The 72,089-nt window shown below is 39.6% G+C and overlaps 3 protein-coding genes and 1 long non-coding RNA gene across 5 annotated transcripts; 2 read left to right on the forward strand and 2 right to left on the reverse strand.

The window, feature by feature from the left end:
• Positions 1-16,261: 16,261 nt before the first annotated feature.
• Positions 16,262-19,110, reverse strand: C11H7orf25 (chromosome 11 C7orf25 homolog). Its single transcript, XM_045564938.1, has 2 exons — positions 18,921-19,110; positions 16,262-17,900 (listed from the first exon to the last, which is right to left on the reverse strand). The coding sequence occupies exon 2, from the start codon at positions 17,877-17,879 to the stop codon at positions 16,614-16,616; it is 1,266 nt and encodes a 421-aa protein (XP_045420894.1). The 5' UTR covers positions 17,880-17,900; positions 18,921-19,110; the 3' UTR covers positions 16,262-16,613.
• Positions 19,111-19,225: 115 nt separating this feature from the next.
• On the forward strand, positions 19,226-35,356 carry LOC123647467. 2 transcript variants are annotated; one of them, XR_006738240.1, is made up of 3 exons: positions 19,226-19,452; positions 29,824-29,913; positions 34,962-35,356. It is a non-coding gene; the product is annotated as an uncharacterized LOC123647467 (long non-coding RNA). The 2 variants fall into 2 exon arrangements; XR_006738241.1 differs by lacking the exon at positions 34,962-35,356 and adding an exon at positions 30,111-30,122.
• Positions 23,968-35,329, reverse strand: PSMA2 (proteasome 20S subunit alpha 2). Its single transcript, XM_045564939.1, has 8 exons — positions 35,226-35,329; positions 31,159-31,235; positions 30,333-30,465; positions 28,570-28,692; positions 27,706-27,787; positions 26,141-26,214; positions 24,337-24,394; positions 23,968-24,249 (listed from the first exon to the last, which is right to left on the reverse strand). The coding sequence occupies exons 1-8, from the start codon at positions 35,288-35,290 to the stop codon at positions 24,133-24,135; spliced, it is 729 nt and encodes a 242-aa protein (XP_045420895.1). The 5' UTR covers positions 35,291-35,329; the 3' UTR covers positions 23,968-24,132.
• Positions 35,357-35,494: 138 nt separating the features above from the next.
• On the forward strand, positions 35,495-40,408 carry MRPL32 (mitochondrial ribosomal protein L32). The gene is made up of 3 exons (XM_045564940.1): positions 35,495-35,656; positions 37,638-37,819; positions 39,862-40,408. Exons 1-3 carry the CDS (start codon positions 35,530-35,532, stop codon positions 40,114-40,116), a joined length of 564 nt encoding a protein of 187 aa, XP_045420896.1. The 5' UTR covers positions 35,495-35,529; the 3' UTR covers positions 40,117-40,408.
• Positions 40,409-72,089: the final 31,681 nt, after the last annotated feature.

Consider the following 72,089-nt stretch of genomic DNA (forward strand, 5'->3'; position numbering starts at 1 on the left):
CTCAGGAGAAAAGGAAATGTTAGATAAATAGCATTTTCTCACTCACAAAAGAAAAATGACAAACCAGAAGATTTAGCAGTATAAATAGATAAAAGACTAATTTGATTAATGTACAAAGTGTACCTATGAATCAATAAAGAAAAGAAAAATGTAATAGGAAAATGGACAAAAAAATTAAAAGCAATTCAGAGCCAAGGAAAGATAAATGGCCAATAAACCTATGTATAGACGATTAACCTCACTAGATGATAAATATTAAAAATAATAATCTGATAAAAATATTTTATCATCTAAATAAATATATATTTATATAAAACATATTTAATTAATCCAAGAATTTTACACCAAAAAAAACCTACCATGAAATAGAGGAAAATTATAATACTCAAATATGAAATGAAAATAATTAGACTCTGCCCTTTCTACTTGTAATAGCTAACATTGGACTACCCCACCCTGTAAGCAACTTAAACTTGACGAAAATATATCAAACAACTGTTCAAAGAAGTCAAAAAGCAGCCAACTCCAGGCTATAACCCTTGACCAAAGGGAAACACATTAGTGAGCGACATTTTTGACCCAGCTTTCACCCTGTGTATGTTTTCTAAACCATCACTCAGGAAAATGAAACTGAAGAAACAGTTGCATTTTTGCTCGGCAGGAGATCAGGGCTGTGACAGCCACTTGAATTCGGAGACAGGGTTCAAAAAGGAAAGCACATAAAAAGAGCTTCAATATCTGTAAAAATATTCTCTCCTGGCCAACTCTCTTGCTGAATAGGAACTGAGCCAGATTCTGAAGACCTGCCAGAGAATAACCACTAGAAGGTAGAAAAGCTGAACAGAGTTTGCAGAGGTTACATGTAGTTGGGGAGAAGGTGGAGAGAGATCCGGCCCAGAGGGGTATTGGCTACTACCACAGGCTTTCAGTTGATCACAGGTCTCAGAAGGACCACAAGCTAGGAATCAAAGCTGCACCTTAAGCATGAGGGCTGTGCCTCAACGGTAATGGCAAATCAAAAACCAAACTTTGACAGGATCAAGGGAACCCACAAGTAAATGAACTGTCCACCAGAAAACAATTTAACAGTCTCTTGAGGAAGAACCTCTACAACTTATAATCCATAATGTCTGGCAAAATATAGTTACTATACATGTAGTACTAAGCAAGTGTAAAAGCAGGAAAAAGTTACAGATAATTGAGAGAAAAAAAATCAATAGAAACAGATCAATAGAAGATCCAGATTTAGGAGTCAGCAGACAAGGACTTAGTGTAAAAAATGGATGTTGTGTTATTTAGGGTTCTCTGGAAAAACAGAACCAATAAGGTGTGTGTGTGTGTGTGTGTGTGTGTGTGTGTGTGCGCGCGCGCAGAGGGAGAGAGAAAAAGATTTATTATAAGGAGTTGGCTCATGTAACTATAGAGGCTAAAAAGTCTATATACAGAAAAACTGATGGTGTAAGTTCCAGTCTGAGTGTGAGTCCACAGGCAGAAGAAGACCTATGTTCCAGGTTGAAGAGAGGCAGAGAAAGAATTCTTATTGTCTTTTTTGGTTTGTTGGTTTCTAACTCTGTCACCCAAGCTGGAGTGCAGTGCTGCGATCATAGCTCACTGTAGCCTCGAACTCCTGGGCTCAAGCGATCCTCCTGCCCCCGCTTCTTCAGTAGCTAGGCCTACAAGCATGTGCCACCACACCCAGCTAATTGTTTTCTTACTTTTTTGTATAAACAGGGGTCTCACTGGCCTCTTACTTAGGTTTTGATTCTATTCAGACCTTTAACAGATTCCATGAGGCCCACACACATTAGGAAAGACAATCTGCTTCACTCAGTCTACCCCTTCAAATATTAATCTCATTTGGAAACACTCTCCTAGACACACCCAGAAATTGTGTTTAACCAAATATCTGGGCACCATGTGACCCACTCAAGTTGACACATAAAATTAACCATCATAGATGGAAATATGGGAAATTTCAAAATATCTCTGTGTGTGTATTCACACATAAATTGCACATAAGACATTTATCATAGACCATATGATAGACCATATCCTAGGCTCATAGAAGAAATCTCAACAAATTTCAAATGATTTAGATCATACATTATATGTTCTTTCACCACTACGGAATTGAGTGCTCAATAACAGAAAGATAAATATAAAATAGAAAAGCAACACACCTCAAATAATCCATGAGTCAAGGAAGAAATCACAATGGGAAGTAGAAAATATTTAGAGCTGAAAGATAAAGAAAACACAATAAACCAAACTTGTGTCACGCACCAGAGAGTGCTTTGAGGAATACTAATAGCTTTCAATACATATATCAGAAAAGAAAAAGAGTGAAAATCACTGATTTAAGCCTCCAATTCAAAAAATTAGGAGAACTGTAAATAAACCCAAGTTTTAGAAGAAGGAAATAATATAATAGCAGAAATCAATGAAATATAGAAAGTCAACAGAGTTGCTTCTTAGAAAAATTTAATAAAATTAATAAACCCCTAGCTAGACTGATCAAAGAAGGAAAAAGGAGAAAACACAATGTACCAGTATCAAGCATAGAAAAGGAGAAATCACACAGATCTTAGGGATATTTAAAAGATAATAAAAGGACACTGTGAAAAACTTCATACATGAAGTGAATTCTCCCTAACATTTAAGAAAAAACTAAACCAATTTTATACAAACACTTCAAGAGAGAGAATACAAAGAGGGAATATGTTCCAACTCATTCTATGAGTCCATCTGAATGTTGATTTTTAAATCTACAAGTACATTATAAAAAAAAGGAAACCATAGACCAATATATTTCATGAACATAGAAGAAAACTTTAGTAAATCAAATGCAAGTATGTATGCCATAACCTCGAACATAAAACACCTTTATATAAATCTAATGAGAGATGTATGAGACCTTTGTACTGAAAACTGCAAAACATTAATGAAAAAATGTTTGAAGGACTTAAGTAGATAGGGTGTTTCCTATTCATTGATTGGAAAACTCAATGTTGCTAGGATGTCAATTCTGCCAAAATTGGCCTATAGATTCAATGTAATTTCAGTTAAAATCTCATTGGTTTTTCTTTTGGGGGGGATGGAAGATAGAAATTGCAAACTGATTCTAAAATTAAGACAGTGCAGTACTTGTACTAGAATACACAAATAGGCCAGTACAATAGAAAGAAAAGTCCAGAAACAGACCCACAAATCTCCCACAGCTTATTGGGGTAGGAGGAAACTCCACTGCATTAGTGGGAAAACGTATGTGGTGCTGGGTCAACTTGACAGCCATATGGAAAACAAGAAGAACAAGAAACCTTGACCTCTTACTTTAGGAAAGCTGAGACAATGAAGTTTCTAAAAGAAATATAAGAGAATATTTTCATGAGCTTAGAAGAGGCAAATATTTCTTAGATATGACACCAAAACCATTATTTAAAAAGTAAAATAATAAAATAATTACACATCTTTTTTTTTTTTAATAGTCTCGCTCTATTGCTGGGGCTAGAGTGCCGTGGCGTCAGCCTAGCTGGCAGCAACCTCAAATTCCTGGGCTCAAGCAATCCTCCTGCCTCAGCCTCCAGAGTACAGGTGCACACCGCCATGACTGGCTAATTTTTTTGATTTTTACTAGAGTCAGGGCCTCACTCTTGTTCAGGCTGGTCTTGAACTCCTGACCTCAAGTGATCCTCACACCTTGACCTCTCGGAGTGCTAGGATTACAGGTATGAGCCACTGCACCAGGATAAATAATTACACGTCATTAACAGAACTTTTATTCATGAAAAGACACAACCAGTGGGGAAAAAGAACCACAGAATAGGAAGAAGATACTTGCAATGTTTATATCTAACAAAGGACTCACATCGAGCATATATAAAAAATTATATAAACTAATAAGGAGACACAAGGAACCCAGTAAAATGATAGATAAAAGACTTGAACTTCACCAAAAAGAATGTTAAAATCCAAAATAAACATGAACAGTGCTCAATATCATTAGTCAGCAAAGAATTACAAAGTAAAAGTACAATGAGATAACACTTCAACAGAATGGCTGAAGTAAAAAGACTGAAAATACCAATTGTTTGGCAATAATGTGGAAGCTGAAGCTCTCTTACATTGCCTCTAATAATGTCAGTGTGCACAACCACTTTGGAAAAATATTTGGCAGTATTTTATAAAACTAAAACCACATATATGCCTATAACCAGAAATTCCACTCCTAAGGATGAGTGCTTATGTCCTACGAAAGACACGTTAAAATGATAATAGACATATAAAATGATATTCATAACAACTTTATTCATAGTAGACAAAGATTGGAAACAATTCAACTCTATCAATATTAGAATGAAAGTAAAGCTTGTAGTTATACAATAGAGTCCTACAGAGAAACGAAAGATAATGAATGACTACTACATGCAACAATATTAATGAATCTTCCAGACAAAATATTGAGTGAGGCAGTCAGAAACAAGAATACATAATGTATTACTCCATTTATATGAAGGTCAAAATAGAAAAGACATATCTAGGGTGCTAGCAGTCAGAATAATAGTTACATCTGAGGGCAGGGAGATTCTGACTGGGAAGAATAATTAAATAAGCAATTGAAGATATTAAATAATACCATGAGTAGGAAAATCACTCAGAAAACAGATGAACAAATAGCAAGTGAAAAAAAGAACTGAAATAATTAGATTAAGAACTTGAGAAAAGGCAAAGCAGCTCAGAAATAAAGATTAAATTACTAGATGCCCAAAGGAGAATATGATGACCAAAAAGTGCAATAAGAGACATAACAAATAGAAATGACAAAAGCCAAAAATGAGGAAGCAGAGAGAAAAGGATATGAATATTATCTAACACAGATGGAATCAGAAGAAAAATCTAACAAGAAGATTACATTTCTCAAGAAGAAAAATCAAATAATAGATTAGAACTAATACAGAAAACTATAATCAAGAAAACTTTTTTGGAAAAAAAAGAAATTACGAATCTACATATTGAAAGGGTACATTGCACATATATATGAAACATAGACTGCAAGGTATATCCTAACAAATTATTATAATTTATGGGGGAAAAAATCTTCTGGACTGCCAGGAAAAATGACCAAAACACCTATAAAGGGAAGAAAATGCTTTCATTTTTTGGCGTGGATGCGGAGAGACAGGTACACTCATACACTGCTGGTGGGAATGCAAACTAGTGCAAGCCCTATGGAAAGCAATATGGAGATACCTTAAACAGATTCAAGTAGACCTACCATTTGATCCAGCAATTCCATTATTGGGCATATACCCAGAAGAACAAAAGTCATTCTTTAATAAAGACACCTGTACCCGAATGTTTATAGCAGCACAATTCACAATCGCAAAGATGTGGAAACAACCCAAGTGCCCATCAATCCACGAATAGATTAGTAAACTGTGGTATATGTATACCATGGAGTACTACTCAGCTATAAGAAATAACGATGATACGACATCTCTTTGGTTCTCCTGGAGAGAGCTGGAACCCATTATACTAAGTGAAGTATCCAAAGAATGGAAAAACAAGCATCACATGTACTCACCAGAAAACTGGTTTCCCTGATCATCACCTAAATGTACATCGGGGAAGGATACCAATTGGATATCAGACTGGGATGGGGGGGTGAGGGGAGGGGATGGGTGTATGCCTACATGACGAGTGCGTTGCGCACCCTCTGGGGAATGGTCATGCTTGAAGGTGCAGACCCGGGGAGGTGGGGGGGGAGGGGATGGAGGTATGACTACATGATGAGTGCCAGGCGCACTGTCTGGAGAATGAGAACAGACGCACTTGGGACTCTGACTCAGGGGGATGGGCAGGACAAGGACAATGTATATGACCTGAACTTATGTACCCCCATGACGAGCTGAAATAAAAAAAATACAATAAAATAAAATAAAATAAAAAGGGAAGAAAATGAAGTTGGCATGAGACTTCTTGACAGCAACATCTACTTCTAAGAACATAATGGAGGAGCATTTACCAGAAAACAAGGAAAGAAAGTGCACAGTGAGGCCTTTATAACCAAGCAAGCTTCCTTCACACATCCAAGCTGCAGAGAAGCAGTTTTGAACAGGCCAAAATCTCCAGGGATATTGACCCGTGAGTTCTTTCTGAGGAATCTTGTACCTGGGAAAACTGGTAAAAAGAGATTAGTAACGAGCATTTAATATAGTTAGTTGAATATCTAAGACTAATACAAACGTGAGATAAGGACAAAAGGACGATATATAAACATCACATTCTAAAAAATTTAGAAACAGGCCGGGCGCGGTGGCTCACGCCTGTAATCCTAGCCCTCTGGGAGGCCGAGGCAGGTGGATTGCTCGAGGTCAGGAGTTCGAGACCAGCCTGAGCAAGAGAGAGAGACCCCCATCTCTACTAAAAATAGAAAGAAATGATCTAGACAGCTAAAAGTACATATAGAAAAAAATTAGCTGGGCATGGTGGCGCGTGCCTGTAGTCCCAGCTACTCGCAAGGCTGAGGCAGTATTGCTTAAGCCCAGGAGTTTGAGGTTGCTGTGAGCTAGGCTGACTCCATGGCACTCTAGCCCAGGTAACAGAGCGAGACTCTGTCTCAAAAAAAAAAAAAAAGTTAGAAACAGCACAACTTTAAAAATAGAAAGGAGAAAGAAAGGGAAAAGCATAATTAACTCATTGATTTACTTACAAGTGAGAGCTGAAAAACAGATGACATCATTTCAAGCTCAAATAAAAAAGCAGAAGCCTAAATATATTTAGGCACACAAAGTGAAGGCAAAGAAAGATAATATGTATTAATAATTAAATTTGACCTGCAGAGAGAAGGAGAGAAAGGAAGACGAATTTACAAAACTAATTATATTATTGCTTACAGTAGGAATCCAGTTAATATTTTTCTAAGGGAAATAGGAAACAATGAGTATTATAAAAAGATAATCACTGGGACAAAAATTCAAACATTTCCAATTATTGAAAACAAAAACAGAACTAACAAAAAAGCTACGAAAACAGAATACATGGTAAAAGTTTCTTGTAACTCTTTTAAAAAAAAAATGCTTTAAATTTGCCAGAACTGAGTATAAACATGTAGTGAGTACATATAACTTTATGTTGCCTTGACATCCATTTTTAAATATAAATTTAACTTTTCCATACCAGGGGCAGGGCTCAGCCGCCCTTGACACCGTTTCAGTACCACACCCCTCTGCAAGGCTGCAGCCCAGGCATCTTTCCTGCCAGCAGCCTGGGCTTCCCACTCTTGGCTGCTCCCTTTAAACTGGCCATTCACACATTTGCCTGCAACCTTAAAGTGACCACTTCTCAGTCACAGGTGACCTCCTAGAACTAGCGCCCGCTTGCTTTAAACCCACCAATTAAAGCTCCCCACAGCAAACCTGTTTGGATAAACCCACCAAGTAAAGCTCCCCACAGCAAACCTGTTTGGATAACGCCACGAACCCAATAAAGGTGTCGCCCCCGGCTCCCTTCTCTCTCTGTTTGTGCCCCTGACCTTTGCATGTGTGGCCTCTGGCCATGCCTTGTGCCCTCCAGGGTCTGTAAGTATTAAAAACTTAAATTTTCACACTCTGGTTGTGTCATTGAAGCAGTGCTGGAAACCTGACTCCTGCAGGTGAGGCCACCCCAAAGGGACCCGTGCAGGTGGATCCCACGGGGGTGCCCTTTTGTCCGGGCCTCTCAGCTGCTGGGAAGATAGTGTTAGCAGCGACACTGATAGCTTTATTCAAAACAATTGGCCTACTCGGCAGGATTGCAGTGGCAGCTTGGACACAATTCCAATGTTTGTCCACTGCGAATGGCTCGCTAACTTTCTGTATCAGATGGCCCTAGGACCGGCTGGCGCTGGATCCCACGGCTCTGCGCCACTGAGTACTGCTGCTGTCAGGCGTTGCCTTGGAGATTCCCCTTTAACTGCGGTGGCTGACGGTGGCTCTTGGAGCTGCCGAGCTCCCCCGCAGCTGCAGGGCAGGTTCGTGGAGACCCTAAGCCCCGGGCCACTGTTGGAGGACGTGCTGCCCTGGAGCCGGGTGTGCTGTTCTGGCGACCCGGGGCCTCGCTAGGGATCCGGACCGCCTGCTGTGAACCGGGAAGGCCTGTGTCGGGCCAGAGCCAGCTCTGCCTCCCACTGGCAGGTGACGGGGCACCCAGCTCTTTAGCAACAGGCGGGGAGAGTGTAAAAAAATAAAAAATTAGCCATTCTAAAGATTTTACTCAAAAGAAGAAAAAAAGGGAAAACAGGGACTGATTATCTTACCATAGACTGAACCTTTCTCGAGACAGCCCAGCGCCTAGGGACCCTGGGTCCTTCTCTCCTCCCTCTTCCCCGCTTACCAACCAGAGACAGAAACTAAGAACATTTTCTTCAGGGGACCAAAAGCCTAAAACAAAAAAGAAAGAAAGAAGACAGAGAAGAGACTACCGCTTTAGGTGACTACAAGTCCAAGAAAAAAAAAGGAACTCCAAGTACCGAGCAAACACCAGGTCTAGCGAACATAATGCTAGCCCTGAATCACTTACTGATTTGTGACCAAACCCTTAGACACAGGAAAAAATAAAAAGTAAAGAAATTTTATTTATAATATTTTAATATAAATATATAATAAATAGATAAATGGTATATATAACACATTTTCCATATTTGATAGTTAGAAATTCAAAATTCATATACTAATTCATATACTAAAGAGTTCATATAACAAAAAGATGAAAAAGGGCACTGATTAGCTTTTGTGCTTCTACATCATAGGTCCTAATTTAAATTTACAATTTGTTAAAATGCACTAATTGACAAAAATTCATGAATTTAATATTAGGGCTCAAATTATAATTATACCTGGGCATCCCATTAAATTTAAACACTCTGTTCCTATAATCCTGAGAAGGTGATTGAATATAAAATTTTAAAAATGAGCATGTCTCACTTTAAACCATAGCCTTGCCTAAATTTCCCATAGTCATACACCCATTGCTGTAAAATTTTATATTTTGGGCATAGGTGCTTTGACATAATAGATAATAAATTAAAATTAAAGCAAGTCTTTGACATTTACAAATTGGCTTGATAAAATGAAACCCATGAATCTCCAGTTAAAATAGTTAATATGGTCCAACGTAAGTTGAAATGGGGCCCTCAAAGATTAAAACTAATTACATAAACCTTAAGTGATGGGTACACGAGTGCTCATATTCTATTCTAATGTTTTTCTGTATGTTTGAAAAATGTATTTATTTCCTCTCTCCCATTATGTCTATTGTCTTTTTTTGGAACAAATAAACCTTAATGTCAGTTAGAAATATTTTCAATTACATGTAATGGCAAAGCCAGCTACAGTGGCTTACATAAATTGGGTTTGATTTTTTCACATAGCAAAAAGTCTTGAGGGAAACACATGTCAGCATAAAGTCTATGTGATGTTCTTGGTCTTTTTCTCATCACCGTAACGTGGTAGCAACGGCAGCCGCTGACCACATTCAAATCAGGGCAGAATTCTGCTGGTGCCGGTGGAGGGAGCATTTTGACCAGCCTGGCCAGAGGGAAATCCTCTGCCCTGAAGTTCCCGCTAGGCACCCCCCACCGGCAGAAGAAAAGCAGCCTGGGGCCTGGACTACATTCCTAAGGCAGTTGGGCCAGAAGGGCTGCAGTCCCCGGGCAATTCCTGTGGCTGTGCTGGCTCAGAGCCAGTGGACTCGGGGTGCCCATGATCTAGTGAGACCCAGCACCTGCGGCCACGCCAGTGCCTGTGTCACTCCCTCCTCAACCACCGGCAGTGTGGCTCAGGGAGAGTCTTCTTCCACTTGAGGAAAGGAAAGGGCAGAGCCCAGAGGACTTTGTTTTGCAACTTGGGTACCAGCTCAGCCACAGTAAAATAAAGTTCCAAGCAGACTCCTGAGGCCTCAGTTCCTGGACCCACCCTGGGCCAGAAGGAAACATGCTGCCCTGAAGGGAAGGACCCAGTCCTGGCAGGATTCACCACCTGCTGACTAAAGAGCCCTTGGCCTTTGAAAAAACATCAGAGGTAGCCAGGCAACTGTCACCACTGGCTTTGGATGAGATTTCAGGTGTGACCTGGTGCTGGTGGCCATGATGGAGTGCCCACGTCACCTTTCCCCCAACTCCAGCAGCCCAGCACAGAGAGTGAGGGAGGCGAGTGGGAGACTTTGCCTGATAATTCAGGGAATTCTCTTGTATCTTGCCCAAGCTCACCAACGTGGTACCACCAGGAATCTGCAAGAGTCACAGCATTGCTGGGTTTGGGACACTCCCAGTGCTGATACAGCTGCAGTAACCAGAGACTTAGACAATAACACTCAACTCCTTTGAGTATCTGGAAAGCCTTCTCAAGAAGGATGGGTTCAAACAAGCCAGCCTTTGAAGAGTAAAATAGGCACTTAGCACTTCGATGCTTCGATGTCCGCACATCCACAAACATCCTCAAGCATCAAATTCAAATCAGGCCTACGGAGGAGAAAGAGGCAGCACTAATGCACTTCCGCTCGTGGCTCAGAGGCACGGCTTCTGGCCACCTTTGGCTACATACAAGCCTAGGAGAGTGAGGATTTAGTGTTTTCAGCCTCCGTGGCACAAGCAGACAAAGAAAGGGAGGTCAGGGACAGGGCTCTGGGCTGTCAGTCCATATTGTCTGCCAAAACGTTTGTGGGACCGTCTTATTTTCTCTCTATGTCTCAACTTCTCTTTTATATTTTCTGTGAAAATAAAGAAAATGTAAAAGCTATTGGGACCCAAAAATAACACTTGCAGCCTTGAGAGAGATGTGACTGTGATCTGAGTCATATATGGTTACTACTTCTGTTTCTCCGATTATAGATTAACTCACATTCTTACTTTTCTTGTTTTGTACAATGACTAGAGAGAATTAAATGATGTCAGGGACAAAAACCTCCTGCCTTCTTAGTTAATGACCCTTGTTATAGACTAACTTACCCTTTGTTGTCCTGCTTGGGTTAGACCAGATGACAGAAAACACATGATTATTACACCCTCTGTAAAAAGATATTAAATAGACTCTACCCCAAAGAAACACTGCCTATAACCAAATTGCTATAAGTATGCACCAACCTTGTATGAATAATGTTGTAATCCTGCTGAAAGTTCTTCTGTCTCTGCCTATATAGATGAAATCTCAACTTCCCTACTTCCACATGCTGACTTCATTCCTTTGGAGTTGGTGTTTCTGGTTGGTCCATCCTCATAGTTTGTGCTTGAATAAACACTTTCTCTTTTTCTATCTCTTTTTTTAAAATAAACTCTTTAAATTAGATTCTGACCCTTTTGGTTATTTTAGGTTGACATTTCCATTGTTTTATTTCTTTGCAGAATTCTGGAAAATTTATTTAGATCTATATTTTATTTCAGATTTTTTTCTTTAGTTTCATCTAATCTACTATTTTAAAGTTTATTTTTGAAATTTTAATTTTAGTAAGAGTTGTATTTCCAGATGTTTTATCTACTTGTATTCTTTCCTTATGGTTTCAATATCTTCTTTTAGCTCCTTTAACCATTTTTTTATTGATATCAAGAGAGAAATGGCCGGGCGCGGTGGCTCACGCCTGTAATCCTAGCCCTCTGGGAGGCCAAGGCAGGTGGATCGCTCGAGGTCAGGAGTTCAAGACTAGCCTGAGTGAGACCCCGTCTCTACTAAAAATAGAAATAAAAATTATCTGGACAACTAAAAATATATATAGAAAAAATTAGCCGGGCATGGTGGTGCATGCCTGTAGTCCCAGGTACTCGGGAGGCTGAGGCAGGAGGATCGCTTAAGCCCAGGAGTTTGAGGTTGCTGTGAGCTAGGCTGATGCCACGGCACTCATCCTAGCCTGGGCAACAAAGTGAGACTCTGTCTCAAAAAAAAAAAAAAAGAGAGAGAGAGAAATGCCTTTTTTCTATTCTCATTTGCAGGATGGTGGAGGGCTGGGGATTGTATCTCCCAGTGTACTCCGGGCCCTTATCTCCTTCTGGGAATATAGAGAAATTTGATTGCAAATTTGAGAGAATGCCTGGGATGCCTGGTTCATCTCTGCCCTCTTTCCTCTTGGGGACAAGCTTCCCAAAGGGTGAGATGTTCTCTGCAGCTCTTTTGGGACAAGCTCTCCCAGTCATGTGCCCCAGAACTACCTGCAACAGGGTGGGTAATGTCTGTCTACCTCTGGGCTTCAGTATTAGGAAGCATAATTGCTGCGAGTGATAAACCACATCCTCCAACTTAGCTGTGTGCGATGTCTTGCTGCAGGTGGTATTTCAGCCTCCATCTGCCACTTTTAATTACTTTTATTGTTTGTTTGTTTTTCTGAAACAGATGGGGAAAACTTCAAAGACCCCAAACTTACTTTATATTTTGCTATTATATATATTTTATATATTTATACATTCCATAATATTATATATTCTCTCTATAGATTTTATATATTTTGTTATTATCTTAAGTTCTTAAAGAACTGATGCTCCTCCTTCTGTGTTGCTGACTCGCTGTGGTGGAAGTTTTCTTCCTGTGTTTTTACAATTTCTCACTGTAAACTCATCCAATCAAAGCTTAGTTTTCTACTGGCGTCTGTGAGGCTGGGGAGACTGAAGCATCCACACATCCAGAATGAAGTCATGTATGTTTCTGTCAGGTGTTGAGGGATAGCACTTGCCTTGGGCCAATTTTTATGGTAATTTCACATCTCTGGGTCTCTCCCATGATGCTATGAAGATCTGGACTCTATGTAGAGCACAGACTGGAATTTCATTTCTTTCTGACTTCTCTTCTTCCCACGCAGACCCACTAGAGTTAAACTTCCTTGCTGTGTCCCTGGGCAAAGTTTCTAAGATTCTCTTTCATGGGGGCTGCAGACTTTCAAAGGTTCTGGCTTCATGCAGGGGTCTCAGGGTTACCTCTTTCCCTCAAGTAAGCTTCCTGCCTCTGAGTCTACCCCAGCATGGAGGTCAACCCCCAAGTCCCTACTATTAAAGTTGAGGACTTGTCCCTGCCCTTTTTCCTCTTGGGGGGAACAAGATTCCCAAAGGGTGAGGTGTTCTTTGGCTGGAATCCACTTTATCCATGATACCATTTTAACTGGGATGTTTGCATGTATCTTTTTAAACTGAAATTTTGCTGCAGCTTCTTTCTTATGCTATCTTGTCAGGTTTTAGATCAGAGTCGTGTTCATATTCTGTAAAATCAATGTGAAAACATTTCCAATACAGCAATGACCCGAGACAAGCAGCCTGCTATTACACAAATTAAGAAACATCCCACGGGCCTTCACCCAGGCCCTGGTTTTCAAATAGAAGCAGCCAAAGTCCTCATCTTGGGGCAGGCGAGGGGGAGTAAACAGAACACCACATCTTACCATGTTAAATATTTCAACCTCACTTATGGTGTTATGCTCCATAATCCTTTTTAGAGCAAGGGAATTATTTGATATTGAAAAGAAAAAGCTAATAAAGTTAACTGGACCTACATTTTTTGTAGGAAATTATGTAACTACTTTAACAATTTTTTCAATGATTATTGCTTATTTAGGTTTTCCATTTCAATTCTAACTCATGTTTCCTAAGAAAATCATGTTTTAAAGAGATTTCCAAATTTATCAAAATAGTATATATCATATATTTCCCTAAAAATACTCTTCTCCAAAGCTGTTTTATATCCTTCTTGGGCTTGCAGCTTGCTCTTATTTTGGCCTTTCTGGTTTTTATGCTTCCTTGAGAATTCTTTTGACTTGTTTTTATCTACGTGGACTACGTTTATTCTCCATTCTCACCCCTTATTTGGAATTTAGTATGCTTGGTTTAATTTATACTATCAGTTACATTTTGTTTGATACCCAAAATTAGATACCTTTATTTTTCAATGGCAACCTTGCAAAGTGTCTGTCGATACCCTTCTAAATAAGATGAAAACTTTTAATATGCTTTTACTTTCTCTAACCACTTCCAATTCCCAGGCATAATGAGAGTTTTTTTACGTATCTTCACTCTTCATGATTTTTAGATTTTTGCTTTGCTTTATATGATTCCTTTGACTTGACAGTTTTTAACTAGTAATTAACCAGCCATTCCTGTTATCATTTTCCTCATTTTTTTATTCCTTCATTTTTTACCTTTATGAGTTGAATGTTTTGGTCAGCTGGAATAGGCCTTTGGGGTAGGGTGTAGGTCGTGTGTGTGCGTGTGTGGTTTCTAAAGAAGGTACTATTTCTTACATTCCAAAATCCAGTGCCCCACTACCTATTGCTTGCATTATTTGTTATATTGTTAAAAATCATAATCACTGAATGGCTAGAAAAAAATAATGGTCTTTAGTGGGGCTGCAGCCACTTCAGAAAGCAGTTTCCTCAGAGTGCTGTGACCTGTCCACTTTCTAGTTGGCAAAGACTCCAATTTCTTAGGTATTGATTGATTCACAGTGAGCAGGAACAGAAATCTACCTTCTTCCTGCTACTCCTTGAAAGTACGTCTTTTATATGTCCAGCTCTTCCTACTACGTCTGGCACATGGCAGGTACTCAATGAATGTTTATTAAATGAGCGCATTAGTATCAATTCTACCTCAGCCAAATTTGGCATACAGCCATGACTCTACAGTCCCCTATTCCTGCTCTAGCCAAGGCCATTATAGTCCATCTTTTCCTTCAACTTTCTCCACACTACAGGTTTTTGCTGTTTTCCTAAGAGACCTGATCATGAGCCACCCCTTTCTTTAAAACCACCAATGGCTCTCTAATGTCAAACTCTTTAGAGAACTTTGACTACTTTTCTAGCTCCATCTTGTTTTATAAACTGCCCACTTGAACCTGTTCCCTGAACAGGCCTCCCCATTCACACATCTGTATTTTTCCAATCCCCACTCCCTGTACTTTTGAGTACCCTTTCTCACGTACACACCTGGGAAAAATCTCACCCCTCAAACCCTCAAATGTCACCAGACTCTCTCTTCATGGCCCGATAGCAAGAAGTACCCCCTTACTGTCCACATAGTACTTTAAACATAACGTAAGAGATTTTAGTACATTAATTGCACTTCAGTTGTTTACCTCCACTTCAGACTAAGAATTCCTTAGAGCAAAGAGCAATTATTTACCTTTTCATACCAAACTATATTTATAATGCTTAGTATTTACTAGTAGCAACTACTAGAGCACCTTAATAGGAACTCAAAATGCCTAATTCTAACCCCAGACAATATACCTCCCTAAACTAAACTGGAAGCCCAATCACAGCCTTTCCCCTAGGAAACGTGTGGACTTGGTAATAGAACCTCTCCCGAGAAAAGCTCCCCCAAACACTGAATTTTGCATTCATTTTGGTGTTCGTGGACCCAGTAAGCAAATTCTACCTAGTCACAAAATATTGTGACTGGAAATTGACATTCTCTTCTCACAAAATAGGAAAGTTGGCACAGTAGATCAGGCTGTGACTACACAAAATCAATTCTAATACTGGCTCCTACACTTGGCATAAGCTAATACTTAAGCTCAAACACATGAACTCCCAATTTTTAAAATGTGAATAATATCTACTTAGCTAATTTGTTTTGCTTTATTGAAAACTGATAAAGCATATTCCACAATGTGGCCATAGAACTGTATTTCTAATTATAACTTGTGTCATGTAACTGGCAATGGAATCTCCCATCACCAGGATAGAGGTAACAGTTGTCACTTGCCACTTGCAAATGGAACAGGAAAGACATTAGTCAAATACCTGCATTATGGGGACTGTTTGTACTTAAAAGAAACATAAATTCTTCTTAAATGTTTTATATAATTTGTTTTCAATTCATTCAAATTAGTATTTTACTTTATGTGTTCTAGGTTTATCTTTTTTAAAATTTTATTATTTTTTAGGCCAGTCAAGTGAAGCAGCGGGAGTGAAGGAACGAAAGAATCTGTAACTGGTTGTGATCAATTAGTTGTAAACACCACTGCACTTGGACCAGCCTAAGGGTCCTAGGTTTATCTTATAGCACCAAGTTTGCTGGCTTTTCACAAGGGTACATGAATAGATTCATGGCACTCACATCATCAGAATTCACTTTATTTTCATTTCTTCAGTATTAGGTACTCTTCGTAAACATACCTACCAGACTGCACCTGACGTGTTTCAATCAAGTTAAGTTTCTTTTCCTAAATGGCTGTTAACTTGAGAATCTAAAATTAGGTATAAACTATTACCTCCCATCCTAAACCACATAAAGCAATACAAGGAAAAACAGGCTTCAGAGTTTTCTCCAGATATTTAATGCAAGATGCAGTGTAGCCATATTCCAGTAGGGGTGCTGTAGCCCTACAGAATCAAACAAAAGTATTACAACATAGCTGAAGGCCTTACATAGATGTATTTCTGTTTTTAATTGCTCTAACACACAGTTTGATAAATAAGGTTATCTCTTGTGCTTTTTCTACTTTTGGCAGTTACACACTTTAAATATAGATGAGACACAAAATAAACTACTGGTTTAAGAGTTCTAAGTACTGTTTTTACTATAGACCTTCTTTTTCACCAGTTTAGATGGGAGGACCCAGCCTTTGGTATAAATAACTTATTTCCATGAAAATATTTAAAGGATATCATTAGTGTTCACTGCCAGCTGTGTGTTCTTTTGGTAAGGGAGTGGCTAGGGCCTCTTTACTCTCAGTAAGTGCTCTGGGCTGATGTATAAACACACTAAATTTAACACCCTGGTTGTTTGCAGCTCTGACAAAACCACTATTGGCAGTCATTGTGATGGCTTTTAGGGTGTCTCCTGTCCCAAAAATCGTTAATGAGCGGCTATTAATTTTCGAACTGGCCACTAGTCTCAAGGCACGCTCAGAAGGCTGGTCTGGAACCACATTAATTCGCTTAATTAGCGTAGTGGCTCTCTCTCTCTCCCCAGGTCCTCCTAAGGTATCTAGAATGGACTGAAAATCTTTGACAGCAGATTCACAAGCAAACAACTCTTTGTCCTTCATAAATGCCTCCAGCTGAGGTAGAACCTGCTCTTTTCTCTCTTGCTCTGCTTGTTCTGTGAGCACTTTTTCTTTGAAAACGAAGTGGCAGCCTCCATAGCTGAGGGCAGATACATATGTGATTAAAGTAGTAATGTCCAGATTTACTCTTCGGCACACATCAACCTTAATCTCTGTTGGAAACGCAACACTTGCCAGTATATTTTCTCGGTCTACTCTGGTCACCTGCAAAAGTTCAGGGCCCTCTTCATCTGATTCACTCTCACTTAATTGGAGCTCCTCAGGGTGATCTAACAGAGAGTTGACTGCTACTATGTCTCCTCTGACAGATATGCCCATTTCTTTCAGCTTCTCTGCCATGGGGCTGGAGACACTGTTGTAAAATGCAAAGATAATGTGAGGGTTGCTATACTGTACTGGCTGCTGGTGACTGGCCTGGAGGAAGTCTTCAGCCTGCTCAATGATGCTTTTGTCACCATACTGGCCCCTGCCCAGCCAGATATTATGCAGAGCTTCAGCCTTTCGGCCAATGGCTTTCACCCAAGTATGACCACCATTTGCAACCACATCCACCACAAGAGTCTGCTTTTCTCCCAACGTATCTGTGTAACCAAAGACATGAAGAACACTAACAACTTCTTCCAGGTTTTCTGCTGATTCCACAATGGCTCTCAGGTGTGTTAGATTAGTGCTCTGTAAATGGGATTCTTTAATAGCTACTTTCCCAGCTTCTACTTTCTGTAAGAATTTTAATTCTGCCTTCAATTTGCTGCACAGCTTTGCACCACCTTCAATGCCACCTTTTCTTGATCTAGAAAGTGATTCTGCTCTCTTGATCAGTTCCTTGGCTATGGCGATTCGTTCACAGAGCATGGAGTGTGCAGACATGCTGACAGCATTATTCCTTTCCTATGAAAAGAGAAGAAACAAGGCAAATTTGGACACTCTTCCAAAATTATTACAATCAATTCTTCACTGCAGATTAAAAACTTGAATCTAGCAACAAAACTCACATAGGCTGAGTCTATGAACCTGTGCTTCCGTATGTCTGATTTTGGAGTGACTCCCTCCCCTGATAGCTAAGGAAAGGATGGCAGCTATACTTTTGAACTCTTCCTCAGGTATATTGGATTCTGACACACTTTAGACTTTCATTTCTTCAGCTTGATGGCCATGGGGTACATGGCCTGTCCTAGGTCAGGATAAAATGCAGGAATTTGGCAATCTGCTGTATAAAGAATCCCCTTATGTTTCTCAGCAGCCTCACTGATTGACTGTAGAAAAATTTTAATAGGCTTGGAAAGTCAAGATAAAATGCTTAAAACAAAAATATCCACACAGACTGGCTGGTTAGCAAATTGTCGAAAGCAACAGAATCTCTCCTCAACAGACCGTACTCAGCTTCTCTAACCTTCCTCGCCTCCTCCAGAGCTGGTCTCCTTTAACCGGCTGCCTCACGATCTCCCCCGGGGCACAGGATACTTAAACGCCAAGCAATCAAGACTGCCTCATTTCTGAATTTGACGTCAACCCAGCATATTTTAAAAGACCAAAGGAGCCCATCAGCTAGCCTCCCACTACAACGGGAAAATCCGAAGATTAAACTCCAAGGGTGCACCCCGCGGCGGCGGGGCGGGCGGCGCGGAGCCCTAGAGCGCAGGTCGCCGGTGGCGAGATGGGCGGGCCAGAGGGCGGCGGGGCCTTCCTGGTGGGCATGAGGCCCCTCGGGCCCTGCCCCTCGCCTGTACAGCTGGGCCCTGCCAGGCAGGGACGGGGTCAGAGACCCCCACTGCTAGCGCCAAGGCTCAGAGGCGCGGCGCAGAGAGCGCGCAGCCGACCCTCCCCGCCAGGCCGGCCTGGCCCGGCCCCTCTGGCCTCAGGAGCGGCGCCCCGCTCCCTGCCTCCCCGCCTCGCTCCCCGCTTCCTCACCGGCAGTGCCCAGGACCGCGAGCGCGAGCAAGCGGGCGCGTGCACACAGAGGCCGAGACCCGCCGGGAGACGTCGCCAGGGCAGCACCCAGCCAACTCGGGCAGCACCCAGCCAACTCAGGCGCCGAGGCCGCTCCGCCAGCGCGACCACGCCGCCCCGAGCGCCTACTGCGTCACATGGTTCCGGGCCGGGTGACGCCGAAGCCGCGATTCCCAGGCGGCAGCGCGGCCTCCCGAGCGGGGTTGACGCTAACGCGGAGGCCATATTTGTTGAGGGCACTTGGCTTCTCCCGCCTTCGCCGCAGGGTGAGCCTGGAAGCGCGCGCCCACCTGGCCCAGGACAGGAGCGGGGGGCGGCGCTGTCGGGACCCGGCCTACTCCTGCCGGCGCCCCGGCACTCGATGTCACCCGGCTCCCAACAGAAGACACACGCTGCAGAAGCTTGTCAAAGGTCACAGCTAGTAAGTGCTGGAGCCGAGATTTCCAACTCCACACCAACGCACTCTCCACTGCACCATCCGGGGTGCTGCACAGTAAGTGCGCCATTATGGAGATGGGCTGCCCTTCTGAAGGGAAGAAATGATTGGGTGACTTCTGAGGGGCTGGGATATTCATATTAGCCTAGGAGAGTGTCACCCAGAAAGATTAGGGCTTTGAGAAGGTAAAGCTACTTTTAAATATTAAAGGGGATTCCAGTTAAAATTAATCCTGTGTATCCATCCTACTCCTCCAAACCTTACTGAAATAACAGTAAAGAAAAAGGAAACGAACCCACAAAGACAAAGAAAACAAGACTGGAAATGAGATACACTAACACATTTTTGGAGGACAAGAACAATAACTTAGTGCTTACCATGAGACAGATACTGTTCTAAGTGTTTTACACGTTAGTTTTTTCAATCCTCTTAACAACCTAAAAAGTAGAGGCAGTCAGCACAGCTGCGAAAACTGCCTGCTGAAGGTGACAGTAAGCAAGTGATTCACAAAGCAGAACCCCGGAAATGCTTTGAAACTTCATGTGCCTTGAGGTAGAAGGGAGGGGAGGCAGGATTCAAAGTGGAGATTAAGTCTGGGTAAAGACCATCCAGGTCCTCCCTTCTACCCAGTGCCGCTGGACCCTTCCTTGTGGTTTGCCAGGCAGAAGACTAGAGTTTAAGATACTGAAGACTCGGAATCAGAAGGGTTCCAGACACAAGGCCCAACAAAGAATAAGAAATCAGAGGTGCTGTTATGGAAAGTGTTCCTACTAAAGGAGATGCCAGGGGCCCCTTCTCTGCCCCTCCCAGGATGCTGGCACCCCTCCGCCACTCCACCACCCTATTTTTCTCTGGAGAAACTGAGCAAATGAAAATCCCTAAAGAAATGGCTTGGAGATACTGACAGCATCCCCCAAAGTAAATGTGGGCCTCACTCACAAACACACCATGTCCAAACATTTGTTTGGAATTTGCAGGAAACATAAATCAGAATGAAATAATTTTTAAATGTATTCTGTAACTAGCATGCTCACATAAAAGATATTTCAACCATAAAACAAGAGGACTTCTTTTGTTAAAGGGGAGATGTCAGAACATAGGGAACAGTTCTTCAAAAGTAAAAATATTCCAAATTTCACAGAAATCAATGCAAGAGTTAGAAAACTACTAGAAAATTAAAAGCAAAGATGAAAAACACAGCAAAACCAAAGGGCCCAACATACAATTAACAGGAGTTTTAGAAACAAAACTAGGAAAAATTTTTAAAAATACTATTAAATGAGCCAAATGGAAAGGTGTTTTGTGGTTTTCAGGGTCTTCTTTTGTTTTTACAGAAAAAGGGCCTACTGAGTGCTCAGCACAATGAATGTTAAGAAACCCACACAAAGGCACATCATTGTGAAATTTCAGAACACTGCAGACAAAAGAAACAATCTTAAGAGCTGTAGAGGAACAGCTAATAGAGTTCCAAACAAGCAACTAGCCTGGAGAAGGAAGACAGAGGGCTCTAAGAAAGAGAAACTTCTCAGAGGTATGAGGGAGAGAACAGATACCTGATATCTGACCATGAGGAAAACAGTATGCAGAGGTTATAATAATTCTGTTGGTGGAATCTGGCAAGAATTATTGACAGCTACACAGAAAACAAAGTAAAAAAGTGAGGCAATATCACCCCAAGTAGAGTTATTTGGGAAATGTATAATCATGGTATACTTATAGTCATTAAGAAAAATCTTAAACTAAATACAATTAAATTGAGGCAGAGAGGAGGGGGTCAGAGTGATACGAGTTCTAAATTCTCTTGCACAACAGAAAATTTATACAGTGGCTAAACTTCAAGATTCCAGGCCTGGTGTGGTGGCTCACAGCTGTAATCCTAGCACTCTGAGAGGCTGAGGTGGGAGGATGGCTTGAGCTCAGGAGTTTGAGGTTGCAGCGAGCTACGATGATGTCACTGCACTCTACCCAGGGCAACAGAATGAGACTTAGTCTCACAAAAAAGGGAGACTGAACCTCCCTCCTCACTCCATATATAAGAAAGAAGAAAAAAATATCCAGAAAAAAACACAATACTATTATTTTGAAATATGGAGACAAGTACCTGACGAAATACCTAAAAAGGTTACAAGTGATGGCTTTCAGAGAGTATAACTCAGGGACATGGCCTTTGATAAAGTGTTAAGTTACCCAACTTTTAAAATATGCTCATGCTTACAAAGTTATCACTTACATGGCAGTCAGGTATTGCTCATTCTATAAACTCCTAAAGAGCAGGTGGAGAAAAGAGCTCTAAATTAAAGGAAACGTGTGAGGCAATGTGATATTAATACAGGATCCCGGGACTGGTTTTCAGGAAATTAGGATTCTAATCCAAGGGAACTACCAACCCCCATATGTTCTTGGGCAAGTCACTGAACATGAGTTTGTTCTTCTTTTTTTTTTTTTTTAAGTTGTCCAGCTAATTTCTTTCTATTTTTAGTAGAGACAGGTGAGTTTGTTCTTTACAATGGGCTCGGAGGGCTTGCCTCCATTGGCAAGGAGACACCTGATAAAGGGGTGAGGTTAAATATTGAGTTGGTAGTTTAGTTCTGTGAAACCTACTGAGCAATAGATGAAAACTCCTTTGATGTTCCCTTATTACCTGATACCCAATGTATCAGCACTCAATAATTATAAAGCTCCGTATTAGTTTTCTTCCTTACTTCTCCCTTTCCTTTTCAACTCCCTCCTGCCTTCATGTATGTGAATTTTAAACATTTCCATGTTTCAGTACCAATTGTTTTGCAAATTTAAATTCACAGTTGGGTAAGGAACTGGGAAAGACAAAGGATAGAACAAGTGGAAACAAAAGCTTCTAAGGGTGAGAAGTTACAAATTGAACCAAAAGAAGAGAGGAGCTGTGAACATTGGGAGCATTGTGATCCTTAAGATTAAAAGCTAGAATACACAGGCTAGAAATGATTCAAGAGTTTTGGAATGTTTAGGGATGCAATGGGTTGCTACATCAAAGAACTGAGTTTCCCAAGACTGGGACAAAAAGGAACAGCTTAATTTTAAGTCCCTTGAGAAGAATAAACTGAAAACAAAGGGAGAAGTGTTATAGGCAGTTCCAGTAGGAACTGGGCTTTGCATTTAATGGGGGCAGGAAGCAGAAAATTAAACCTGGATCAAATCTGATTCAGCTAATTTTTCCTCCCTTTACCGTGTAGGACTAATTCTGTTAGCACTCAGTAAAAACCTACATGCACTTCCCTTTTGTCTTAAATACATATGCCTTTAATTTTCCCTTCTTTGTAGAATTCTGACATTCCTCTGGTCTCTTAATACTGGACATGACATCAGAGAAGACCTAAGCAAATTCAACAGCAGCTGACAGAATACTTAACCATGCCAGGCCTTTCATTTGCATTATCAAATTTAGTCCTTAGAAAATCTCTCTGAGATAATTACCTTGCAGTCACTCAGCCAGTAAGTGGGAGAGTTGAGGTCTGACTTCAAAGACCATTGCTTTTTACTACTATGTTCTCTTTCTAGTGTGCTGGGGTCACAATATACCAAGAGCCCTTAAGGAGAGATTATTAGTTGAAGCCTTCAAGACAAACACCTTCAAATAAGAGGTCAAGTTGCCATCTCCCATCTCCTATAATGCTTTTGCCACCTAAAACCAAGATATGGGTGTTATAGTGATGGCAGGTAACAAAACTGGAAATCCTGACAAAATGCTCCAAAATAAAGCTCTTTTCCACTTAGCTAAATCTTAACCAAATCTTTTGAGCTACACTGAAATGGAATTTCTTCATGTTGGTAAAAATGCTTATGTCATAAACTCTCCCTATGTTCTGTGAACCAGAATAATGGCATGATTTCTCTTATCCTAAGATGACTTTAAAAAAAAACAAAAACTAAGCATATGTCTTCACATATGAAAGCAGAGTTCAGATACCCCATTATTTCCTTATTTCTAGGGACCTACCTTATTTACAATGGAGGTTCTGATTACACTGAGATTACATTAATGAGAGCCTTAAGCCACAGTTTTTACACTTACGTATTAGCATTTTATTTGCAGCACTTATGTTCATCCTTGAGTTTAAAAAGTCTAGTACAATCTAGGGGGTTCCTTTTAAATATGTTTACCTACTTGTAATGGAGAAGCTGACAGGAACTAGTGTACCATTGTTTATTTACTTACATAATATACCTCCCACAGGAGACCTATTTGGCTTAGCACTCTTCAAAGCTCCAGCACAATCTCGTAGAACACTTTAGGGTTTCACTGATCCACACCTAATGGTGCCCCAAAACACCTGTGCTTCCTATCCTGTCTCATGAATCCATGAAAGTCTGCAGATTCTCCCACCAGTGATGTTTACCCAAATCAACATTGTACTTTACAGAAACATAGGCAGCATCTGGTAGTGAAGAGTGCAATAATACTTGACTTAACCAAAACTGCATGAAAACTAAAAAGTGATTTCATCATTCCGCTTTGCAATGTAGTTTCCAGAAATCAACTGTGATAAAAAGCAGGAAATAACTTAAAATTTTACTAACTCCTAAAAGGCTAGAAAGTGGGTTTAACAGTTTATTATGATTTATAAGTGTCATTTTAAAAACATCAGTCGATTTAAACCATGTAGAAATAAGTATGCAAAAAGTCTGCAAAACAAAACATACTTTAAACATGTTTAAGTAAATAGATCATCTGAAATTCCAGATTGTTCAGTCACTTCATTATTATGCTATGGCAGCCAAGTAATCCTTAACTTCAGTTGGAGTAAGCCTCCTAAATCCAGCTTCGTTGCAGATTCCAACTTCTATGTTATCCTCTGTCATTTGCCCTTCAAAGCTTTCCTATTAAGGAGGGAGGAAAAAAGGTCAATTTTCTAAGCACTTAATTATAAAATCATTATAAATCCAGTTGTTAAATACTGAGCTAACCTTTAGGGTTAAGATGGCTGTATGAATGGCATCTTCAAGTTCCAGATCTTCATTATATCTAAAGAATAAAAAACAATGACTATGGCATTGTTTACATTCTTTATGACTATTTAAATACAATGATAGCAACAACATAAGATTATTTTTTAAAAATCTGAAACACTCCTAAAAATACTAAATTACACATTAATTCTTTCAATCACCTCATTGAGATAGCTGTCCCCAAATAAGAAATTGACAATTATTTGGTGCTTAATTCCCCAAATCATGAAAAGAGTATAGCCTAAAATGAGTTTACTCCAGGAAACTTCGTAAGTATAAATATTTTAAAATAGTCAGGATGTGGTGGCAATATTATAATGATTTTTAAAAAATAAAGCAGAAAAATCCAAACTTTGTTAAAATCTCATTTGTTCTTATAAGCCATTACTTTTTTTTTTTTTTTTAAAGAGACAGGGTCTGCTTCTGTCACCCAAGCTGGAATACAGTGACACAATCATAACTCACTGCAGACTGGAACTCCTGGGCTCCAGTAATCCTCCTCCCCTCAGCCTCTCGTGTAGCTGGGACTACAAGCATGTGCCACCACACTGGATAATTTTTTCCTTATCATTATTTTTTGTAGAGATGGGAGTCTTGCTATGTTCCTCAGGCTAGTCTTGAATTCCTGGCCTCATGTGATCCTCCCACCTAAGCCTCTCAAAGCACTGGGATTACAGGCATGAGCCACTGCACCTGGTCTATAACATGTTATAACATATGAAATCTTCAAAAGACTCATTAGTATATAAAAGGAAAAGGGTAAGATCCTAAAATCATTTGTTCATCATTTAATCGTAGGCCTAAGATTTTCAATAACCTTATTATATGAAAAATGTACTGAGGATTCATGTAAATTACAAAACTTTCAAATATTATTCAGCCATAAAAAAGAATGAAATCCTGTCATTTGCAGCAACGTGGATGGAACTAGAGATCATTATGTTAAGTGACCTAAATCAGGCGCAGAAAAATATCAAATGTTCTCACTCCTATGTGGAAGCTAAAACAGTGGGTCTCATGCAGGTAGCCAGTAGAATGGTGATTACTAGAGGCCCAGAAGGGAAGGAGGGTGGGAGGAAAGAATGGAAGTTGGTTTCTAAAGGGTACAAAAATACAGTAAGACAGAAGGAACAAGTTCTGGTATTTGATAGTATAGTAGGGAAATTATAGTTGATGACTTAAAGCATATTGCAAAATAGCTAGAAGACTTATAATGTTCCCAACACAAAGAAAGATATGTTTTAGGTGATGGATATCCCAGTTACGCTGATTTGATCATTATACATCACATATGGGTATCAAAATATCACACGTACCCCCATAAATTAAAAGCATATACAACATATATTTAATCTACCTTTAATACCAGGTATTTGGGTCCCCAATTTTTTTTACCATCATAATGTAAACAGTTATCATTAAATCATTTGAAAATTTTTCTTCCCCAATTTTCTCTTCATATTCAATGTTCTTTTATACATCCTGCCCCCCAAAATGGTAAGAAAAATGAAGTAAAAAACCAAAAACATTTAGGAAACAACCATAAGCACATAGAAAGAGAAGTCCTTAAGAAATGAATAATATTGCCACTTAATATACTGAAGGCTAGGAAACTAGGATGGAGGGAGGTTGTTTCTTTTATCTGTGTCTAGATTCAAATACAGAGTAATACAATAAATTTCTTTAGACCCATGATATTATTTACAGAGCACCAAAAACCATAAAGTCAGTTTGCTAATGAATCTAGTTACAGTGAGCCTACCTTTTCTCAAGGAAAGTTTTCCCATTCACATAGTTCTTTCCCATTGCTGTGGCTTTCCAGGCAAAGTAAGCTCCCTAATCAGGAAGAGAGAAGAAAAGAACCATCAGTAGAATTATGCTGCCCCACCATTTACTTTTTAGCTCTGTAATTAGTTTCTAACTTCTAGGGTCACAGAATACTACTGGAATGGAATGGGAAATGTCACATAATAGGCTATTTTTGAAGAAGGTTAGAGGAATGCAAAACCAAGAATCATGAAGAAACTTTTGGAGGTTATGGAAAAGTTTGGTATCTTGATTGTGGTGATGGTTCCCTCAGGCATTTACCTTATCAGATTGATGAGGAGTTGATGATATAATTTATTGTACAGACTGTACAAATTAGGTAAAAAAGCCAGATAAAAGAAAGTGAGGTTAACTTAAAGCAAATAATCAAGCGTAATGAGATCTAAAAAATCTCATATAAATCCGAAAAAAGGTTGATCAACTCGATCATTAGTGAATAAATTAAAATGAGATAGATTTTCCTTAAAAATATTCAAAGGCTTTGATATTTTGCAATCTAAGGTGAAATAAAAGCAGCAGTAATATGCCATACATAACATGCTCTCAACTGTTGAAAAACATACATATATAGAAAAAATACCAAAAGAAACATAACAAATGTATAAAACAATCGCCTTTTAGATACACCAGGGAAAAACAGGGCAAAAGATGAAACCAGTATTCCAGAGACAGTGGCTTCTGCTACCCACTGGAAAGGAAGGTAAGAGAGCTGGTCATTTAGCTTCAGAAGCTCGGAGATGGAATATTATAACACTATCAAAGTTCCCAAAATATACTAATGCTTCTGATTTAAGTAATAAACAACCAAAATATTTTTATTTTGCCATCTCAGGTTATAAGGTTAGATCATAAAGTTTGCATTCAGTGAACGTACAATTATCTAATAATACATAAACTATGAAAGATCTTGAACTAATCTTGATTTTTTTTCTTGAGGTTCTCCTCATAGCAAATGAGACAGATGTGGAATAATATTATTCTTTATGAACACCTATTCAGATGTCAATCTTCTGCTTTAGAGCAGACAACTCATCTAAAATACTGGTGACAAAAACCACTGAATTCAAAATAGTCATGCTGAAGTCGGCCCCAAGATTAAACTGATGGCAAAGACTACAACACTATTCTCTAGATCCATACTTTTAATTGCAGTAATTTCCACAGTAACAAAATTCTATAGATTTAAAGAGATTTAATAACAACTATTTCAACAAATCATTCCAGTATGTGAAGTTAATGAACACAGAAGAACAGAGGGCAGAAATAACAGTTTCCTTATCAGAAGACTGAATTACCAAAATTTTAAATGTACAAACAAATATGCACATACTTTCTAAAGCCCAAATGAAAAAGGAAAAGAGAAATTACTCTTAAATTATAAAGGTTTTAAGGCTTTTTTTCCCCCTCCTTCCTTCACCCTGCCTCTGATGGCTTTTATTCCTATTAGATATTCAAACAAAACTTTTAACAAATCTCTCAAATACATCTAATGATACTTACAGATGGATCTGACTGAAATAAATATGGTCGTCCCTCATTCCAACCACAAATAAGTAAAGAAACTCCAAATGGACGGACACCACTGCAGAAAGGAAAATGAAAATTACTTGGCATCTTCATGGTTAGTCATCCTCAAAAAAGAATTTATTAGTACTCCCAAGTAAAGCAAATAATCAGGTAAACTGAATTAGGTTTGTAAGTTCCTTAAAAAGTATTTAACACCTTTCTGAATGAATCAATTCAAAATTAATTCTCTTTATGGCAATGAGGAACAGCAGTCAAATAATTTGGGATTAAATGGAGTGATACCTAAAGACATTAGGGTTAGTAAGTGTGGAATAATGTTTAGTGTCCTAACAAAATGAAAACCTTCAACTAACATAGCTTTTCCACTACACTTACTTATCAACAGCTACCTCTATACTATCTCAACCACACCCAAACTTAAGAAATTGGTCCCTTCAGAGCAGAGGAGGGGGGAGGGGGGGGACGACATTGGAATTAAAGTGAATACAAATGCGTCAAAGAGCTACTGCTTTCATCATGTGCTTATGATCATTTCTCGTTAGAAAGATAAATTTCGAAGTAGCAATCCCTAAGTGTTTTAATCACTGGCAAAAGGACTTTGTATATCTAGAAGTTGCTTTCTGCAAAAAAGCTGTTATATGAATAAGAAAACAGTCATATTTTTTTTCCCTAAGAAAATATTCTAGATCCAGTTAAGGTCAGAAACATTCATCATAGTAATTTCATCCACTCATTGGGCAAGTATAGGAATAGTATGTTGCCATCTATTTGTACACCTGCTCTTTTAAAATGCTTTTTTTCCCTAATTCATGACACATTTCAATAAAAGCAACTTACCCTGACTGGGTATATTCCTGCATCACAGAAGCTACTCTCTGCACCAGCTGAGCCGTGGGAATGGGTTCTTGGTAAACAAGATAGTATTGCTGAGCGAGTTTTCGAGCTCTGTGCACAAGCACTCTAACAAGGAAAAAATAAGATGTAATTAAAATTAAGACACTCTATTACCTAAAGGCTCATTTTTCTACAGTTATATACCACAGCACAAGTTTAACATGTGTCTCTTCAATAGTAGCTGTCAGCTCAAATATCACATGTGTTCAGCATCACAGAGGAGCTAAACAATAGAGACAGACAAGAACAAGGCAAGGAGGAAATGAGGGATTAGGGTACCAGGTCAGTTTAAAAGTAACAGATTTAACGTTCAAAATGAGAGCTTTATCTCCCTCCGTGGGTTCTCAAGATTGTCCCCCTCATCCTAAAGGCAGCCTGTCTTTTTATATCTCACTCCAGCCAACACATACATATGCACACACATGAACACACGTGCACACAAGATTCTGGGCATATTTTTCTCACTGACTCAATCTTTTCCACAGATCACCTTAATCTCTCCGCCTGCACTACAAAGAGTACCCTTCAGAGACTAAGAAACAGTAAGAAACTACTTATAACTTGAAAAATGTAAAATGTGTCAGAAGAGACTAAGAATACACTACACAACAATCAAATACATTAGCAAGACAAATAGGATTTATCCTTCCTTGTTCATGTACTGATCGGAAATATGCACATCATCCCTCTGTACAGTACTCATGTCCCATCCCTCTCAGTGTATTCTATCAGTGACAGCACATTGTAGTATCCCTTCTGGATGGTGGTAAGAGAATCCACTGCAGTGCAGCCTGATCTGATAACATTCCAGTAAACTTGTTGCTTTTTCTGACTCATTAAAGTCAAAGTTTGACTCTACCTATCTTGCTCCATAAAATCATGAGTAATTAAATAGTACTATTTTTACTTGTTAAATGAAAAACATAGAAAGCTGTCAATCTCTTTCAACTTGCTGGTACCCTGATTTAACAGGATTATTTTTTTTCCCTGTGAAATAAAACAGGAGGGATTATGAGCATCTGGATCCTGGTTGGCTACCACTCTCAGCAACTTCCAAGTGGCCTTTGAGAATTGTGTTCCTTTGCCCAGAATAAAAGTTAATGAAGTTAACTCTAGGTGGTAATACTTTCTTTTGTTGCCTGATACTTTTAAAAATATAGTTTATTATAACATGGGTTCCTTTTATTATTTTTAAAGTGCACTAGAGAATACTAAAGCCCTTGATGCCCAGTCCTTGGATAGCAGAAAAGGGATGGTGACCAGAAGTCCACTTAACAGAGATAAGGAGTAAGTACTATATCTATCTCCTCTTTTAGAACTGAGTGGAATTGAGTTATTCTCCTTAAAGCAGCAGTCCCCAACCTTTTTAGCACCAGGGACCAGTTTCCTGGAAGACAATTTTTCGACAGACCATGTGGGGAGGGTGCAGGGGGTTGTGGGGTGGGGTGGAGCTCAGACGGTGATGCTCGGCTGTTTCCTAACAGGCCACAGACCGGTACCTGGCCATGGGGACTGCATCCCTAAAGTAATCCATACAAGTAAGCTAAATTCAGCTGTCAATGGGGCTGCTATTGCCAAACAAAGCACACAAAAAGCAGAGTTGTAAGATTAAAGGAAAACAAAAACATCCGTGATTTTTCTCCTGAAAGTACAGATTACGATCAAGTCATGAAATGGTGAGAAAACTATGAATAGTATAAAAGTACCTGTAATCTGGGCCCATGCCACTGTATACCAAACCTATATGCTTGGTAATTGGTTCCACTTTGTGTACACTTCGCTCATCATACAGAATGGATTTCTGTTTCTTCTCAGTTGCTAATACCACACCATTTGCAGCTTAAAAAAAAAAAAAGACCTAAATGTTTAATTATTTAAAGACTATTTTAATAGCTTTCTAATTATGGATGCATTAAGCCCAAACTCCTTTGTTATTTCCTCCAATTTATAAAGACTTTTCTTTTGGAGTCCTATATCAAAATTACCTAAGGAATTACCATTCAACACCAAATCAATTTTTCCCTCACTGGTCACTTATAGTGCACTAAAACAAAAAAAAAAATCCCTACAGCTAAAGGTACTACATAACTTTCCATAAAGTACTCTAGGATACCTGAGAGTTTACATGTTTTAAAATAATGGATTTCTACCTACTTGGCCTACTATTCTTGTAACATGAAATTTAAAATACATGATATAGACTTTTATTAAGGGGTACTGGGATATGAAACAATTATAATATCTTTAGATTGTATTTTATAATTAGGAAAGATAGGAAAGATAAAAAACTACCAGAGCAGTGATACAATCAATGGGAAAAAAAAGAATACTCAGTTTTCTGAATGGGAAAGACAATAACCTAGATAAAGGTGTTATATTTACTTTGAAAAATTTTCTTTAAACTTCAAAACACTGTAAATTAATAAAAAGGACTATTAAAAATTATGCTGCCACAGCTCTAGGAATTACTAATTTCAAAAAAATTAGGATAACTATTAGCAGGCATCTGAAATGAATGAAGCATTTAATTACCTTTAATTCCCACTGAAGGGGCTCCTCCAGCTACAGCAGCCAAAGCATATTCAATCTGAACAAGTTTACCAGATGGGCTTAAAAAGAAACACAGGTATTTGCTAAGTTCACATATCATCAAATATTTATTATAGGAACATCTCTGAGTGAGGGCAGATGTATAGGTCCAATCCCATTAATCAAATCCCAAGGAATAGCTGGCCTTTGAAATCTATCATGAAGTTGTACAGAAACTAAGTTTACAAGGCAATTTGTACATATTCAGAGTGGAGCACTAATTTCTCTTTCCTTTGGTTGTTTTTTGTCTGTCACTTGGAGCAGCATTACTGCTGCCTCTTTTCACTATTTACCAACCTTGTGACTTCAGGCAAGTCACTTAGCTTTCTTTGTTTTCTCATCTGAAAAATGGGAATGATAGTACTATAGTATTAATAGTTCCAGTTGACCCTCCATATCCACGGGTCCTGTTGGCCAACTGCGGGACTTGAGTATCTGTGGAATCAATGGGGGTCCTGGAATCAATCCCCTGTGGATACTGAGGGATAACTGTACCTATTTGAAAGTACTGCTGTGATGACTAAATGAAGTAATGTCTATAAAAGTTTCTAGCACAAAACTAGCAATAAGCAAACACTGAACAGTAATGTTATTAAATACATGTATGTGTCTGGTTAAAAATCAAAAATATATGCTGTTCTGCATATATTCTATGTGGAGAGCTTTTAGAAAGTAGCCATAGTCTAAGATGTAAGACCTAGACAATCATTCACAACAAAGTATCTCTATGTAGTGTAAAACTATATCTGGAGCCATTATTAGATAGTTATATTTAACAGATCTGGTTCCATGGGTTTGGTAGCCAAATAGTAGTCCCAAACTGGCCTTTTAGGTTGTACTTTATTACAACCTAGTAGCTCAGTTAGAATCATTATAAACATCACAGTCCAACCTTCTTATTCTACAAAGAAAAAGTCCTTGAGTGAAAGTAATCTGTCCAAAATGACACAGCTAGGTCCCTATCAACTGTCTACTACTGAAAACATAATCTGAAATTTCAGAAGGGCACCCATTTTCTCTTCATACAATTATGAATACTTCCTTTGTCACACAAGAAAACTCACACCATCCCACCTTGCTCCAGACACATAGACTACTCTTAGACTTCAAAAACCTTTTTGGCAAGCAAATCCCTCTGTAATGCATTTCTGTATTGCCTCATGAACTCCTTCCTGGCCATCCTTCAATCTTTAGTAGAAATGTCATATCTTCAGGGAAGCTGCCATGACCCCTCAGACTAGGCTGAATCCCCAGTCATGCCTATGGTGTCCTCAACTTCCTCTCTGGTTAATAGTCATCATATTTTAGTTATCTTTACATTTGTCTTCCTCAAAAAAGTGTAAGTTCTGATTCCAGCACATAACCTTAGCACTAGGAATCCACAATCATGATTGGCTGATAGCGACACACCTAGACCAATTTAAGGAATAAACCTAAAGGTGACAGCTTAAAGACTTTTGACATAATTAGCTAACTTGAGCAGAATAGCATCCATTGGCATTAAAACTTAAAAATTAGGTTGAACTTTTTTTTCCTTCAATGGTCACTATTTCAATAATCATATCATGACTTTCTGGGTCCATCCAGCTTTCAATTATTGTTCAATACCTAGTTCATATGACTCTAGGGAACATTTAAAGGTTCATGCAAACTTAAGTTACCTTTTCTCTGCTCCCAGTCACCTGTACATATACACTTTTACCACTGCCATCTTTTTGTGTGAAAGCTCACAAGAACTTGCTGAGCAACCATTTTTGTATTCAATAATGCCACTACCACATTCCAGAGTATCAGCATCTCTACCTGGGATAACTGAAAGAGCCTTCTAACTAGCTTTCCTCTTTCTCACCCTTACTTCTACTCCCAGCCAGACTTACCTTTGTACCATGCCACCCCCACTTAAATCCTGTAATAACTTCTTGGTTCACTTAAAATAAAAACTCCTTATTCTGGCCTACAAGGCCCTGCACTGGTCCTCACCCACATTACCTTCTTGCTCACTGTACTCTGGCACATTGGCCTCATTTTAATTCCTTTAGAGCTCAAGCCTCTTCCCAGCTTCAGGGCTTTCACACATGCTGTTCCCTCTGCCCACAACTCTCCTTACTACTAAATTTTAAGTAGCTGACTCCTTTTCATCTTCCAGTTTTAAAAATAACCCCAAACACAGGCCTTTCCTGACTACCCAATCTAAAATTATGTTCCTTCTTTCACTCTATTCTTTTTAATAAAATTCCTAAGAAAACATTTTCCAGAATTCATTAGTAGACACCAATTTGTTTACTCATTTATTATCAATATCCCCAACCAAATGTAATACACAAGAACATCTTTTCATCCTGCCTAATCTCTAGTCACTTCTACCATTAATAATTTAATTTTGATTACAACAGTCTAGAAACAATTTTTTTTTATCTACAACAGAGTTGAATCCATCATGTTAGAAAACAAAGTTTATTTTAATGAAGATATTTGTTATAAATCCCCGAGGTATATGGTTGTTTCATGTTTCAGCTCCACTAGGATTACACTTTTTAAAAGATAAAGGACCACATTTGCTTTGTTCACAAATAACAGTGACTACCTTGCACATAGTATTCTGCCATTGTATATATATAATGAGATCTTTTATTGCAGAATTAAATTAATTTCATTCAAAGGTTACCAAAAAACCCCACAACTGTTACATACCCTCCCTTCTTATTGAAAAGGGCCAGTTTCTAATTGAAACTTCCTATTGAAAATATTTTTGGACTTCAAGAAGGGAACATGATGTAATGGGAAGTGTATTCATTTTTGTCATCAGAAAGAACCCAGTTTGAATGTCAACTCAACTACTCACCTGATGATCCCAGAAAAGTTATTTAATGTGTGCCAGTTGTGGTTAGCTCATTTGTAAGATGCTGAGATAACATTGATCATACATGGTTGAGGAAAGAGATGGAGTAGGTGAAGTTGCGCCTATACAGAAAGTACTCCACAAATTAGATCCCACCTGCCTTCAGCTGCCAGATAGCACTACATTTTAAGTAAACAGGGCATTACTGATCCTTAAAAAAATGGTCAAATCAGAATCCTTCCCTGGTAGATTTTTAAATTCTTCGGCGATGTTTCACCTCAACTACATTTTGAAAAATATATATGACTTTAATCCCTTGTTCCATTAATAGAAAAGCCTACAATCTTACTTAAAGTAAACATACCCGCTCCCCCCACCCCAAAAAAGGCCAAAACGCAAATTATTGCCTAATACTTTAGGACCCACAAAAAACTAACTGAACGATCAGAACTTACATTTTTTCAGTCCTATGCTGCTACTTCTTTTTTTTTTTTTTTTTTAAGAGACAGAATCTTGCTCTGTGTCCCAGGCTGGGGTGCAGTGGCGAGATCACAGCTCCCTGTAACCGCGAACTCCTGCCTAGGCTCAAGGGATCCTCCCACCCCATCCTCCTACTGGGATTGCAGTCGGGAGCTACGGCGCCCGGCCCGTAAGCGTCTCACGCTAAGACGCGCATCGAAGAAACCGAAAGCGGAAAGTTTTGAAAGACATTAGTGCCAAACGGAGACCGAGACTCCGACCTAACTGTAAAACTAAGGGTTTTCCAAGAAAAAGAAACCCCACATATTTGACCAAGATTCCAAGTTTCAGAAACTCCCTCATCAGGTCTACTTGGGCCAGGAAGAAAATCCTGGATTCTGAATGGGCTACCCAGACATGGTTACTCCAAAACTGCCTTCTTTTCTAGTTTCTAAAGCGAAAGCGAATCCCTGGCTAGGGGCCTCCCGGTCCCGCAGCCCCAAGTTCGCCCCGGACCCCTGAGGCCTCCCAGCACCGATGCTCCCGGCCCCCTGGCCAGTCCGGCAAATGACTTTGCAAAGCCGCATTTCCACCTCGATTCCATGTTAGACCCCACGGAAGCACCAAGCCATATATAAGGACGGGAAAAAACGAAGTTGACGGAGCTCCTGCAACCTCGGCCACGCGGAGGACCTCGGGGCCCCTTCCTTACCTGAATGTAGTCAGCGAAAAGCTGTACCCGCGCTCCGCCATCTTTACCCGGAGAGCTAAGCACATCCGGACACATGCGCACTGAGGTCAGTTTTTTTTCCCATTTCTCCGCCCCTCTCCTTTACTTTTCTCTCTCTCCCTCTCTGATTGGGTAAAAGTCAAAGCCCCTCCAGGAGCATGCTGGGTATTGTAGTTCTAGGAGAAAGGTTTGCCCGACTCTGAGTCTGTGCGCATGCTCGAATTAGGGGCGGGATCCCACAGGCCGGAGGTTCGAGTGCTGTAGGTGTCATTTTCCGGCGAGGAAAATGGCGCTGGCCATGCTGGTGCTGGTGGTTCCGCCGTGGCCTGCAGCCCGGGGACTCCTCCGAAACTGTTGGGAGCAGCTACAGCGGAAGCTTCAGAGCCGGCCAGGATTTCCCAGTCCTCCGTGGGGTAGGCAGAGAAGGTCTCCGTTGGGGAGGGGTTGGATGAGGACATCGTGGTAGACACAGAACACATTCTGCTCTCAGCCCGTTCTGACCCCCGGCTGCGTGTAGGGGACGTTCATGACATTCACTTACGTAGCAAGAACATACGGTTGTTTTTATCCTCTCCCCTGGGGGAAAAAAAGTCCTTCTTATGCCCCGTTTGTACACAGTATGTAACCCAAGCGCCTTATCTTGTGTCAGAGATAAATATAGCCAGGCATTAAAACTCTGCAAACAGATTTTATTCAGTAACTACTGCCAGTAGGGCAAAGAGCTGTGTTCCATTGTGTTTTGCGCAGAGGTGATTTAAACATTTTTAAGGGGAGAATGGGGGAGGTGGGTGCGGAGGCTCAAAGTTAAAGAAGTGAAATAGTACAAAGAGTTGGTGAGTGTAAATGTAATTAACCAGCAGTGTCTGCTAGCTCATAATTATCGAAGTTAGAATTACAACATAAAGACTGAGAGACAGGCTCTATCCTTCCTGATGATTAGATTTCAAAGGAATGGCTCTCGGGTCCTTGAGTTGCAGAAGTATTTAGAACTTTAAGCCTTTTTTAGAAAATGCTCTAAGGAAGGGAGTTCAGGGGTCTGTCGTCCAGTGTGTGTTGGCTAGAATAGGAAATTTTCTGGCAGCCTTGAGCTTTCTCAGGCAGGGTCCGAAGTCATCCTAGAGACTCGGCGTTATGCTGCTAGAACCGGTGCTAGAGTTTGGTCAGGTCTCTTAGTGCAGGGGTTTGGACAGAGTTGTCCTGTGAGGACAGTTCTGCTGTTATCACTTGACATCAAGGCCTGCCACTCTGGATGTATCTTTTCTTTCGTTTCCAGTCCTCGCACCCCCTGATGCACAGGGAATGCATTTTGTTGTCATCATCTGTGGTGGTAGTTGAGCTCTGTACAGATAAATTCTGCTTCCTGTGTTTCCTTGGGGAACTAATTTTAAGTGGAAGTATTTTGAATGTTAAAACTGTCACTGTTTTGACATTTACATCCTACTCAATTTCTAAGTATCCCAAAAGTGATAGTACCCAGACAGACTGAACAGAGATAAATACTAAGAAAATATAATATATACCACTATATACCAAGCAATGTGCTAAGTAACCTTTCTACATTTACTTCTGGGATAATCTTCACAGCAATCCCATTAGATTTCTCCACTTTTCATCTGTAGTAAGTGAACGTCCAAAGGTCACGCAGGCAGTCCAGAGCGTTTATTGTTAACTACTGGGCTATGCTTAGCAATACTTTTAGACATATTGAAAAGGAATACCAGTTGATTGTATAAGCAACTTAGAAAACAAAAGTGAAACTTTGATAGTCACATAAATAATATACAAAGCAGTGGTGAGCTAGCTCTTTAGAGAACAGACAGAAACTAAGATTAAATATTGTGAAGAACTAAGTGACTTAAGAGGGCTACTAGGCTTATATGGTAAAGGAGCTAACTCAGTTTGAGTATAATAAAAAAGGTCCAGTAGGTGCTTAGTTCAGGTCACAGAGGTGCATTTAGGGAATCTTAGTCTTAGATTTACTTGTAAATTAATTAGGTACTTACTGCCTACCAAGTAGAATGTAGACAATTGAGTGATTTTTGTTGTTTGTTTTGTTTATGTGCCAATCAAACTTTTATTCATACTACTAAACCCTTGAGTCCTGTATTATAAGAGGTGAGAAACTCTTGATAGAATTTCACTGATCTCATTTCCCAGCAGTTTCCACTAAGAAAAAATTTTATCTGTGTTTTTAAAAATAGCCTGTTGTATGCAGTTTAGGATATTTTAATAGCTAAGGTTTCCTGTTAAATGTCTATGGATTTAACATTCCAAATTATGTATATGTCTCTGTGTGTGTGTTTAATGATTGTTGACTGTTAAGGAAAATGATATCTGTCAATAATCATTTAGAAGCTAGAAACCAATTCTATATCTCCATGCTTTATTTTATAGGACCAGCATTAGCAGTCCAAGGTCCAGTCTTATTTACAGAGCCAGCAAATGATGCAAGTGGAAGTAAGGAGAATTCCAGCCTTTTGGACAGTATCTTTTGGATGGCAGCTCCCAAAAACAGACGCACCATTGAAGTTAACCGTTGTAGGAGGAGAGACCCTCGGAAGCTTATTAAAGTTAAGGTAATGTGTTGATTTTGTGGGTGTGCTTTTCCTCAAGTCCACCACTAAATAGCCTCATGGTATATTCATACAGCTTATGGATACATTATTCTCGGATCTTATATGTCTGTTTTCCTCTGGCCTAAATTAAATACAATATTCTCATTATGTATACTGTCCTCTAACTTAAATGTGAGAAACACAGTCAAGGAAGGAGTTTGGAGATTGGACAGAAAACTAGGCTTTGAAGAGCCTACATGACTTTTGAATTGTGAGCTGTATCAGCCCTGAGCTGTGTGATATTTGGACCACAAACGGATAAACATCCTAACTATGGCAGAGCCTAGAATTAAAGTCAGAAGCAGTAGGCATATTGATCTTGGGTGTTACTGGCCCTTACATGTTCATTTTATTGTTTACCATGTAAAGACTGTGAAGGAAAACCTTGAGATAAGTAATAAAATAACTAACATCTGTTAAGGGACTGTGATGTATCTCAGTGCTTTATGTGTATTATATCTCATCATCTCTTCACAATAACCCTCCAAAGCAAATACGTTTTCCTCATTTTTAGGATGAAGAAAGGTAAGCAAATCTCTAGGCAAAAAGAATTTGCGTGTGGTCACATAGTTATTAAGTGGTAGAGCCAGGGTTTGAGCCCTGGTGGTCTGATTTTCTTTGTGTGCCTCTGTCCTCAGAATTCCATATTCCCCTCCTCCACAACATGGATGTACTCTCTGCGCTGGTCTAGTAAGAAGAAAAATTACAGTGTTTATTACCTCCAGTTGGTTAATATATGGCTTTAACAGCTATGATTTCAGTTACTGTTTGCTTCATGGCCTTCCACGGCAGCAGTGCTATACAGCTGAAACCCAGCAGAATTGGCTTTCATAAGCTTCCACAGTCACCATTAAACCAAACCGTTAGAATAGAACTTAAGCCAGAAGTATTGTGCCTCATGGTTGGAGCTGAACTTAAATCTGGAACCGAAAAATACTTCATTACTTACAACTTATAATAATTTATACAATTTGGTCAAGAGGGCTTAAATGAGATCATGTACTGAAATATTACCTGCCTTCCCTGATTGCATTTATTCTAAGGGAACAAAATAGCTCTTATCCTGTGCATTTATTTTCTTCCTTGAAAATTTTCTGCTACATATAGTATACTATGTTAGGTGCTTTGATCATGAAAAGAAGACCAACTGACTGTGTATTTTTTCATACCTTTCATTGGACATGCGATCCAATTTCCAGTATAGTGGAGTAAAACGAGAATATGGTTAGGCCAGTAATTTGCAAGGTTCTGTGTTTCTTTCAGAAATTTCTTTCGTTATCTGCCTCACAAATGTTAGTATATTAATCTTATGAAATGTTTGAAGCTTCTTTGATGCTCCTGTTTATTATTTTTTCTTTATATTTCTCTTCAAATCTACATTCAAAACATGTTGAAAAATCTTTTAGAAGTTATAATTGTTTTCTTTTATAGTTCAAGTTGAATAGACATGTAAAAAAACTTATTAAAATCTCCTCAAATTGTAACATAAAAGAGCTTTCACGCCATGCACCAAACCTATATTCTGTACAGGAATTTGAATTACACTGTGATAAAGCAGAGGAAGCCAACTTGTAATGTTTTTATCATCTTGTTTTCTCCAAGATAGTTTGAAACTGAAAGTGAATTTGTTTTTCCTTGGTGTCTTATTTAAGATGCTGACTGTATAAATGACCCCATTGTGTTGATGGATTCTTTTTTAGATATTGAGTATTTAGAGTTGGGGCAAATAGAGAATCTTTTTACATAAATATGACTGCTGTGTTTAAGTAAAAATGTACTAGGTTCTAAGTTGGTAGACCTGGCTTCTAGTTCTAATTGTTCTACCAATTCGAACTCAATGTTGCTTGTCCTCAGTTTCCTGTTAAAGTGAGGTAGAACTAGATGGTATATGACTTCATGTAGCCTGAACCTTCCAGAAAGTTAGAATGTAAGCATCACTCCCGTCAGTGATTACTTGTGTATATTGCCCCTTGTAAAATATGTTTTTGTTTGTTGTTTTAAAGAACAATATAGACACGTGTCCTAAATGTGGTCACCTGAAACTCAAACACATCCTTTGTGGCTATTGCTATGAGAAGGTGCGCAAGGAGACAGCAGAAATCCGACAACAGATAAAGAAACAAGAAGGGGGCCCTTTTAAGGCTCCCACCATAGAGACTGTGGTGCTGTACACGGGAGAGACACCATCTGAACAAGATCAGGGCAAGAGGATCATTGAACGAGCCAGGAAACGACCATCCTGGTTCACCCAAAATTGACGCACCAAAGATGTTAAAAGAGGCTAACTTCACAGTAAAACATTTTTCCTAAAAGAGAGGAAGATTCTTTGTTTTTATGTTGTTGTATTTGTTTTTAAATCATCAATATAGTTTAAAACATTCTTGTAAGCAGTTTTATGTGGGATAATTTGAAGAGTATATTGTGAGTAAATTCTGAAAATGTTTGTTTATGCAAAGGCTCAATGGATTAATATATCTGTTTATTACGTATAAGGTTTTAAGTAAACAGAATTTCAGGGAAAAAAATAAAAAAAATTAAAATTCATAGCAAGAATTATGTGCTCTGGTTTTGTTTGTTAGTGGGTTTTTTTTTTTTTTAGACATCACTTAACACAAATATTTTCATTTAAGTAACACATGGAAATAGGCAATTTGAATTCTTGGTGTTGTTTTTTAAGGTGGTGGTTGTGACAGCAAGAAAAGGTTTTGTTCTGTTTTTTGTTTCAGCAAATTAAAATTGCCTTTGGAAGAATTCATTTTATATGGAACATATTATACTAATTTACTTATGATAGTAGTTCTTTTACGCTTTATCTTAAAATCACATTCAGAATATACTAGGTAGCTTATGTTTGGGGAGAGATTTTTAGTAAAGAGATCTGAGCAAATCTCATAGTATACCAAAATGCACTAAGGATGTTGTCTTTGTATTTTCCTTCTAGCATGTCCTTTTAGTATATTTATTTTGCGTAGTATCTTTTTTATCTCTTCATAGCAATAGCCTTAACTTTCTGCAGTTCATTTCTTATTTTCTTCTATTCCCATTCCTCTGTCTACCTTGAGCCCAAGGTTTGCTGTTTTGTTTCCTTCCTCATGCAAAATTAAAAAAAGGTGAGATAGCTAATTAAAACACAGATAAGCAAGTAAGGGAGTTAAAGGAGAAAATCGGTGGACAGGATAAGGTAAAGCCCAGGGATGTATGTACAACAAAAATGCATACCACAATAACCTGAATTTACTGTATTAGCCTGTAAATTCAGCTCTGAACTTTCTTTTCTTTGGAAGGAAGGAGCATTCATTTACATGGATAAGTCTCCGTAAGACACACAATCTAGAAGGTGTATCACTATCTTGGTACTGAGAAACATTTCTCCCCCGGGGCTTCCTGATGAGGATTGTGTAATGGTGTAATCCATGTTATAACATTCCTGGAAGTAGAATGACCAATTTCATGGAGTACAGTATAGACCAATGATACACTGAAGTGCAGTTCAGTAAATGCAAAACTTCCAAAGTATTGGAATCCCAGTAAACAGCTCTGGCTTAGCTCAATTCAAGCAAAAAAAATTTGAGATTCCAGAATTATTAATAGTTATTTTCATGTTATTAAGGTGATCATCTATAGATAATTAACTTTGAAAAATTATATAAGTGTTATGTGTTGAACTTAAAATAGATGTGCTTACAGTAAAATCAATGGTTCACGGACACTAAGGCTAACTACATACCTGAATATAGTCAACTGCCTACTCAGTATTATCAGTTGATTAGGAAGTTGCAAAGTGTACGTCTAGGTAACAAATTGTCCTTTGATGTTATGGACTGAATGTGTTCTCCCAAAATTCACATGTTGAAATCCTAACCTCCAATGTGATGGTATTAGGAGGTGGGGCCTTGGGAGGTAATTAGGTAATGAGGGTGGAGCCCTCATGAATGGGATTGATGTCTTTATAAGAAGAGACACAGGACCTTGCTCTCTGCTCTCTGGCATGTGAGGATCCAAAGAGAAGAAGGCCATTGCAAGTCAGGAAGCAGATCCTCACCAGAACCAAATCTGCCATCACCTTGATCTTGGACTTTCTAGCCTCCAGAACTGTAAGAAATTGTTTAAGCCACTCAGCCTGTGGTAATTTCTTACAGCAGCTTGAGCTAAGACAAAAGGCTGTATGTACGGGTAGACCTAGTGAGAGTATGTAGGCAGGGTCACTGTTTTCTGTTTAAATGCATCCCCAAATTAGGCAATTATTGGATAACAAGACCAGATATCTAGGTCATGTCAGAAAACCATGTCATAAAGGAGAGTGTTTATCACTTTTTAAGGAAGGAGTTGTCCCCTCAAAGTTAGCTTTATCATACATTTTGTCAGTTTATACCTCCAGTTTTTACTATTGCAGAAACATTATGAGTTTGAATTAAGCCATTTATATAACTGATGCATTCATGCTTTGAACATTAGAAATTAACTCCCTGTCCCTACTCGCCCCTTATAACATGAAGATGTTGAGACATTTTTACTAGGCTATTTTGGAGGGAATCATCCTTGAATCTGATATTTTACCTTCTCTCCCTTTCAACTTGTGGGCAAATCCACAAAACACATTGGTTCCACATTTAAAATGAACTTACACTCTGACCACTTTTCACCTCCTGTTCTGCTACCCCCACCCCAATCAGAGCCTCCATCATCTTGTCTAGAACACTCAAGTGCCCCACTAGCTGATCTTGCTTCTACCTTGGCCTCCTGAGATCTATTCTCAACACAGCAGCCAGAATCCTTTCAAAACAGGTCAGGTCATGTCTCTGCTCCAACTCATCTATTTGAAACCTTAATTCATAAAACACATGCACATACATACATGAAGATTTTTGCTTTATGCAATATATACATACATATTTTTTCTTGGTAAACCAAAAAGTATTCTAGGTGCACTATGGCTGACCCCAATTTAAAGAAATTGTGATAGATCTTTTTAAAATGTGAATGTTTTTTATAATTTGTGTGATGTGACTTTTAAACTTAGGATTTCTTCAAACAAGTACAAAGACTAGGGGCCTTTAGAACATTGGTGGTATAGGGATCGCTTTCACACTCAGAGAAGTATTTTCCTTTTTTTTTTAAATAGTTTGTTAAAAGATTGGGGGATTTATTTATTTGATATATTTTTTGTAGAGATAGAGTCTCACTATGTTGCCCAGGCTGGTCTCAAACTCTTGGCCTAAAGTGATCCTCCTATCTTAGCCTTCCAAAGTGCTGGGATTACAGGCGTGAGCAGAGAAACTATTTTCTATCCCTGCCTGCACTGTCCCATTTGCAGTTGTTATGTTTCAGGGACAGGATTTGCCCCTCAATATTTCTCAGTCCGTGCTAAGGTACTCTACTGTGAGGAGTGTGTCTTTTCCTGGCACATACACAAACATAGATGCTCTGTCTTCAACTGCAACTCTCGTGGAGCAGTGTCATTTCGTGGTCTATATTAGTGAATAACATTTTCATCTGTGCCTCTGTGACCCGATGGTGTCTCTTCCAGCTGCTGTTCTTCGCTGGTTTCTACAGAAAAGGAGGTCAAGAACACAGCACCTAAGGCAAATAAAAAGCATGTTCCTTGGTGCTCAGTGAGACACCTTGGCCCACTCTTTGCAGGGCTATTCTTTACCTTATTAACAACACTCCTGGCTACGATCATGCCTTTGTGCTACTCTGCCCGTGTTCCTCTGCTGTCCCCATTGACTGCCTGTGCATTCACCTCCACATTTGTGAAGCCACTAATGACTGTTAGGGATGCCATTTTGGGCAAGGGGGGAGGAAAACTAGAGGGCCAACAGCTGGGTTTCCTGGACCCTGGTGTTCAAGCTCAGAGCCAGCTTGACCATTTCAGCCTTGAAACTAGGAACTGCCAGAATTTGCTAGGCATCACCGAGCAGCCTCACTAGGGGGCAGCAGATGAATTGTACTGAGAATCTTCTCAAATGAAATAATAAACCGTCAGGTCCATTAATGCTGGGGACATCGTCTGTTTCCACCAAAGCCATCAGCCTGTGGCTAGCAGACAGGATTACTGCTGGGGAGAAAGCGCCGTCTGCAACGCTGTGTGAAGGCTGCTAACAAAATTGCACCTCACCCATCACTGCATCCAGGGCTTCTCGTCCCCTGACCCCATGGGGCAATGTTGTTCTCTCAGCATGTGCTCCTTGAACCTCTTCTCTTCTTCCCTTACACCTTTGGGTGCAAGCAGCCTATCTAATTATAAAGTCCTTTCCAAGAGCCATATTTTCAGGATGAAAGCTTAGAATGCTACTGCTGTGTAGTTATTTCTCCAATATTCCTCAATATTAACATTTCAGTGGCTAAAAGGAAGCACAGATTTTCTCTTTGACATTCTTCTAAGCCATTAGGTCTCAGCTATGGGCATTCCCTTCACTCCCCCAGGGGACATTTGGAAAGATCTAGGGACATTTTTGGTTGTCACAACTGGGGGTGGGGAAAGGGGACCAGCAAGTGCTACTGGCTTCTAGTGGGTAAGAAGCCAGGGATGACACTCAGCATTTTCCTTTGTCACACTCAATAAAATTAATTTTATTTTGAATAAAATATGTGACATGAAAATATTTTAATTTTCTAGAAGTCTCACTGTGCCATCTTATCTTTTCCATACTTAAAGCTCTCAGCAATGACCTTCAGATCTATACCTCCAGGTCAAATTTTCCTATTGATCTCCAGATCCATGTTTCAAATAATATGAGATTTCCATTACAGTGTCACACAAGTCTCGCACACATCATAGCCTACCAAGTTTTCTAAATCCTTCCCCCCAAATTTGCTTCTCTGATACCCTTGCTTGGTTCACTTATTTATTCAACAAATATGTCTAATATTTCTATCCAACTATAGCACACTCTGCTTGGCTAATTGGCATTTCAGGGTTAGCACTTTGGAAACAGAACAGCTGACTACGCCTTTACTCTCATCAGCCAAGCCTGTACCTCACCCAAACTTTCCCACCTTGACAGAAGTCAAGTTGCTCCAGCAAAACCCTAGTCATTCTTGATTTCTCCATTTTCTTCTCATCCCATGTAAATCCATAAGCAACTCCTTTTGGCTCTACCTGATAACATGTCCTGAGTCCTGAGAGACATTCAGTTTGGAGTGACAGGGAGGGATGCTGCAAGGAGAATGCACTGGGAAGGTCAAGAATGGATCTAAGGAGACAGGCTGAGGGTTTCTGGCAGCAATCTAGGCTAGTGATGAAGCAACACAGACCAGAATGGGGGCTGAGGACAGAGAGAGAACTAGAGGAAATTGAGATGTATATTTCAGAAACAGAATGGATAGGACTTGGTTGTAGAGATGTGTGAGAGAGGGAAACTACGGATAATTCCCAGGTTTCTAGCTTGAGCAACAGAAGGGATGTGATCAGGAAGCCCAAAAGAGGTGAGGGCAAGTTGTGGAGGAAACTCAAGATACCCATTTTCTTTTCTGTTTTTTTATTTTAATAGATTTAGGGGGTACAAGTTGAATTCCATTATATGTATATATTGCATGTGGTGCATATCGACGAGCTATATTTGAAATACTTATTGGACATGCAAACTGAGACAGCAAGGAGGCTAATGGGTATGTGAGTATGTAAATTTGGAAACAGTCAGCAGATGGAGTGTATTTAAAGGCATGGAAATGAATGAGATTATCCAGGGCAAGTACTCAAAAGAGAGAAGAAATCTCTAAACTGAGCCCCGAGGAAAGGGAGCCTGTCGAGGAGGACGTCAGACGTGGGGATGTCGGGCATCAGACTGTCGTGCCACAGATCCCAGGAGAGGAGAGCGTTTCAAGAAGAGGAAACCAGACATTCTGTCAAATGCTGCTCGGGAGTCAAGTAAGAGGAGGATAGGAGAGCACCCAATGATTGTGGCAAACAGAATTCCCTTGCGAGATGACAGAAGCTTCTTCATTTCAGTGTTGGTGGCAGAAGCCAGATTGGAATGGGCTGAAAGAGATGTTTATTGAGGATGTGAGGGCACGCTCCTAGATAGTTCTTTCCAAAAGTTTTCTTCTGCAAGGAGGTAGAGAAATGAGTCTGTAACTAGAGGATACGGGATTAAGGGGCCAACTGGTGTGTGTGTGTGTGTGTCTGTGTGTGTGTGTCTGTGTGTGTGTGTGTGTCTGTGTGTGTGTGTACTGAGAGATCATCATGTATTTATGCTCATGGGAATTATCCAGTAGAAAGGGAGGCTGTTGATGACACAAGGAAGAATGAGAGAGAGAGAGAGAGAGAGAGAAGTCTTTAGTGCAGCTCTTTGATGAGAGGATGGGCCCAATGCTTGCTCTTACTGGAAGGAGGAATGCATCCTCTACTGTAACACCTTAAGGTTAAACCAGGAGGAAGAACCTAGGGCAACACCCTAGAAGCCTGATTCATTTTTATACTTTTCTGGAATATGCCCCTAGAAGCCTGAGTCTCTGAATCTGCCCTTACTAAAGCTCCATCTATAGTTTTTTTTTTCCTGTTTTCCTGCCTCTAGATTTAAATGAAGGAAATAATTCCATTGAGTCCAATGTATTGATGATTTAATGGTCGGTGTCATATGTCATGTGTTGTCGCAAAGGCTTAATGGTTATTTTTGCTGACATCATCTTCCAGAGTACAAAGACCAGGGACATCAAAGTGTGTACTTTGAGGAAGCATAGGATGTGGTTTCTAGGGGGTAAAAATTAGCAATAGGTAAGATAAATTCTTAAAGCTTTTTATAAAATTACTTCCAGTAAATTTCCTCATTCAAAAACTATAAGATATTTATTAATATATATAAACTTTTAACATTTTTAAAAGAATATGTTTATTATTATAACATAATATATTCTTTACATTGTGCTCAAAATTATTTTTCTTCATTATGATGGGTGGCATTCACTGAACACCTATTATATATCAGGCATTTTCCATATGTTATAAATAATCCCTAAAATAACATTGTGAGGCAGGCAGTATTAATCACGGCCTCTGTTTATGGAGTGTTTACGACACATCAGGCACTGTGTTTTACACAAATTACTGTTGACCTAAAAGAAAAAAAGCGAGGCAAAATTAATATAAGTGGAGAGTTTATTTGGGCACAGTTTGAGGGCTACAACCTGGGACCATAGATTCAAGTTGTCCTGAATAGACATTCCAATTAGCAGCAGATACAAGTGGGTTTTTAAAGGAAAAAGAAGAGGCAGTTCCTAACTTTTTGTTTTACCAAGGATTTACATTAAAAAACATAAGCTATTGATTGGCTATACATTATTCTTTCTATTACAAATTCCAGAAAAATCAAGATAAGGGGTGAGGTAGCAAGTCAGAAACAAAGTGGCTTTAAATAATTGCACCTGGGCATGGGGTGCAGGGGTGGAATGACCGAAGTCCAACACACATGTCTATTTAGTAGCTAGGCTTCCCTGCTCCAAGGACTAGATAAAAATGCCCCAGGCCAAAGGCGGGAGGGGGACCTGGATGGGGCAGTGATAAGAGCAGGAGCCTGAGAAAGTTGGGGCCCTGCCCACCTCACCCTTCCCCAGACACGTTGCACCCCTGCGGAGAGGGCTGGTGTCAAGCTTTTTGGTTAGAGCCCAGGGAGGCAGAAAGACTCCTGAGAGAAAGTGGCTGCCTGGTGTTTCCAGGCAGGTGGGGCATTTTGCAGTGAAGAAGTGCAGACTTTCTTGTCCCTACAGGGTCATGTAAACAGGAACCAAGGATGACCCTCCAGTTGGTGGGTTCAGAAGACCAGGGGCCAGTTTAGTGACATCTCAGTGGATGCTGAGAGCCCAGTGTCTGCCCCTATCCTCTCCCTTGACACTAGGTAAGATCTGCAAAAATTAAAGAAAAAAGAGTAAAGGCATCCCTGGGAAAGGCAGTGTGTTGTGTGTGTGTGTGCATTGGGTGTGAGTGGGACTCGTTACCCTGAATTGGCAATTGTGTCTGTCACCTGGTGGAACGGAGCCTCGCAGTAGAAATTAAGCAACCCTGTGAGGTAGACTTAGGTGCAGATGCAAAGCCTCGCCAATGTCCACCCAGCAAAGGGGGCTAGATCTGAGCCTAAACTGTTTCCAAATCCTAATCCCGGGGGCTCCGCCACTATAATAGATTGCCTTGCAGGTTGTAGATGGTGAATGTGACTCACAGGAAGATGAAAACACTTGCCCACAATCCAGAGCTCATGGAGGGAAGCTGGTGTCTGAACCAGCCTGGGCTCTTCCTTCCACATGCCTCACTGCTAATGTACCAATCTTAAAGCTGCACTTTTTAAATTCTAAAACAAAAATTTGGCTAGCTTCTCAAATGGCATATGAATATTTACAGTAGAATAAGTTATAAAAAGCTTGAAAGGAAAGGATGTAGTCCAACGACTTCATTTTGAAGCTCAGAAAAGAATTTTTTTTGAGACAGGCTTACTTTGTTCCCCCCCTGGGCCAGAGTACTGTGGCATCAGCCTAGCACACAGCAAGTTCAAACTCCTGGCCTCACTTGCCTCAGCCTCCTGAGTAGCTAGGACTACAGGCGCTCATCACCATGCCTGGATAGTTATTGTCTTTAGTAGAGACAGGGGTCTTGCTCTTGCTCAGGCTGGTCTCGAACTCCTGACCTCAAGTGATCCTCCCACCTCGGCCTCCATAAGTGCTAGGATTACAGGCATGAGCCACCACACCCGGCTGAAATTCAGGAAATTTAGCCCTAGACCTGCCCAAGATCACAAAGCTAGTAAACATTAGAGGTGAGTCTAGAACTATTTAACACAATTGCAGCCATGCTTAACTTTTAAAATGTTAATCCTTTGAACAATATAAATACAAACGTTATTGAAAACTGAGATAATGAACAATACTTCTTTCCGATTGCTACAGTACCAGATTCTACAAAGAGTGGTAAGTACTTATAGATTATAGGATGACCGTATAATTTATCATTTAAACTGAGTCACTTTGGAAGGTGAAATGGAGGGATATATTAATAATTATATCAAGAAAACACACGTAAATATGGACTGTGTAGGCCAACCCTATCTACACCCTTCCCAACACCCCCTGCACCAAACCCCATTATAGAGCAGTGCTTCAGTTCCCATCCATGCGAGGGCTGGGCTAGGAGTAACTGAAACAATTTAAGATTACATCTTCCTCCTTGTGGCAGAGGTGGTCAGGACTGAGCCTGTGGTGACATTTTCCTGGCTACAGAGCCTCTGCATGTTGCCCAGTGAGGTGTAAAGAGAAGTTTCCTGAGGACTTCTGGAAAGTTCTGGCACTTTTGGGATAACTTACAGGTGAAATCGCTTCTTTCCTTTTAGATGTTGTTTGCAGATGTGAGGCTTGAAAAAGCTTTGGCTCAAGTGCTCTCTCCTCTCTCTCTCTCTCTCTCTGTTAACTGTGTTTTTGTTTCTGTACATCTTTTTACTCATGTTTCCCATTATTTACGTATCTTCCTATCTCTCACAGAAATTTCCATGACATTGATAATGTTTATCTAAGAAACAATTATAAACTGTAGCCTTTTATTCAATTCATGATTTTGTCTACTCATTAAAATAAAACTGACAACTAAAACTTACAAAAATAAAATTTGCTTTTGAATAAAAATGAATTGAAGAATTAAAATCTTCTTGATAAAATATAGACTTGAAAATTTTTATTGGGAAAAAGTGGACTTGGTAAAAAGAACAGGGCTGCAAAAGAAATCATACAATGGCAGAAACTTTGATGAGTCAAATTTGATAAAATGAATAAAACTTATTGAGTCAAACGTTTATTCTAAGGCTGGTCCAATGGTACTGGGTTATCAGAACTTATTAACATTAGTGTCACTACAGTTGGTATTCAATCCCCCACTGCTAAATTTGACTGGCTTTAAAAAAAGAAAGAACATTTACTCTAAAATACAAATGGAAAATAATTTATCTTTACTAAAATTATTTAGTAAAATAAAAGTAAATAGTCACATAGCTGGCAATAGTTTGTGCTGTATAGTTGTGCTGTCCAATGTGGGATCCACAAGCAACATGTAGCATTTAAATTTAAATTAATAATGGTTAATAATTAGTAATAATCAATCTAAATTAAATTAATTAACAACTTATTGCAAAAGCCACATTTCAAGTCCTCCTGTGGCTACTACACTGAACTGAATGTAGATATAGAATGTTTCCATTGTCTCAAAAAGGCCTATTTAGATTGAGCTGCTTTATGGAAACTTGATCAAAAAATTAAATGGACTTAATGGAGTTCACTCCAGACCCATATGTGAAAATCCACCTCATGACACTGTAACAGAGTAGTCATCCCTCCTCCCATAGATATGGAAGGGAAATACTGAGAGTGGGAAATATCTAACAGAGGGAATGGCCTGGGAAAAAATGGCAAAAAGATTTTCTGTCTCTTTAAAACTTCTCCCACTCTTTTTGGGAACTACAGCCTGTTCTGCATCCCTGAGGCCAGCCCAGTCCCCCACCTGTCCACAAAGAGATGCCACAATTAGAAGAGTTAACCACAGTAATTGCCTGAAGCTGAGAACCCACCCCCAGGCTCTGTATTTCTGCCTATGTTCAGGAAATTTGGATTTTGAGACAAGAATGTCTACCGTTTTTCCTCCTTTGCAAAAGAAACTCTCTTTCCGCATCCCCCAAACACTTGTCCTCATTCTTCTGATTCAGCCACGTGGACAAGTGCTGAGTTTTCAGTAACAACACCATCACTAACACTGAGTACGTTTTACAGATGTGTTTCTAATTTATGGTTTCCTTCAAAAGAAGCAATCTTTGTATTTATAAATTTACCCTGTTTGTTTTCATTAATTTCAAATTTTTATCTTTTTTATTTCATATATATCCATTAATTCACACCATAGTAAAATTAGTCAAATCCAAATACTTTTTTAAATTTGTTGTCATAGTCTGGGAATGGTGTTAAAACTTGCCAGGACCGTTGAGTTCCTGAAGTTTTCTCCTTGTAGTTTGAATATTTAAAAATATTCTGATAATGTGCTATTTTAACATGAATGTCTTGGAGACTAATATTTATATTTTTAGTAAAGTTGTTCAAACACATATAAAAATTCAAAAAAGAGTATAACAAACTCTCATATGCAAACAATTATTAAGATTTTGCTATACTTGCTTCACCTTTTCCTTTTTTAAATCCTTTTTTTCCTAAAGTATTTCAAAGCAAATTCCAGGCATTTTATTATTTCACTCTTAAAAGCATGGATATTTTTGTTCATAGCAATAATGATATCATCACACTTAACAAAATATACAATTACTTGTTATCCTCAATCAAAATGAAAATTTCTCTGATTGTCTTAAAAATACATTTTTATAATTTGTTTGTTCAAGTTAGGAAGCAAGCAAACCCATACACTACACCTAATCCTTAGGTTTCTTAATCTAGAGTGCCTTCCCACTCAGTCTTTTTTGTGCCATTGATGTGTTGAAGAAACTGGAACATTTGTCCTATAGAAAGGCATATTTTGATTTTTTATGTTTACTTCCTTATGGTGTTACTTAGTTTGTTCCTTTGTTTCCCTCTATATAGACAGGAAAATAGCCCTAAAGATTGTTAGATACAGGTACAATTGCATTTGACACAATTACTACACAGGCGATTCTGTGTCCTCAGCACATCATGTCAGGAGGCACATAACATAGGGTTGACCAAGAGTGTTCTTAGTGATGTTGAGTCTAATCAGTGGGTTCAAGTGTTGATGGCCTGATCCTTCCAGATTTGACTTCCCTTGTCAAGTTCCCCATCAACCTTCTACCTAAGAGTTGAATCAGGGGGTGGGGAAACAAAACAAAACAAAACAAAACAAAATAAAATAAAATAGTTGAATCAATTGATGATCTTTGCCTGAATCAATTATTTCATTACGACTTGCTAAATGATGTTTCTATTAGTAATTCTATCATTCCACTGAATTTTACTAGTTGAAATTATCCTGTAAAAAACAAAAAAAAACCACTTTCCTTTATCAACTAGGGTTAGTTATCCTGAAATACAGGTGATACAAGAAAAACAGGATAGATATAGAATTCCTTCCCTTTATTGGCCAATTTTCAGAATATGCAGTTGATTCCCTAGTTACCTCTAATAGTGACCAGTTTTAAATCACTTTATGGTTATCATTATGAATATACTAGGTTGTATATATTCAATGTGTGTGTCAATCAATTTTTGGCTCCTGTATCCTTTTTCATTCAAGATTTTGTTATAATGGCCTAGCTCACAGCAACCTCAAACTCCTGGGCTCAAGCAATCCTCTGCCTCAACCTCCCAAGTAGCTGGTACTACAAGCATGCGCCACCATGCCTGGCTAATTTGTTCTATATATATTTTTAGTTGGCCAGATAATTTCTAATTTTTTTTTCTTATTTCAGCATATTGTGGGGGTACAAAAGTTTAGGTTACATATATTGCCCTTCCCCCTGCCCCCGCCCCGAGTCAGAGCTTCAAACGTGTCCATCCCCTAGACAGTGCACATTGCACTCATTATGTATGTATACACCCATCCCCTCCTCCAGTTGGAACCCATTCTACTAAGTGAAGTATCTCAAGGATGGAAAAATAAGCACCACATGTACTCACCAGCTAATTTTTTCTATATATATTTTTAGTTGTCCATATAATTTCTTTCTATTTTTTTGGTAGAGATGGGGTCTTGCTCTTGCTTAGGCTGGTCTCGAACTCCTGAGCACAAACAATCCACCCGCCCCGGCCTCCCAGAGTGCTAGACTTACAGACGTGAGCCACCACGCCTGCCCAGTCTTCTTTTCTGCGGTAGTGATGAGGTAACAGGGAGGGAATAGATGGCAGTTGTGTTTGTTTTGGTAAGAAGCTTCAGTGGTCAGATAAGGAAATTCCAGAGAGAGAGTCCCTCCCTGCACTCAGGGATGAGGTGAAACGAAAAAAGGTTAGAGGGACTTTTATTCTGTGAAAATAAGCAATTCAAAAACTAAGGTGTTGTAACTTTAACATATTTTGAGCCTCAAGGGAATGTGATTATGGGACCTGAGTCATGCAAATCAGCAGCTATAACTTAGGCAGGTGCAACCTTTTTTTCTCTGATTACAGATTAGCCTTCTTCTTTACCTACATAGTTTTGTAAAATGTTGTAAATGACTAAAGAGCACCAGGGAAGACCCCCCTCCCTCTTCACTGTTGATCATCATTATTTATTAATTTCCCTCTTGCCTTTCTCACACAAAGACTTCAAGACTATCACATTGTCTAAGATGGAATGTTAAAACACTCTTAAATTAGAAAGGAAAACAAGGTGTATGGAAAGGAAAACAAACTGTAACTAAATAAATTGTTGTAATTCAAAAACCACCTTGTATAGAAAATGTTATAATCCTAAATTTCTTTCTTTTCTGCCTATACAAGCAAGACCTTAACTCTTAACTTCAGAGCACTGATACCATGTCCTTGGACTCTGTTTCCTGGATGTATATTCCAGATTTTTGCTTGAATAAACTCTTTAAAGCTGGATTCTGATCCTTCGATTATTTCAAGTAGACAATTCTGAGACTTATTTCTGAGGCCTTTCGTTTTTCAAAAGCACTTAACATGCCAAATGCCATACTTTGGGGAATCATTTTTCTACACCCCAACATTCCCTACTGCTGGGTACTTTTTTAGGTATGTATCTATCTGAATCCTGTGCTAAGCTATGGCAACAGACACAAAATCTCAGTGAGTTTATACAACAAAGATCAATGTCTGGCTCATGTTACCTGCCCTTGCTATTCTGCTAGAAGCTCTGTTTTCTATCACTGTCATGCTGATTCTGGGATCCAAGCTAAAGGAATAGCCACCATCTAGAACAGGGGTGGGGAACCTGCAACCTTAAGGTCACATGTGGCCTTCTATGTCCTTAAGTGCAGTATTTTGACTGAATCCAAATTTTACAGAACAAATTTTTTTATTTTATTAATACATTTTTGTCTTTTATATTTTTATTTTATTTTAACAGTGAACATATTTAAAATACCAAAGAATAGCCCCTTTTTTGTGCCCTTCCTTTTGCTCTCCCTTTGCTGCAACAATGGGTCCAGTCGTCATCTGTGGCATATGTATCATGTCCTGTAAACCTCTATCTTGCTCTTGCTCCATAATGCTATCTTTCTCCCCTCAATAAACCTCATTTTCATGCTTGCCTTGAAAAAAATGCCAAAGAATAAAATAAGTTACAACAAAATAATCCTCCCAGATTGACCCGGCACAATTAGAACATTAATAAGGTATAAGGGCTAAATTGACAGCTGCTATGCTCATGATTTAGTTCTAATTTACCCCACTATCACTCAAAGCTGGTTGGTAAGAGTTTGAGTTTATGGGGATCAAGTATGCCAGTCTGTGATCAGCTTTTGACAACGGTGCACTGTGTTTTTGTTTAAAGAGGAATTTGTGAATAGTTGCACAGCTTGACAGTATTTTTTAATTCTATCTGCTTAACAGCCCATGATGTCAAAGGAGATCAAGAGAACACTGAAGGAAGAAAACAGACTTTTTAATGAGGATTGGGAATTGCAATATTATCTTGTTTCTGCTAAAGATAGTATAATTTGCTTGCTTTGTGATACTGCAATATCAACATTAAAGAAATTCAAGGTTCATCAGCATTATAATACACATAAGCACTACAAATATTTTATTTTATTTATTTTTTCTTTTTTTATTCTTATTTCAGCATATTGTGGGGGTACAAAAGTTTAGGTTATGCATATTGCCCTTGCTCCCCCAGCCCCCTAAGTCAGAGCTTCAAACATGTCCATCCCCTAGACAGTGCTCATCACACTCATTATATACGTATACACCCATCCCCTCCCCCAACCACATCTGCCTGACACCTGATCAATGTTATACCTAAATGTGCTCTTAGGTGATGACCAGTGAAACCAATTTGATGGTGAGTACATGTGATGCTTATTTTTCCATTCTTGGGATACTTCACTTAGTAGAATGGGTTCCAACTCTTTCTAGGAAAATACAAGAGGTGCTATATCACCATTGTTTCTTATAGCTGAGTACTACTCCATGGTATACATATACCACATTTTATTAATCCACTCATGTATTGATGGGCACTTGGGTTGTTTCCACATCTTCGCAATTATGAATTGTGCTGCTATAAACATTCGGGTGCAGATATCTTTATTATGAAATATCTTTTGTTCTTTTGGGTAGATGCCCAATAATGGGATTGCTGGATCAAATGGTAGGTCTACTTGTATCTGTTTAAGGAAGGTATCTCCATATTGCTTTCCACAGAGGTTGCACTAGTTTGCAGTCCCACCAGCAGTGTATGAGTGTTCCTGTCTCTCTGCATCCACGCCAACATTTGTTGTTATGGGACTCTTTGATAAAGGCCCTTCTCACTGGAGTTAAGTGATATCTCATTGTGTTTTTGATTTGTATTTCCCTGATGATTAGAGATGTTGAGCAGTTTTTCATATGTTTTTTGGCCATTCTTCTGTCTTCTTTTGAAAAATTTCTGTTCATGTCCTTTGCCCACTTTTTGATAGGGTTGTTTGATTTTTTTCTTGCTGATTTTCACAAATATTTTAAATTAGAGGGAGAGGCATGAAAGGTTTTATTGCAGAAATTAAAAGATGAAAAGCAAAAGCAAAGACAATTCTTTCAAGCAGTAATAAGACCTGGTAATAGCGCCACTGAAACAAATTATAAAGTGGCTTATATACTCAGAAAAAAAGGAAGCCATTCAATGATGTAGAAATTGTGAAAGAATGCATTGTAGAAGTTGTAGGATGCTTAGACCCCAATAACATTTCAAAGTATTAGTACAAATAACTGCCTCTTTCAAGGAGAACCATAACTGCTTGGCAGCATAAATTAGCCTTCAACTTAACAGGACAACTTCATGCAATACTTCAAGAGGAAAATATATATTACTCAATTGCTTTGGATGAATCAGCTGATACTACTGACTCGGTGCAGGTTTTATGCTTCATTTGGGTCACAACAGAAGATTTTTTTTGTTATGAAGAGTTAGTCACTTTGGGCACTCTAGCAAACAGAACACAAGGAATAGATATCTTCAACAACTTTTGAGATAAATGTCATGAAGTTGGACTGACTTTGGTAAATTTAGTGAGTATATACACAGACAGTGCACCTTCCATGACAGGAAAATGTGAAGGTTTTATTGCACAGATAAAAAAAAGTATTAACAGATCCAGATACTCTCATTTCTTTTCATTGTATCTCTTGCATCAGCAAAATCTCTGTGCTTAAGCTACTATTTAAAGTGACAGTTTGTAACAAGTTGTACATACTGTTAACTATATTTGTGCAAATGCAGCATGGTATCATCAAACTATATTTGTGCAAATGTAACATGGCATTGTGAATGTGAATTACTGAAAGAAGATTTCTATAGAAATGCAGCATTTCTGCGTGATATGTCAAATTAAAACAACTTGAATATATTTTTGCAAGATAAAACTAAGTCTACATATGATACATGGCAAAAAATCCAAGCATTTCAAAAAAAAAGCTATCTTTTTTCAAAACAATTGTTCAAAAGGGAATTTTGGATGAGTATGTTCCCCAGTAGCAAAGGTCATTGATGAGCAGGATAATATATGCAAATCATCTGAAGAATACACCGCTCTTATAGACCTATTAATTGGAGAATACAATGACTGACTTTGAGAATTATGACATCACATTCAAATTGGCATTCAGTCTTACCTAGTTGATATCACCAAGACACCTAAAGAACTACAGATGGAATTGATTGAGCTCTCAGTAGATGACATTTTAAAGTCATTGATGCTAAGATCCAACTGAAATATGGAAGAATGCTGTAAAATAACCATGCCTGAAAAATGCGTTCTTGCTTTTCACCACTTATTGCTGTGAATCTATGTTCTCCTACCTACCCAACATCAAAATGCCCTTATGGTCACAAATAACTGATACCTACCTAGAGGATCAACTCAAACTGTAAACCTCCATGCTGCAACCAAATATTCAAATGCTTTCCAACAAAAAAGCAGATATAGAAAAGTCATTAAAAAGTTAGTTTATTTATTTAGAGACAGAGTCTTGCTCTGTCACCCAGGCTAGAAAGCAGTGGCATCATCATAGCTCACTGCAACCTCAAACTCCTGGGCTCAAGTGATCCTCCTGCCTCAGCCTCCCGAGTAGCTGGGACTACCAGCGCATGCCACCATGACTGGCTAATTTTTCTATTTTTAGTAGAGATGGGGTCTTACTCTTCTTGTTCAGGGTGGTCTCAAACTCCTGAGCTCAAGCAATCCTCCCTCCCACCTTGGCCTCCCAGAGTACCAGGATTACAGGTGTGAGCCACCAAGCCCAGCCAAGTTAACTTTAAAATTAACAAAACATTTTCATTTTTGAAATGATTAAGTACATAGTAGTTAGATTTTTACCGAATAATGTACATTTTTAAGTATATCTAATTTAAGTTTCTGGAATGGGCCTTATTTGATGACAGTGAAATTAATGTGGCCTTCCAACATGAAAGGTTCCCTTCAGAAAGGGGAAAAGAGAGAAAGGCAAATCACATTGCCTCTTAACTCATAAAAAGTGGCACACATCACTTCTGCTCACATCTTACTGGCAAAAGCAAAATTCAAGTGGGCAGATGTGATGATACTATAAAACATATATTAGATCTTTGTCCCCATTTCCTGGCCTACAGCTCTTAAAAGTGATAAGAGCTAGATCCTGGAATGATAAAAGTGTCTTTTGTATGCTAATGAATGATTGGTGCCTGGGGGCCCCTAGATAGCTTCCCCGATGGCGGCTGGTCACAGAAAGACCTATATATGATTAGTGGGTTGGAGCTTTCAGCTCCACCCCCCAACCTCTAGGGAAAAAAGAGGGGCTATATGCTGAGTTGACAGCAATTGCCAATGATGTAATCAATCATGCCTATGTAATGAAGCCTCCGTAAAAACCCCAAAGGATGGAGCTCATGGAGCTTCTGGTTAGCTGAGCACACGGAGGTTCTTGGAGGGTGGTGCACCCGGAGAGGGCATGGAAGCTCCACGCCCCTTCCTCCATACCTCTCCCTAAGCCTCTTTTCCATCTGGCTATTCATCTGTATTCTTTGTAATGTCCTTTATAATAAATAGGTAAATGTAAGAAAAATGTTTTCCTGAATTCTGTGAGCTGCTCTAACAAATTAATTGAACCTGAGAAGGGGGTTGTAGGAACCTCAATTTACAGCCAGTCAGTCAGAAGTACAGGCAACGATTGTGAACTAAAATAAAATCTTAAGGCTCACCCCCCACCAGCTGACTGAATGTACCCCCTCCTGGCCAAAGGAATATCCTAAAACTAAATTGCCTGCCACGAGGAGGGAGGTCAGACATGCCTCATCATGCCCCCTCCCTTTTGGGGGACATCCTTTGTAACCCATTAACAGGCCTAAGGCTACGCAAGACAAACCTGCAGGTCCTCAGTTTACAGAACAAATATATGTCTGGTGGCTTATCTCTGATAAACAGCTCCTTATGTTAAAACATTCCAAGCCTTTAGACAAAGCTTCATGTTTTAACCAATTACAAGTCAAAGAATCTTTAAACCCACCTATAACCTGTAAGCCCCACTTTGAGATGGCCCACCTTTTCGGGCCAAACCAATGTATGCCTCCCACGTATTGATTTATGACTTTACCTGTAACCCCTGTCTCCCTGAAATGTATAAAACCAAACTGTAACCCAGCCACACCGAGTCCACTTGCTCAAGGCCTCTTGGGCTTGACTCCAGGTCATGATCCTCAAATTTGGCTCAGAATAAATCTCTTTAAAATTATTTTACAGAGTTTGGCTTTTTTTCCATTGACACAACCTACTCCTTGTGATGGGCATCTGAAGTGCGGGCAGCCCTGTGGGTCTGAGCCCTCAACCTGCGGGATCCGACACTGTCTCCTGGTAGGTAGTGTCAGGATTGAGTTGAGTCAGAGGACACTCAGCTGGTGTCTGCTGCAGAATGGCTTGGTGGTTGGTGGTGGGGAACCTACACACCTGGTGTCATAAGTATGGTATTGAGTGACTAAGAGTAGAGAGTAGGCAAACACTTTGGTTTTTTCTTATCCCATAGCAGAGAAGTGCACTCCTGTCATTGTCTGGAGAGAGAAAATAAGCTAAGTGACTGCTACAGTGATCTATTCTGGAAACAGAGTATAGAGTTCATCCTCATTCTGGTTAAAGGTCCGAAGGGAGGGCAGCGATCTGCCATGTGGATGTGCCGCTGTCATCTAACCAGTGTCCTCATGATGGACATTGGGCTGTTCAAATTCCTTTGTTATTTTTAATAATGTCATGGTGAATAACCTTATGTTTAAATCATTTTGCATTTTTGCTAGTGTATTTTGTCTATATATAAACTTTTCTGTGTTATCATATTTTGGGTTCCTTTGAACTAGTATTTTTAGCCTAATCTGATATTTTTGCATTTTAATAGTTTTGATTGACTCACACTTATAGTCAAGTTGATATATTTTGCTATACTTCTGATGCCTTTAATATTTCCTGCTTTTTCTTCTTTGCTGTATAATTTGTTTTCATCTTACATAGGTTATGTTTTATTTATTTTCTCTTTTGAAATAACATAGATGTTAAAAATCATGCTTTAAACCAGGAACTTAAAGCCATTTGCTTCTATGAGTATCAAGTAAATAATGAACATATGTCAGGATAAAACAATAACTTTTGTTTATTCTTTAAATACAATTGAACTATAATTCTATGACTCAACTGTTGTTCATTTTATTTGTAATTTATAGGTCTAGGTTATTAATATTATTATTTTTAAAGACAGGGTCTTGCTCTGTCTCTTGGGCTAGAGTGCAGTGGTGTCATCAAAGCTCACTGCAACCTCAAATTCCTAGGCACAAGCAATCATCTTTCCTCAGCCTTCCGAGTAGCTAGGACTACAGGCGCACCACCAAGCCCAGCTAATTTTTCTATTTTTAGTAGAGACAGGCTCTTGTTCTTGCCCAAGCTGGTCTCAAACTCCTGACAAGAGATCTTCCTGCCTCAGCCTCACAAATTGCTAAGATTACACTGGAGAGCCACCACTCCTGGCCATTCTAGATTATCATTGTAATATTTTCTTCTTTATATCAACAACCCCCCCCCCACACACACACACTCATCAGATCATTTTTACCTTTGCATTCAATTTGTTAACCATACCTGCAATGGTCATTTTTACTTGGCATTAAAAGACTTTCAAATAGGTTACATCTTCTCTCTTCCTGATTGTTTGGTATAGATTTATCTATCTACATTGCATCTTATAGGATTTCTTTTCTTTTCTTTTGTTTTATTTCTTCAAGAAGGCAGCAGGAGGATTATATTGAGCTTGGGTCGTACACTATTTTCTGGCTCTCCTCTAACCCCTTGAAGGATTCCATTTCTAAGTGTTTTCCCCTAAAGGCCAGCATCCTCCAGCACTCTGTCATTAACCCCCTTCCTTATTTTCCTTTGAGCAATCTTTTCTACATCCAGGACCCCAGCTACTATCCATCTCCTGCAAGGACTCTGTACCTGTATCTCTAAACAAATGCACTCTCTATGTGCACACACTATGTGTGTTTCCAGATGTTCAGTATGAAAGTCTGGCAAAAATGCAAACCTAACATTTCATTGCTCTCTAAATCTTCTCTTGCTCTTGTTTTACCTTTGTTGAAGTCAAATAAAATATAGAAATGAATTTCTAAATTAAAAATGTTTTATTTGAGAAGCAAGAATTGCAGTTCAGGGCAAACATACAGACAGGGTGGTCTACAGTATGTCCGAAGAACAAAGAGAAGGTTAGGACTTTTATTAGAATGAGAAATGTTATGTATTGTTTTAAAAGAAAGTTCATTGGCAGTGGAGAGGCTTTTGGGAGCTAGCAAGCTCTTGTTACTGAAAGCTCGGCACTTGTCCACGAGGGCAAATCAGAAGAATGAGGACAAGTAGTTGAAGAGAAGGAAAGAGATTATTACTTTGCCAGCAAAGGAGGAAAAAGGCAGATTATTGTCCCAAAATCCAATTCTCCTCCCCCATAAGTGAAAATACAAAGCTTTTAAGAGGAGGGTTCTCAGGTTCAAGGTATTGTTAATCAGCTACAGTTGATGGTTCTGATTCTTTCATCTCCAGAATCTGTTGGGACTCCCCCCCCCGCCCCCCCCCCCCCCCCCCGCTCCCCCTTCCCCACTGGTTTGGAGCCCAGCAGGAGAGCAGGAGGGCAGGACGGACTGCCTCGGGTCCTCCATATCTCCTGCAATACAAAGAACAAAGAAAACACTCCCCTGGCCGCCCAGCCACTGGCCTCTAGCAGGGAAGCTGGTTTTAGTGAGAGACAGAAAACATAGTTTTTGGTTTTGTTTTGTTTTTTTTTTTTCCTTTTTCAGGCCATCCTCTCTGTTACACTCTGACTGATGATTAATGGTGGTAGATAAAACCAGTTTTAGTGTCATGGCAGGTCATTTCAGCAGCTACTAAGTAGAATTGGTCTTAGGGTTATAGCATGCAGCTTCAGCAGCTGGGCTTGAGTGGAAAATTTAATTCTTGGAGCAGGTGCTTTGTGCCCTGAGAGCTTTCCCCCGACCTCTCAACTCTGATTTAGTTGGGTCAAAAGTTACTAAAACTCAATTTATAATAAACTATCAACATAAAAAAAATGACCCAATTTGTATAATTAACTTTCACACTGTTAAGAGAAAAAAAACAAACTCTGAAAAATAATTTAAGGAGGTTTATTCTGAGCCAAATATGAGTGGCCAATGGTTTGGGGAACATAGTCTCAAGAGGTCCTGAGAAAATGTGCCTGAGGTGGCAGGGTTACAATTTGGTTTTATACATTTTAGGGAGACAGGAATTTATACATTTAGGGAGACAGGTTTTATACATTTTAGGGAGACAGGAATTATAGGTAAAATCATAAATCAATACATGGAAGATATGGATTGGTTTGGCCTGAAAAGGAGGGACATCTCAAAGTGGGGGCTTACAAGTTACAGATAGGTTCAAAGATTCCTTGATTTATAATTGGTTAAGGAAATAAAGCTTTATCTAAAGGCTTGGCATCAGTAGAAAGGAATGTTTTAAGGTCCAGAAGTCTGTTAATCATAGAGCAAACCACAATATACTGACTCAAGTGATCTGTTAAGCAAATTGATGGCCTGCAGGCGTGATTTAACCTTTGCCTTGCATGGCTTTAGGTCCTGTTAATAATTTAGTATCTTACTGCCACAAAGACTGTTGTAACAGTCTTTTTAATCTCTGTTTTAACATTAATGCTGATTAATTGTTGTGTCCCACTGGATGGGGTAGAATTAGGTGTCTACCTCCCTTCCCTTCATGGCCAGAAACTCAGTTTTAAAGTTTTTCTGAGGTCCCCTTGGCTACGAGGGGGTCTGTTTAGTCAGCAGGGGCTTAGGATTTTATTTTAAGTTTACAACACCTTCTTTTAGATCATCACCAACCTTCAAGTCTTGCAAGGCAGAGTCCATTAAAATCCTTTAAAATCCTCTGAATCCTGCTTCATGATGTCCAGTCAATTCCTAAATCCTGTCAAATCACTCCTTGGAGTCCAAAGCCACTGCCTCCACGTTGGATCTCTCTTCACCCGCAATAATCCTTCACACTGGGTTCCCCTGTCCCCACTCTTTCTCCAATCTAATGTTTCGTATCAAGAGTTCTGGTTAAGAAATTCAGGCACAAATACTTGCCAATCTGGCATTCAAGGGCTTCCACAGTCTGGTACTTAACTGTATTTGAAATGAGTATTTCAAATGCTATCTCCTTCATGAAGCCTCTCTTAATGCCACTCATCAACTCATGGGGTGTTTCCTACATATAAACCACTCTATTACTTTTAAAAATATATAACTTTTTTATTTTAGAATGGTTTCAGATTTGTAGAAAAGTTGAAAAGATAGTAAAGAGAGTTTCCATAGACTCCTCACTCAGTTTTCTCTACTATTAACAACTTACATTAGTACAGTGTGTTTGCTATAATTAAGTCAATATTAATACATTATTATTAATTGAAGTGTGTATTTTATTTGGATTTCCTTAGTTTTGCCTAATGTCCTTTTTCTGTTCCAGGATCTAATTTAGGATACCACATTACATTTATTCATTATGTCTCCTTAGGCTCTGAGATGGCTAATTTTACGTGTCAACTTTACTGGGCCATGGAATGCCCAGATATTTAATCAAATATTATTGTGGGTGTTTCTGTGAGATTATTTTTGGACGAGATTAATATTTAAATCAGAAAACTGAGTAAAGCAGACTGCTCTACATACTATGGGTGGGGTTCATCCAATCAGTTGAAAGCTTGAATAGATAAAAAGACTGATCCTCCCCCAAGTAAGAGAATTTCCACTGTCTGATGCTCTTCAAACTGGGACATTGGCTCTTCCTGTTTCTACTGCAGCCTCTGGCCTTTGGTCTTAAACTGGGACAACAGACAACAGCTCTGCAGATTTCAAACTTGCCAGCCTCCATAATCACATGAGCCTGTTCTTTATAATAAATCATACACATGTGTATACACATATATACATGTTTGTTTCTCTGGAAAACCCTAATACAGGCTCCTGTTGGCTGTGACAGTTTCTCTGAATTTCCTTGTTTCCAATGACCTTTGAGGAAGAGAATGCCCCTCAGTCTGGGTTAGTCTCATGTTTTTCATATGATTAGACTTGGGTTATGTGTCTTTGGGAGGAAGATCAAAGACGTAAAATGCCTTTCTTATTCCATTACAGCAAGAGTACACATCTTCAATATGAGTTATCATTGATAATATTAGCCTTGATCACCTGGCCAAGGTTTTTGCCAGGTTTCTGTACAGTTAACTTACTGTTTTTCCTCTCTTTTCATACTCTGCTCTTCAGAAACACATCACTAAGCACACCATCAATCAAGGGGTAAGGAATTAGGCTCCCTCTCCTTGAGGGCAAAATACCTACAGAAAGTATTTGGAATTGTTCTATATGTGAGCTTTGTCTCTCATTTCTGTTTATTTCTTCAAATATTTATTATGTCAGCATGAAGTCTTAGATTTTCACTTTATACTTTGGATCATAATCCAAAACAGTGTTATTTATTTTGTTGCTCTAATTGTATCATCTTTGGTTATTGGGAGCTCCTTCATGTTGGTTTCTTACTCTATTACTTTTTAAAAATACTATGTTGCATTTTATCTGATCTTTTTCGTATATTTCACTAAGCTTCATTATTAATTCATTGTGTTCATCTTTGTTCCTCTGCAATGCTAATTATCAACCCTTGTACATATTCATTCATTCATTCATTCACTGATTCATAAAACTATCTCTCCCACCATGGATCCTATACCCTGAGGAGTATGGACTGCTCAGTGAAGGACAAAACATGTACAGCCTCCAGCCTCACCGAGCTTACTCCCTAGTGGAGAATTAAAAATGCATACACAGAAATATGTATTATTACAAATTGTAATTAGAAAGACATTGACTTAAAATCACAAGATCTATAAATTTAGAAAAAGAAGAACTTATTTTTTATAAAGGGTCACAAACTGCAGGCTGGGAAGCAGAGCCAAAATCAAGCACTTCCAAAGAGGAAGGGTGAGACAAGAATTTATGCTGAATGGCATGGCTAAGTATATATATTCAACAGGCCACAGGAGCTGTGAATATTCATGGAGGGAGGATGTGCACATGCATAGGAAGCAAACATGTCTGTTACATGTGTTCCATGTTCACTTTGGGGTGGAGACCTAACATTTACATGTATTACAATTAGGCCCTGTATGTCAAAAGGTGAAAGAGGGGACAAGAAGCCACTCACTGTGTAGCTTCTGTAAACCAGCCAGAACCAGTCTACGGTCAGTGGTCTCTTATCAGAAGAAAGTTACTGAAATCAGTCTCTTGTGCAATCAAACCTATAGTTAATGGCTTGTGGAACTAGAGGAGGGGATCAGTTAGTTTCTGGCTGTCGGTGTGCTGCGATTGTTTTAATATTATTTATCTCGAGGCCAGGGCTTGTTTAGCTGCTGGAGAAAAAGAAAAAACCTTGTAGCAGTGAGAACATAGTTCATTCTTTAAGTGTAGGAGTGCATGACCCTTGCCTAGCATGGCCTTAGGTCTTGTTTATAACTTGGCATCTTATTGTCAAAAGAGTCTGTTCCATCAGTCTTATGATCTCAATTTTAACAAAGGAACTGAACAGGTAGGTGTGATAAGAGAAAATTATGGAGTACCTACTTTAGAAAAAAGCTTCTCTGAAGGCAAGGGACACAAGCTGAGACCTGAAGGATGAGGGAGAATTAGGTGAGCCACAAGCAGGAGAAGAAAAATTCAGGCATAGGGCAGGTATAGTTCCCCAAAGTAAAAAGGAGTTTAAAGTGTAAATACTTCACAAATATGTTAAAAATGGAATTACCCTAACGTAAAAGTTTTATTTTAAATGGTATCAGCCACTATTTTTGTTTTCCTTGTCGTGGACTATATTAATGAGGAAAATTAATGCTAGTCACCGTAACACAATCTATATCTATGGCATGTCACAAGAAAAGGTTTATTTCTCACACACATCACCATCCAACGAGTTTGGTCAGCTGGCTTTCCAGAGACACTCTTCAGGGTGCCTCTTCTCTAAGTGGTGAACTCGAGCATCCTTGCTCCTTCCATCATGTGGCTCCGGACAGCAGAATATTCACTTCCAGCCATAAAGAGAGAGCAGAGAGCAGGACTGTAGGATCTCCTAGGAGATTTCAGAGGCCAGCCTTAAGGTGGTTTCATTACTTCCACTCACACTCCATTGGCTAGAACAAGCCATGTGACACTCACAGGGGCGGAGCCTGGGAATTGCAGTTTTAATGTACTAGAAGAAAACAGAAATGGGCAGATCAACACAGCATTGTCCCTGCCAAATGTTTCACAGTGCAACATTTGTAGAAAGTCTTGAGGAACAGTTCTATAAAAAGACTTTTGAAATGACTGAAGAGTTGTATTCATTTCAAGCTGTTGTTATTTTCTCCCTTATGAGTGAGAGAAAACTGTTTTCCTTTAACCCCGAACATTTCTCCTGCAACTTTCTCTGGCATTTGGAAGGCCTCCAAGCCCCTCATCGTTTTTCAACATCCAGGCTTCCCGCAGTGCCTGCTCACAGTCTCCTCAAGGTCGACTCTCTTACAGGAACACAAGTTCAGCTATTCCTTTTAGAGGGCACAGTGAATCATCCTTTTTAGCAAATATAGAATTCCCTATGACCTCTGCAAATGGTCCCACTATGTCTGCTGCTGAGCCAGGCGCAGGAAAGCCAGACAGTGTGAGGAATTTATTGCAAGCAACCATCACTGTTTATCCCAGGCCTAATGGTGGGAGTCAGACACAGGAAATAGCTCTGCTAATTATGTCTGGGAATGATTAGTGACTTTAAAGTCAGAAGACATGAGTTTGACATCTGGCTCCTTCACCCATTGAGGGACCTTGGACAAATCATTGATGCCATAAATTTATTAAGTACCTACTGTGAGCCAAGTACCTAAGGACAGAGGTTGTAAAAATAAATGATGGACAATTAAGGAGCTTACTGCAGTAAAATATGGGACCGGTTCTCCCATTTCCTCCATGTGTCTGCTTTGGCCCATAGTGGAAAGGATTTCTGTCCCCTCAACCTTGTAGCCTCTGCCACTTCCACAGCTGGAAGCTACTGCTACTGCCCTCAGCAGTCCAACTGATGCCTCAGGGACAGCTTGTTTCTTTTCATTGCTGATTTCCAAACCAAGGTCTTGCATGGTTGAGTTTATCTGGGAGCACCTAGGTCACAGGGCTGTGATTTAGTTGTATAGGAGACCAGAAAAAAGTGGGTGCAAATTTTCAAATTTTACAAATATTAGAAGGGTATTTAAAATGTGCCAGGCAGGCAGAAAATATGACACATAAGAAGATTTTTAAATGGTACTGAAGGACCATTTGATGCTAGAGATCATGTCTTTGTTTGAACATGATTGTATAAATCCCTCCCAGCCATACTAGGCAAAACCAGAAAGGAACAGAGGAAAAGGATGGTTGGTTTGATCCTGGGTTTAGGATGTTGGGATAGTCGCAGAAGAAGAGCAAGGCTACTAAGATGCCAAGTATCCTAGGGAGAGGTAAATGGAGTGACACAGTTCTCAGTGAATTTGAAGAGCAGGTGGTCATGAGAGTGAGAGAATAGCTTACGGGAGTTTAAGATTACAGGCATAGTGCGGTTCTGGGTAATGATCTAGTGTAGGAACATGGGTAACATTCACCCCTCTTGCACCATGTTGGGAACATTCTAATGCACTATCCAGGTCAGGGGAAAAATGACATGACCAATGCACAAGGATCTCAGGATGCAGGCATTTGCACAATAGTGCCACATGTTTGCTATCCTTGCTGTAGAGTGCGGTCATAGAAATGGTGGCTAATGGGTGGTGGTGAAGACAACACAGAGTTCAGAGAGCAAATTTTACCAGCCTAGAGTGTTTGTGGGCCTCAAGACATGAGCACTGAAAATTTCCAGTGACAAGACAGGCCTTGACTAGAAGACTGTGGTTCAGATGCCCACGTCCTCAGTGAATGAGGCAGAGCAGCAGGGGACATGGGCTTTCCAGCACAGTGACAGGGTTAGGTGACCAATGGTGGAAGGGGTTAAGCATGTAGGGGAAGAGGGAGTAATGATGCAGAACCAGGAGAAGGCGATGCTGCCCCGGCATGGACATGAAGAGAATGTTCTTTCAACAGGATAGGGGTCAAATGAGGGACTCCAGAAGGTGATAGGGAATGCATAGTGCAGAAAATCAGAATTAAGAAGAATTATGGGAGAAGACACAGAACGATAAACTCAAAGTCAGACTACAAGAGAGGTTTGCACTGTGGGCCATGGATTCTGAGCAGGTGCAGGTGGAGTTTGGTCTCCTCTTTCAGAGAATGTGGGGAGAATTTGCTCCTTGAGCTGCCGGCATTTGGTACCGTCTGTGGTGGTCAGCAATCTCTCCTCCCCTGCTTACACAGCAAGGATAACAATGTCCCAATCTTAGAGGATCACCGTGACACCAAAAGTGTGATGGTGTCCAGGACAGTATCTATCAAATCCTACACCTCCGTAGTCATGAAGCCACATTCCCCAGGTCGCTAATGCAGGGCAGGATTAAGAGGCAGTTTTCACAGTCATGGAATCCTTTCCTTGAGTGCTCCCAGCTCTTTCTCTTCTCTTGTTGCAAGATCCTAGGACAGCTTACATGTCTTCCACGAAGCTAATAAAGTCACACTTTTGTGCTCTTGTGACATGCTCTGTGCTCCACAGACCCACCTATGATTCTACCCGTCATAGCTACTGTACCCATAGGGCCCATGGTGGCCTCACTTTGGTCACCATCCATATGATCCTGAGTGTTCATCTGTCAGTACTTTTTCTAGTGTGGAACTAGTCTCTCCCACACTCTGACCTTTGCCTCCCTGTGTCAACATACTTTTTGTTGCTGTTATTAGGCTATAAAACAGAACAGATTTTGCTTTAGTTTTCTGGCATCACCGTCTGAGATCATGACGCCTTCTCTTGACTCATTCAGCTTATTTCAATCACTTCCTCCTTGAGAATTAGGCTCAAGTCCCTCAGGGACAGGCCAGGAGACACCTTAGTGACAACCTAAGGTTCTGCACACGAAGCTCTCTATTCCTTGGGTGGAGGTTTATCAGGCAAATACAAAGGCAAGTAAGACATTCCGAGGAGAGGGAGCTACAAAAGGAAAGTCTTGCATGGACAATTTTTACGGTGTGCGGCATCTATATGAAAAGGATTACAGTAAAGGGCCAGAAATTTCTCAGAGGCAGCACCTCATTGGGGAGTAAGGGTTACAATGTCAGCATCTCAGAAACTGGATATTCTTTCTAATGCAGAGCTGCTCAGATCACTGGTGATGAGCTCATGATAACTAAAATTGCTGGAGTCTAGGTGTAAAATAATGCCACCACCATAGTCGGGATATTGAAATGTTCCCATCCGCCCTCAAAGTTTCCTTTTTGTAGTAAACCCCTCCCACAACCGTTAACCCCTGACAACCACCTATCTTGTCTCCATCCCTCTAGTTTTGCCTTTTCTAGAATGCCATATAAATGGAATCCTGCAGCATGTAGCCTTTTGAGTCTAGGCTCCTTTCACTCAGCAATATGCATTTAAAATTCATCCATGTTGTTGAGTGTATTCGTAGTTCTTCATTTTTATTGCTGAGGAATATTCCATTGCATGGATGTACCGCAGTTGTTTATACGTTCCCAGTTGAGAGACAGGGAGAAGAGTAACTGCAGCCATACTGGTACACAATCCATCACACACACTAATTAACTGATTTAAGATAAACGTAATGTTGTATCCTTTCTTTAAAAAAAAATTGAAACAAATGCAGAGGAAAAAATACAATGAATCCCCACATAGTCTTCATTTAGTGTCCATAATTATCAAGATTTTGTTTCTTCTATCCCTGTTTACTTTTACCTTCCTTGTTGAAGTATTATAAAGCAAATACTAGACACAAATAGTGAAGTATGTGGAGATTATTTGCTTTGCATCTCCAAAAGTTATAGACCTGTTTCACATAGCCTCAAAACATCAGCAAACTTATTCTGTAAAGGGCCAAATAGTAACTGTTTTTGGCTTTGTGAGCTCAGTGGTCTTTATATAAATTACTCAACCTCTGCTGTTATAGAGAGGAAGCAGCCTTAGGCAATGTATAAATAAACAAGCTCTGTTCTACCAAAGCTTTATTTCCCAGATTGCCTCAAAATGATCTTTTTATTGTTTTTTGTTGTTTGTTTGTTTGGTTTTTAGCTCAAATCAGAATCCGAACAAGGCTTTGGATCTTTAAATGATTTTAAAGTTCCTAACATAATAACTTAAGTACCCATATTTTCCAGTGAATATTATTTTTGCTACCTTTAGACTTTCTTCCTTGAAAAGAACTATTTTATAAAATAAACAATGTGTATTTTTCACTGAGAAATTAAAGAAAAACAATAAGCAAAAAGTAAAACATAAGTCCTTCCTAATCCTATCACTTAGAAATAAATATTGTTAACATTTTGATGTATAGACTTCTAAATGTAGATCTGTTGATAAAGATTGTTATCCAGATATACATCCACAGTAAAATTTTACATTAACAAAGAATCTGGCTGTATACATTATTTTATAACTTGCTTGTCTCACTTCTATGTTATGAGGTAAACATCTTTTCATGCTAGCAAAGACCCTTTTGCAACTTCTGCAGATGATTCTATGATAGGTGTGTTACATCATCTACTTAGAACTCACCTCGTGCTCTTGATATCACCTGGAGATGCTGGAATTAAAAATCCTGAGTGCAGCTCTCTCCTGATACCAGAACTTACCTTACAGAATTCAATATCACGACTGAAAAGAAAAGCCTTTTAATACTGATAGACACAGGAGCTGGGCACTCAAACACATTGGTGACAGAACAACAGCCAGCCAGTCATCAGGGACTTGCAGGGCCCCAAGTGCTCAAATGCTCTCTTTACCATCCCAATCAGTGTCTGGCCACACATGCTCCAGCTCCAGCTCCAGAGAGCTATCTGCAGTCAGGGTTCTTCCTACGGGCCTGATTTCAGCCAGCCACAAAACACTGCTTTGGGGTTCTCAGTTTTCACTGCACATCCTCTGCAGATGGCCCAAGGTTCTATAAAGTGTAAGAGGTTTGAGGAACGAGGTAGGCAGAGTGTGTACTGTCCTAAGTATTATAATACACTAGTTTTGGTGCTCAGGCATGAATTGTGGTCATTTTGTAACATGCCTACAATTCTTTTCCCTCAAGAGGTGGAGCCCAATTCCTCTCCTTTTAAGCGTGGGTTGGACTTAGAGATTTACTTCTATCAGATAGAATGTTGCAGACATGACAACAAGTGACTTCTGAGACCAGTCATAAAAGTCCTCATGGCTTTCTCCTTGATCTCCTAAATCATGTGCTCTGAGCCACCTGCCATGTCATGAGGACACTCAAGCGGCCCCGCGGAGAGGTCTGTGTGGGGAGGTGTTGGCCTCCTGCCGGCAGCCACGAGAGTGAACCACTTCAAAGGCAGGTCCTCCAGCCCATCAAGCCTTCAGATGACCGGCCACCATCTCAGTGGCACCCTCAGGACAGTCTCTGAGCCAGAACCTCTCAAAGTGACGTGCTCCAGATTCCTGACCTACTGACACCGTGAGGTAATAAATGTTGATTGTTTTAAGCCACTGGGTTTTGGAGTAATTTTTAACACAGCAGTAGATAACTAACGCACCAATAAGGAAGTATTTTTCAGTGGGAAACATAAAGAAAGAGGATGAGTCTGCTTCGGGGTCAGGAGGGGCTGGGAAGAGTGGGACGTGGGAGGTAGCCTTTCCCTGGGACAGCCTCCCCACAGAGCCACCACGGCCAGGTCCACGGCTAGGCCAGGCTTCCCCTGCAGCCTCGTGCTCCTAGACTGCACGCTTTTCATAACCCAGAGAGGGTCAGATTCACAGTAAAGGTAGATTGTTGATGCTAATAATAGCTGTCACTCACTAAGCACTTACTATATGCTCAGCACTGCGCTACGTCCATGATGTGAATAAATCATTTGATTTTCACCACAACCCTGTGAAGCGGTTTTACAGGTATGGAAACTGAGGTGCTGAAAAATTAAGTCATTTCTTCCAGGTCACAGAGCTAGTATGAGTGGGTTCCAGGTCCAGGAAGACAGGCTCCAGGGACCACACTTGACCACAGCTCTGTGTTGCAACCATGAGCAATCCATGAGAAGAATGACAATTGTTATTAGTTAGTGATTACTGAGAGGTGAGAACTCCAAGTTAGTATGTCCAAAAGAGAGCCCTTGCTTTCTTCCTGCCTCTCTCTGAGTTCTCTTCCCTCCATCTTCCCTCTCTCAGTGAACACTGACTTCATGCATCCAGCCAGGCATCCCCAATTCTTGGAGTTATCCTTGTCTCCTCTGTCTCTCTCCTACCCCCTGCCCCCGCCCCACCTCTCCCATCCCATATCCTGTCTGTCAGCAAAGCACAGACCTAACCCTGTTGCCCTCCCCTCCACCACTGCCCTGCGGCCCAAGCCACCATTATCTTTTCTGAGATTATCCTAATGACTCATAACTGGTTTACAGGTTTCTACTGTAACCCCAACTGTCTATTCTCTCTCTGACTGGAGTGACTCTTTT

Source organism: Lemur catta, chromosome 11 (assembly GCF_020740605.2).
Source record: "Lemur catta isolate mLemCat1 chromosome 11, mLemCat1.pri, whole genome shotgun sequence".
In the NCBI taxonomy this organism is placed as follows: Eukaryota; Metazoa; Chordata; class Mammalia; order Primates; family Lemuridae; genus Lemur; species Lemur catta.

Coding starts and splice junctions, on each gene's coding strand:
- C11H7orf25 (XM_045564938.1), bottom strand. CDS start 17,879: ATGTCTGCACACTCCATGCTCTGTGAACGAATCGCCATAGCCAAGGAA.
- PSMA2 (XM_045564939.1), bottom strand. CDS start 35,290: ATGTGCTTAGCTCTCCGGGTAAAGATGGCGGAGCGCGGGTACAGCTTT. Junction 30,466..31,158: donor CCCTTCAGTGGGAATTAAAG/GTAATTAAATGC, acceptor TTTTTTTTTAAG/CTGCAAATGGTGTGGTATTA. Junction 24,395..26,140: donor AAAACTTTCCTTGAGAAAAG/GTAGGCTCACTG, acceptor TTTATTCTTTAG/ATATAATGAAGATCTGGAAC.
- MRPL32 (XM_045564940.1), top strand. CDS start 35,530: ATGGCGCTGGCCATGCTGGTGCTGGTGGTTCCGCCGTGGCCTGCAGCC. Junction 35,657..37,637: donor ATTTCCCAGTCCTCCGTGGG/GTAGGCAGAGAA, acceptor TTTATTTTATAG/GACCAGCATTAGCAGTCCAA. Junction 37,820..39,861: donor GGAAGCTTATTAAAGTTAAG/GTAATGTGTTGA, acceptor GTTGTTTTAAAG/AACAATATAGACACGTGTCC.